Here is a 72,089-nt window from a genome sequence, read left to right on the forward strand (position 1 = left end):
ATGTGACTATGTTGCATTCCATGGCGAAAGAGGCTTTCCAGATAGGATTACGGATTTTGAATTTAAAAATACAGAAATGATCCTGGATTATCTGGGTGGATCTAAACAAATCATAGAATGCCTTAAAAGCAGAGAACTCTCTTATGTTGGAATCAATGAGATACAGCAAAGAAGCTGAAGAGATTCAAACCTGTGATGGACATGACCCATCATTGTTGCAAATGGACCACGTAGAAAGCGTGAGAAGAAAGGCAAGTGACTTCTAAAGCAAGAGAATGAGAACCTCAGCCCTACAGTTGCAAGAAACCAATGTAGTCAGCAAACCAAATGAGCTTGGAAGCAGTTCCTTCCCCAAAACTTTAAAAAAGGAGCTCAGCCTGGACACGACCTTGACTTTGGCCTTGTGAAACCCTAAGTAGAGAAACCATCCTGTACTCTGGCTTCTGACAGTTTTCACAGAACTGCAAGCTAATAGATGGAGATTGTCCTACGCTGCTACATTTGACTAATTTGTTATGACAGCAATAGAAAACTAATCCATACAGTTTGTGATTTGAGTTGAGTGACTTTTTTCCATTTAAATGCACCAATGAAATATCCAAAGAGTCTTTTCTAATTTCCTCCCAGTAATACAATTCTAAGATTCCATTTTACCTTTATGCAATTTTAGCTCAAAAAGCCCAAAGGCTGCAATTACTGAAGAGGGATAAGATACCTAATGTATGCTACCTGAAGAAAACTGGACGTGTTAATTTTCATGGAGAATCTCCTGTGAATTTCCTGAGAAATTTCATTTTCTAGCACCTTTCAGCTCACAGCAGTTTTCAATTTGGGGGTCTACAGCTGGTACGATCAATTCTGTGATGACTACACCATCATTTTTCAATGAAAAGTTCATTGCTACTTCACCTGAAGTGTTATGTAAGGAACCCAAAACATGTTGTCCTTTTGGAAAAAATAACTGTCCATTACTGGACTGAAAAAATGCTGTTGACCTCATTGAGTAATGATTCTGTCTACTTTAGAGCTGCTTCACTTTCTGCCTTGGCTTTTCCCGTGCTGTCTTCTCATGAAGGTACTTGAGCGTGTAGTTTATCCTTTGGTGTACATCCCATGTTCCTTGGTAGCAGAAAGTGTACTTCTCACATATTTATATTTTTGCAAGGGTCTAGAATGTGGCCTTTTAATTAATGCAAGAAAATCTGTACAAAAAGTTGAAGACTTTGCAAGCTCAGCCATCTAGTTCTCTTATTATATGCCTGAAGCTTTACTAGAAAGCAATGGCAACCCACTCCAGTACTCTTGCCTGGAAAATCCCATGGATGGAGGAGCCTGGTAGGCTGCAGTCCATGAGGTCACTAAGAATCATGCACATCTGAGTGACTTCACTTTCACTTTTCACTTTCATGCATTGGAGAAGGAAATGGCAACCCACTCCAGTATTCTTGCCTGGAGAATCCCAGGGACAGAGGAGCCTAGTGGGCTGCCGTCTATGGGGTTGCACAGAGTCGGACACGACTGAAGTGACTTAGCAGCAGCAGCAGCAGCAGGGATACATTAGCCAGTCAGATATATGCTTTCTGCTCTTCAGACACTCACAGGTTAGTAGTGGTAGAGGTATACAAGCAAGAGTTTATGACACAATGTGACGAGAATTATACCTTGTGAATATACAGAGTGTTAGAAGCACAATGAGGAAAGAAGCATATCATTTGTGGGGAGGAGGGATGTCATAGGTTTGCAGCAGAAACAGTCCTGAAGGGTGAAAACATGGGAACTGGGGAAGAAAAATGGCCTTGCCCTCTGAATAGTTTGGGTGGGCACAGGGAGGTAGCAGAAGATGAAGGCAGAGAAGCAGAAAAGACGTTGTGAATAACCAGTGTGCCGTGGGACCTCACACTGAGGACCATGATATGGGAGTGATAAGAGTTGTGTCCATATCCATGTCAGCATTCAGATGCTCACAACTGACTGGCTTTACAGGTAGGATTTAAGGGCAGTCAGAGTGGGGTGTGACAGCAATCAGGCAGCTGCTGTCTTATTCTAAGGGTAGAATAGAAGCTGAAAGCAGGGTGGTGGTTTTAAGGCTAAAAAGGACTGATAGCCTTTATAAGAGATGCAGCATGGAGACTGTAGACATATAATTGAAAATCACCAGCCAACGACTACATTTTGAATGGAAAAGTATAATTAAGGATATTGTTTGGTGACACACAATAAAGATGCCAGGTAAAGCAGTGGCTATCTTTGCTGAAAGCAGCTCAACTTAATTGAAACTGCTTCGTGACTGACATAAGCCAGTTCTCTCTCTCTTACGAAAACAAACAAAAAGGCATTTCTGTTTCATCTGAGCTTCTCAATGCCAACAGAAGCAAATGCATTAACTGAAAGCAGTCATGTGCTGGATGTGTTAGTCGCTTAGTCATGTCAGACTCTTTGCGACCCCATAGACTGTAGTCGGCCTGTCTCCTCTGTCCATGAAATACTCCAGGAAAGAATACTGGAGTGAGTGGCCATTCCCTTCTCCAAAGGATCTTCCTGACTCAGGGATCGAACCCGTGGATCCTGTGTTGCAGGCAGATTCTTTACTGTCTGAGCCTCCAGGGAAGCCTGAAAGCTCTCAGGGACCCACAAAAATGTACATGGATCGGAAATTAGCTAGGATCTCTCCATTGAAAACTGGAGAAGGCAACGGCAACCCACTCCAGTACTCTTGCCTGGAAAATCCCATGGACGGAGGAGCCTGGTAGGCTGCAGTCCATGGGGTCACTAGGAGTCGGACACGACTAAGCGACTTCACTTTCTCCATTGAAAGGGTTTTCTTGTACTGCCAACATTAGGCAGATCTAAGTAAATGTTAGTTTGGATAGAAACTCATTATATCTGAATGTGATCTCTTCACTTTTTTTTTTATATAACCAAGTTGGAGACGAAGAGGGGCTGTTTGAAAATTGTCCTGGAGCAGAGAGATAAAAACAGGAAAGGTTATGGCACAGAAGGTCGAGTCAGACCCCTGTGTGTGAAAGTGACTCTGTAGGCTTCAGTGGAGGTGGGCAGGAGGGACTGAGCATCTTAGCACTCTTCTGTCTTAGAGCAAATGATCTGCATGATACATAAGTGAACACAGAAGAGCACTGAGGACTCTGACCTGTGTGCTCAGAAAATTCTGTTTGGCTAGTACGTCTCATAAGGTCCTAGTTCAATCTCTAAATGTCACTAAACAAGGGGAAAATGACATGTTTATGTAAATAGAACTATCATCCCCACCTGGGGAGGAGGAAACCAGCCTCCATCCCATTTCTAATGAATGAATGAGTGACTGAATTCCAATGAACGAGTGACTCATTCAAATGAATGAATGAGTGACTCAATTAGTGGTCATTGGAACTTAATTACTCATGAAAATCATGCAACCCCCCCAAAACATGATTTTTTTCTTTATTTTTTTAAATTATGATTTCAAATTCCATAGTGATAGGACTTGTCCTGTTGGCAAGTATTTTATAGCTCTCTTTCTCTGTATTTCAGAGTTCCTTGAAATAAATGTTTGTTTAAAAATTACAAAAAGTGAGGCCTGTGGTAAAGGTTTTAATGATTGTCTAGTCATAAAAAAGGAGCTATTTTAAAATTTTTCTAGTTATTTTGAAAGAGGGAATTAAGTATGGAGAGTTCATTACAAAGTAGTAGAAGAACTAAAGAAACCAAATTTGGGAGGGATATAGAAAAAACTTTAAGAACTAAACAATAAGAAAAAAAAAAAAGACTTCTAAAAAGTGGGCAGAAGTTATGTCATCAAAATGGCAACGTAGGAGACCCCAGCCTCCGGCCTCCCAGAAAAATCAACAATTAGACAGCTGTCCAAGAACAAAAACAGCTCTGGGAGAGTTCTGGGGTCAAATTAGCAATCGGCAGCAACACAGTAAAACAAAAGATCTAAGAAAAAGAGCACAGAAAGAGAAGGAAGAAAGTTTCATGTTGCCTGCATCTTCCCATCCTTCAAGCTGGAACTTCTCAGAACCAAGGAGAAACTTCCCAAGTAGAAAGAGTTGCCCTCATCAGGACAGGAAGAGTAGGGTAAAGGAGCAGCTTCCCCAGCTTTTGGGGTACCACACCAACATCCCACTTCCAAGAGCATCCAAGAAGTGGGGGTGATCAGGATTCAATCTGCAACAAGCCCAGCAGGTTTTGCCATTGAAGACACCAATGGTCAGTCCCCTGCAGATTCCATCAGCTTCAGATTCCCTGGAACTGCCTGAGTCCCTGCCAGCTCCCTCCATGTTCAACATCACTAACCATCAGGAAAATGCAAATGAAAACCATGATGCAATATCACCTCACACCTGTTAGAATGGCTATCATCAAAAAGACAACAAATAGGGCTTCTCTGGTGGCTCAGTGGTAAAGACTCCACCTGCCAATTCAGGCGACAGGGGTTCAGTCCCTGGTCCAGGAAGATCCCACATGCTGTGGAGCAACTAAGCCCATGAGCTGCAACTATTGAGTTGGTGCTCTAGAGCCACTGAGCCGCATCTACTGAGCGCATGTCTGCAGCTACTGAAGCCCATGCACGCTAGAGGGCATGCGCTGCAGTGGGGGAGACCACCACAATGAGGAAGCCCATGCATTGCAGCTAGAGAGTAGCCCCCATTCTCTGCAACCAGAGAAAAGCCCACACAGCAACTAAGACCCATAACAGCCAAAATAATAATAAAAGACAACAAATAGCTAGTGTTGGCAAGAAGGCGGAGAAAAAGGAACACTTGTGCACTACTGGTAGTATCGTAAACTCGGGATTTAATGTACAGCCTGATGATTATAGTCAATAATACTGTATTATATACTTGAAAGTTGCTAGGAAAATAGATCTTGAATGTTCTCGCCACAAAAATAAATGGTAATTACGTGACATAATGGAGGTATTAGCCAATAATTTGGTGGTAACCATTTTGAAAATACAAGTATATCAAATCAACAAGTACACTTTAAACTTACACAGTGTTGTATGTGAATTATATCTTAATAAATCTGGAAAACATTAAAGAAAAACACAAAAATGAAACAAAACTAAAAAGTGGTGAAAGATATGAACAGATACCTCAGTGTGGAAGATACATGGCTGGAAAATAGCATATGAAAAGATGCTAAAGATCCTATATAATTAAGAAAGTGTAAACTAAAGCAACAAGATAGCATGGCACAACTATCAGAATGGCCAAAATCTGGGACACTGATAATGCCAATGCTGGTGAGGAGGTTGAAAAATAGGAACAGTAACTCACTGTTGCTGAGAATGTGAAATGGTATAATCACTCTGGAAGACAATTTGTCTGTATCTTACAAAACTAAGTACACTTTAATCTTAAGATCCAACAGTCCTACTCCTTGGTGTTGAAAAATTGACTTTGAAAAATACATCCACACAAAGCCTTCACATGAATGTTTAGAGCAGCTTTCTCATGATTGCCAAAACTTGGAAGCAATAAAGATGTCTTTCAGTCAGTAAGTGGATAAATAAACTATGGTACATCCAGACAATGGAATATGACTCAGCTCTAAAAAGAAATGAGCTATGCAACTCTTTTCTTTGTTTCATTTCATTTCAGAAAGAACTGGCTGCTTCTCCTCTGCCTTTCAATCTGTCAGCAGAGCCCCCCGCCACCCTCCCTTACCCTCAACCCCCTCCACTGGCAGAAAGTAAACAAAAACCAGCTGGAATGGAAGCCCGGGGACAGTGTTTGCAGACTTCAGCCCTCTGAAGTACACAGGTAATCCTTTGGACAGTCCACAAAGAAGTCTTGGCAGGTAATTTCAAGAAAGACTGCAAAGGTTTCTCCCCTTTTGTATCTGCTGATCTTATCTCTTGCAGATTCAGCTCAAAAGCAATCAATTTAAAAACGATTGGAGCTGCCACCACTACCCGAAGGTTTATGCCAAGTGCCCTACTAGCTACTTTGTATTCAGTATCTCAGATTCTCAACCAGGTTGTTAATCTTAACAACCCAGGGAAAGTCTCTTGAAAATACCCATTATATAGAAAACTGTGACTCAGAGACATTAAGTCACTGCTCCAAGGTCAAACAGCTCTTAAGTGGCAAACTGGATAGACAATCTCTATTTCATTTGCCATCAGATTCTGCTCTGTTTTTATAACTCTGGTAGCTCTTACCTAATCAGAAATTGTTTTTTTTTAAGTTTCCTAAAGTCATCACAAGGGTAGTTCATCCTAAAAGGTGTAAACAAACAGACGCAAAACCAAGGCCACAGAAGAGCATTCTCAAGTCCAATTATTTGCCTCCCTCCTCCGTCTTTGCCTGGTGACGTTAAACTAATGTACCCTTGTAGAGTACATCTTCTCAAGCAGATAAATAAGATATTGAAGGGACAGAGGAGGGACACTGGATGTGTTGGAAGATCCCAGAGTTATGTGCCTGAGGAGGACTCAACATGAGGGGCAAAGACTGGACGAGAGTGTGTGAAGAAGCCTTACCACTGAAGAGTGAACGCCCCCTGGGAAACCCTGCAGGGGTGAGGAGTTTTGGTTTCATGTATTTGTACCATGTGAGGAGAAGGGCTGAGTGGGCCATGTGAATGGTGCTTTATTTATCATGGGCTATTGTGACTGCTTTAGAAGGAGGCTAAGAATGAAAGAAATGTATATAATGCATGAGCTAAGGCTCTGATTAAAAGGGGTGGAATATTTGTGTTTCATGTGGGTGAAAGAAGTGTGGGCCTTTTTTCTTTAACTTAGGAATCCATCGCCGTCATTGGGGGAGGCTGGTTCAGCCGAGAACTTCAGATTTTTGTCTCCTTTTAATCTCAGTGTCCCTCTCTGGAAATGGCAGCATTCATTCTATTTCTTCCATTTAATCTAGCCAGCATTATTAATCTCTTTCTAGCTATAAAGTATTGTAGGGTTATTAAGGTAAGTAGGGCATCTTTCCCATCCTCAAGGAGCTTATGATTTAGAAGTGGAGGAAAAGGAGAAAGACTCAAAGAGTTATAATGCAAAAATAAGTAGGTAAAATAAACAAAGAAATAGTCTTAAGAATGGAGAATGCCAAATACGATGGAGGGGAAAGGAAGCCATTGTATATTAAGTGTCTTTACATATCAGGCTTTTATCTAGGTTGTTCCATTTAAACTTTACAGCATTCATTAAGGTGCATATTGCTATTCTTACTGTACAGAGAGGAAGTGAGGTTCAAAGAGGTAAAGTTACTTATTCAGAATCACAGCATCAGGAATCACTAGGCTCAGTTTGAAGACTGGTCTTCAGGTGCTAACAGAGTGCTCGAAGACTCAGTAAATGACCAAAATCCAGCTGAATGGAGGACAGGGTTGAGAATGGGACAAGGACAACTTTGGAACTGAAGCTACGTGACTTGGTTTGAGGTCTGTGCTGGCTGGGTAGCAGGGAGGGAGGCATTCCAAGAAGAAGCAGAAACAAGATGAGCAAAGAAGTAAAAAGCTCACACGAGACCTGTTACAAAGAGCACACAATCCCATTTGGAAAGACCAGCAATGGGAAGACCAGAGTCCACGGAATGAGCACTGAGGGCCGGCCAGGAACAGAGCAGAGGGCAGGAATGGGCACCGGGGTGATATGGGAGCCATACGAGGCTGCAAGCGGAAATTCTATCAGCCAGAGAGTTGGATGAATCTATTGATGCTCATTTCCATATTTGCTCTGTTGCTTCCATTTATATCTCTCTTCTGTTGTTGTTGTTGTTAGGCTGAGCCCACAGTTTTGGAAATTAAGGGTTCCAGAGATGGACAAATGATGCAACTTGTGATTCCCATAGAACATAACTTAGAGTTTAAACGAGTGGGCTATCATTGCATGGGCTGTGTAGGATATTGCAAATGAGAGGAATAACAGCAATTTTCACCACTCCCCGAATTAAGGGGCTGGCCCCAAACAATACAAGTCATTGATAGCAAAATATATTTGAGGACCCAGGGCTCCTAAGAGCAAATCCAGTATATTCCAAAGTTCCTTCCTGGTCTCCCTTATAAAAGTGGAGGAATATGTCTATTTCCATCCTAAAATGGGCATTGCTTTTCCTTGTTTACAGTACTCAGATTTTTGGAATTTGAGGTGCCTTTCCAGAGCAGATAGAATCAAAGAGAGAAGTAGGTTTTTGCATTGCAGGCATGCCCTCTGACAGAGGAGGCTTTTGTTTCTCAGCTGCCGTGACCAAGCAGCACACGGAGATGGTGTGCCCTTAGCTGGCCGAGTATGACAGAGCTGGTTCTGTGAGAGCAAGGCTTCCGTGAGCCTGCAGTTGGCAATCCCGACAGCTGCCGATGGCAAAAACATCAGGAATAACATGTTGGAAAATTTCTGATGCGTCTCCCATGAGCAGATCCCTGCACAGACAACAGCAGAAACATCACAGCAAATTGCACTTTATCACTCTTCCCTTCACTGCCAAATGCAGGCTTGTAGACCTTTCTTGTAAATGCACACTTTGTAAAACACATTGATCTGGGTGGAGGGACAGACAGGGGAGAGCACCCTATATTGATACAGTATGGGATTGCAAGTCACAGGACTGTGGTTCATGCAAAAGGCAATCTAATAATCAAGGTTCTGAGCCTGATGTTTGCGAAATGTGCCAGAAAAAAACCACACACACACAGATGGAGGCTTTGCCTTTGAAATGATTTTCCAGGGAAGACACTGCTGAAATGCCTGCAGGACGCCTCTTCTGCACAGACCCCCATCAGCACGCTGCCAGGACCACAAGATAACCTTTCCCTTCCTCCACAGGGCGCCTGACTGGCAGTGCCAAGGGGCTCCTCTGGTCTGGCCAGTGCTTTTCTTGACAGCTCTGCTTCCTGATGACTCTGAGCTTTTCTCAAAAGCCAGATCCACTTCTGGGGATGAGGATGACTGTTCATTTCCTTCATAGGGAGGAGAGAGATGGTTTCAGGGTTCAGAATGGAGTTTTCAAATAAGAATTACAGCAGGAATGTGCTCAAATTTTTGTCCTGTTGGTTCATTAAATATGCATTCAAGGCTGCCCTGGTGGCTCAGTGGTAAAGAATCCGCCTGCCAATGCAGGAGACAGGAGTTCCATCCCTGATCCAGGAAGATCCCACATGCCGCGGAGCAACAAAGCCCGTGCGCTACAACTAGTGAGTCCACATTCTAGAGCCCAGGAACTGCAAATACTGAGCCCACGTGCCACAGCCACTGAAGCCACGTGCCCCAGAGCCTGTGCTCTGCAACAGGAGAAGTCACTGCAAAGAGAAGCCCGAGCACCACAGCTGGAGAGTAGCCCCCGCTAGCCACAAGCAGAGAAAAGCCGGTGCAGCAACCAAGACCCAGCAGAGCCCACAAGAAAGAATCACATAAATACGATTATATGAAGCCATGCACTCAGTGTACGTCCTGTGCCTTTCTGTGACAGCAAGCTGTGCTAGGCAGCACAGAGGACAGAGAGGGACATCGACCCGACCAGCTTTCTACGCTCATCATGTTAGAGGAGGGCGTACAAATAATCACTCAGATGAACCTCGAAGCTCAAACCCTGGTCAGTGTTGGGAAGGGGAGGCAGGCTATGAAGGAGACCCAAATCCAGATGAGAGAGAAGAGGGCCGCTCTCACGAAGGGGTGATGAATGCGAGGGGGCTGAAGAGGACTCCGGCAAAGGAAGAACCTGGGGGCAGCCCTGCGTGGAGGGGGCAGTGTGGGGGAAGTGCCAGGATGGAGGCGTTTGGAGGAGGATGGGATTAAACAGAGTGACAGAGGTTTGAGGACCATGCTTGCAGAGGGGGCTACAGAAAGAGGCCCTCCCTGACACAGAGCTTTGGATTCTGTTGACACTTTTGGACCTGAAGTGCTGTTTGGAGACAAGGGAATGGCATGATCACTCTAGTGTTTGAAGAAAGTTTGCCCAGGTTGGGGTGTGGGTGGACCTTGTTCTAGGGAGGGGGGCAATGTGGAGAGCTGGCCACCACTCAGGAGGCGGTCATGATGGGCTTAATATGAGGGGAGAGGGGCTTTGACTGGGAAAAACGCAATGGAGTTGGGAAAGTGGATGTATTTGAGATGCATTTTGGAGCTGGCAATGCGAAGACTTGGTGATGAATGTGAGTGGAGAGTGACAGGACAGTCCATAGGTCAGTTTGTTCATTGCTTTCTCTGGGTCTTAGCCCTGCAAGGTGGGGGTGCTGAACACACATTCATAGATAACGTTGAGTACAGTTGAATATGCTATGCCAGGGCTCTTCTGGGACCTGATTCCACACAGTCTTCAGGCCAGTTCTCCAGACAACTCTTAGTAACGATCCCAAACTCTTGCCACATTCACGTATTCCTCGTCACCAAAACGAAATCTGCTTTTCCGCATTTCCGTAGCGTGGCCTTTGGCCATGCTGATCCCCCTGCCCGTACAACTCTGCCACAAAATGCTCTGCCTGCAGAGCCAGCAACCATCCCACCTCCTCTGCGGAGTCCTCTCTGACTATTCCTAGGCAAAGGCGGGTATTACTCTGTCTGTTCTGACCAGCCCCTCATGCCTTTAGACTGTGTTCTTTTGTGTTTTCTGTAGAAAAGTTAGTAGCCTTGACATCGTCTTGGACAGACCTGGATTCAACCCTGGCTTTCCCTCCTAGTAACTCCAATTTAGGACACGTTACTGGATCCTCTTTAATTCTTGTTGTTGTTGTCTAGTTGTTGAGTCATGTCCAACTCCTTGAGACTCCATGGACTGTAGCCCACCAGGCTCCACTGTCCCTGAGATTTCACTGGCAAGAACACTGGAGTGGGTTGCCATTTCCTTCTCCAGGGGGTCTTCCTGACCCAGGGATGGAACCCAGGTCTCCTGCAGTGTCGGGCGGATTCCTTACCACTGAGCCACCAGAGAAGCCCTTTAATTCCAGTTACCTCACTGATATAATGGGACTTCCTAGGTGTCTCAGTGATAAAGAATCCACCTGCTAATATGGGAGACATAAGAGATGCAGGTTCAATCCCTGGGTCGGGAAGATCCCTGGGGGAAGGCACGACAACACACTCCAGTATTCTTTCCTGGAGAATTCCATGAACTGAGGAACCTAGTGGGGTATAGTCCATAGGGTTGCAAAGAGTCAGACACCTCTGAAGTGACTTAGCATGCACACTGGTATAGTAGGAATATTAATAGTGCCTATCTCATGGAATTGTTGTAAGGATTAAATGAGATAAAGAAGGTCAGTTGTTTAGCATGGCACCTGGAACATGAATGTAAGCCATCACCATCATCATTATCTAATTATTATTATCCATAATTTTAATAAATAATCTTTGCTCATCTTTTCTCATCCTGACTAGATTGAGCATCCCTTGGGGCAGAGGTCAGGTATCTCTGATACCAAATACAATGTTTAGAACAGCACAGATACTCAGCATATATTTTTACATTAATGAGAAAAATGAACAGATGATAATGTGAGCTCTCTGTGAAGTGAATGGGGCAAGACGATATATTTAAGAAGGAAATCAGGGAACCAGTTACTCTCCTTTAACCCAAATATTTTGTTTCATTATATAACCTATGATTTAATACCAGGAAAGGAGATATATGCCTCCTGTCCCCAAAAGGCCACTGCCTGTGGGAAACAAACAGGAAATCCCATTGTATTTCTACTTTTAAAATGGAATTCCTCATTTCTCTTCACATGCGGAAAAGCAGCTGACTTTGCTGGGAGGCTGTCATCAGGAGGAGTAGAGATTGGCTTATAAACTGGGATAAAATTGTGAGCAGCACATAGGCCAGAAAGAGAAGGCACCATGTCACAAACATTACATTGTAAAGCTTGGTCACAGACGATGACTTCACTTATCTTTCAACAAAGGATTATGCTTCAAAGCATAGTATAATATCAGTTTAACATCTCTGTTTGGTGGAACATGATTGTAATAATTTTGAACATTGTTGAACCAACGAATAAGACATTCGGAAATATCCAGCAGGAGAGAAGGTAATGAAGATAATAAACTTTGTTACTGAAAGCCTCTCATTTCTAAATAGCATAGGTCCTAGCAAGTGGAGGGACCTTTTGTTTTGGCAGGTAAGGTGGTGGGTAGACGGGCGAGTTTCAAGATGAAGACAAAGCAAGGCAGAATTGCATTCTGTCACCCAGGAGGGAAGAGTTTGGACAGTCATATGCAAGCTAAGGACAGAAGAGAAAGAGCTGAAGAGGCAGGGAGCAAGGTGAAAGAATGAACAGGCTCCCGACTCAGCTTCCGCCATAGAAACTTCTGGGCACCACAGAGATGTCTACGGGAGAATTTGACATGTTATTGGCTGGGCCTTCATAAACCCTCTGCTGGCTCTCTGCACCCTCCAGTAAATTATATACTGCTCATGTGATCCTCTGCGTGAACGGATTATTTTAGGGGAAAGCAACTAACTGGAGGAAACCAGCAACATAGTTATTTTTTTTCCTATTTGAGAAAGTAGTAAGACATATTTTTAAATGAAGGGAAGCAAGAGATTACAGGGTTTAGTGCTTTCCAAGCAAAGAAAAGTCTTGGTGTTTTTCTTTATAAGAATAAAGGAACACGAACGAGAAAACAGATGATAAAACCAGAGAGAAACCTTATAAACTATATTTATATACACCTATTTAATCATTATCAAATGTATTCTCATTCCCAGTTTGCTAATCAAGTTATCTGTGCTAGTGGATTACATAGAGAAAGAAAAACCCTCATCCGAAGTTAATGAGAAAAGATGAAAGTATGTTTACCATCACACGGGCCTGGAGCCGGGGATCCACGCCGCTGGTGCATGCATGCATGCTAAGTCTGATTCTTTGCGACCCTATGGATTGTAGCCCCCTGCCAGTCTCCTCTGTCCATGGGATTTTCCAGGCAAAATACTGGAATGGTTTGCCATGCCCTTCTCCAGGAGATCTTCCCGATACAGGGATCGAACCCACATCTCTTTACGTCTCCTGCATCGGCAGGCAAGTTCTTTACCACTAGTGCTACCTGGGAAGCCCCCAGGCCATTGGTACTGTGAAATGAAAATATTTCCTGCCATATCAAGAAGCAAGAAATGTTACAGCCATCAGTGATTTCTGGCTTCCAAATGGGAATGAGGGCTCCCAAAACTGTGATCCAGCGGATGCTGCCATCTCTACTGGGATTGCTGAGGAGCTGGGGGAACACAAGAAGCAGCCATCTGCCAATCCTCACCGTGAGTAAGGAGACAGGATTTGGCCCCCAGACAGCTGAGGCACATATTCATAGGAATAAACTCAGTGAGCCCAGAGGATTGCATCTTCCCATACATAGAATACTAAATTCCTTAACTTGGGACATCTGGCTTCCTTTATTGAAGTATAATTTTTTGATGTTAAGACTCCTTGCTCTTTGTTGCAAAACTTTTATAAAAGCTGGCTCCTCCCCTCACATCCTCAGAGCGGTTTTCTCAGAGATACGAGATACTCCTGGGCTTGGAGTCCTAAACATTCCCATCAAATGAAATAACTCTCTACTTTCAGATTATGACTGTATTTTTTTAGTTGACAGTGAAGTGAAGTGAAAGTTGCTCAGTCATGTCCGACTCTTTATTCTCCAGGCCAGAAACTGGAGTGGATAGCCCTTCCCTTCTCCAGGGGACCTTCCCAACCCTGGTTTGAACCCAGGTCTCCCACATTGCAGGCAGGTTCTTTACCAACTGTGGTGGTGGTGGTAGTGGTTACTACCAAACTGTAAAGAGCTTCCCAGGTGGTGCTAGTGGTAAAGAATCTGCTTGCCAATGTAGGAGACGCAGGTTACATCCCTGGGTCGGAAAGATCCCCTGGGGAAGGAAATGGCAACTCACTCCAGTGTTCTTGCCTGGGAAATCCCATGGCCAGAGGAGCCGGGTTGGGCTACAGTCCATGGGGTTGCAATGAATCGGACATGACTTAGCAACTAAACAGCAACAGCATATATGTCTCTCCTACTGGTTCTCTTTTTCTGAAAAACACACACAGGTTCATTTTTAAATGTTTACATCCTGCGTATATCAACATTGTTAAATATTTCAAGAATCAGCCTTCCTGGGTATCTAGTTTTTCAAGCTTATTTTATGTCAAGGTGCAGTTCCTTAAGTTGCTTGGCATTTGGTCCTTTCTAATTTTCTTTATATCTACCTCTCTTTTAGGCCTTAGGGGGTCTTTGTTTTTATATTTTGGTAGTGCCATGAAGCTTGTGGGATCTTAGTTCCCTGACCAGGGATTGTACCTAGGCCGTTGGCAGTGAAAGCTTGAAGTCCTAATCAGTGGACCTTACCCTCAGTGTTTTGACCCTGAAATGGCAGCAGCTGCTGCTGCTGCTAAATTGCTTCAGTCGTGTCCGACTCTGTGCGACCCCGTAGACACCAGGAGACACCAGGCTCCACCGTCCCTGGGATTCTCCAGGCAAGAACACTGGAGTGGGTTGCCATTTCCTTCTCCAATGCATGAAAGTGAAAAGTGAAAGTGAAGTCACTGAGTCGTGTCCGACTCTTCGAGACCCCATGGACTGCAGCCTACCAGGCTCCTCCGTCCATGGAATTTTCCAGGCAAGAGTACTGGAGTGGGTCAGCTAGCAGTCCTCAAATTCAAATTAGGCTTGTCTAGTTTCACCATCAATACCTGCCTCTCTTGCTCCCAGAATTGCCCCTCCTAGAGTTGGATTGCTCCAACTTGAGTTACTTGGTCATCTTTTGATTTGAAAACCAAATCAGGGTGGAAGGGATGTTCAAACTGGCCAGGGAAACATCTCCCTTGAGAACCAGAGGTCAGGGTCAGCCTTTCCTAACACACAGACACTGAGAAGGATCAAGGAAGCTCCCAAAGAACAGTTGAAGTGACGCTATATGAATGAAAACAGATAGTAGGCAGGCAAAGCCCCACACAGGACCCCTTTTTTCACTGTCTAAGTTGGTGGTTTTCTCTTCTATTTTCTTACATTCTGGGATTCTCTAATGCACCGTACTCTCCTATATCTCTGAGCCTTCACACACATTTCTCTTTTATTCCCAGATTCTTTTCCTCATCCCTTTTAATTTGTCAAACTTCTACTTATGCCTCAGGACCCAAATATTACCTCTCCTATGAAGCTTCCCTTTTCACTGCCTCTGCTAAACTTGTCCCTCGCTCCTCTGTGCCCACGGAGCATTTTGTACACGAAGAGCTGGAACTGAATTAATTAGCAAGGATAAGAAACTGAACTACCCACATCCTTTTGAAAATGGAAAGCAGATGATGTTGGCTTAGATAAGATCAAACAACATCAAATCAACAAAAGTTTATTGAGTGTATACCAGGCACAGGGGTCCCCAAGCAAAATCCGTGTGTGTGTGTGTGTGTGTGTGTGTGTGTGTGTGTGTGTGTGTGTATTTAGAATCACAGGCTTTCAGGATTTGGTTTTTTAAAGCTTATCTAATTCAACCACTTCCTTATTCAGATCAGGAAACTGAGGCTGAAGTGGGTTTCTCTGTAGCTCTAACAATATATAATCTGAGCCACCAAAAGGAAGGAAAGGTTGGCCCAATTCTAGGCTAAGAAAACCACAGCTATTATCTTAAACTTCCTGTTCTAAACTCCAGGCCAGGACAAAGTCCTTGTCTCCAGTGACAAAGGCCACTCCAGACAGAGAATCAAAATCAATCTGTCCTTGTCTCTCTCTCTCTCTCTGTTCCCACTTCCCCTTCTCTTTGGAAAAATAGAAAACAAAGAGAAGTGAGAGAGTTGGGGCCAGGGTATTGGAACACTGATTCAGATTTTTTCCTTTTTTTTTTTTTTTTTGATATGTTTATATAAGGACACTATTGATGAGTCACTGCATAGTGGAGAGCTGTGATACATTTTTTTGGGAATTCAAAACCTGCAGAGTGTGGATCAAATGAGTGAGGCTCACAGGGACATAAAAGTGTTTTAAAGCAAAGGGATAAAGGTCATTTGCTCTCTGCAGCAGAAGTCCCCTCTATTTTTATCATGATATCTACGTATACCTTCTCTTTTAAGAGTCAGAATGGGTTAGGAGCGGAACTACATGAACCCTGCGATACTCAAAATGGAAAGTGAAGATTTATTTGAATTCTTGCCAGACTTACTCAGGCACAAACATGTAGAAATATTTCCATAAAAGAGTTTCCATGAAAAAATGCCCAGGCCCCATCCGTCCTCGGGCCACTGCCTCCCCATCGCTTTCTGGTCTGTCTGCATTCTGGCTCCCTCCAGGCTCTACCCACCCATCACTGCTTATTTCCAGATCCTTTTAGAAATATTGTCCTGTTCAGAAATGACTCCGATAATATCCTTAGTCCCAAGCCTGGCATTTGGGCTTTTATCAACCATTCCAACTTCTCCATAGCATGTTGAAACATGTTTGAGGGGACTGGTACCAGGTTACCAAGGTGACCGTGACCAGTTTATAGTCCAGTGAGAGTGCCTGTAGATCAACCACTAACCTGGTAAGTGTGATGAAGAACATAGAATCAAGTAATATGATGAGAAGTGCCTTAGGCGGGTGGGGGGTCGGAGACCGCAACCTTGGGATACTGGGGGAAGGTCACTCCCACGATGTTATATTGAGGCCTGACTCATAGGAAGGATCCAATCTCTGGGAACACCTGGAGATCATTTCTCTCCACACAGAAGGAGAAGCAAAGGCAAATTCCCTGACTTATGGAAGAACCGTGTTTGAAGAGTAAAAATAAATGGAGTCTATCAGTAAGAGAAGGAGGTTTTGCTGGAGAAGACTCTTGAGAGTCCCTTGGACTGCAAGGAGATCCAACCAGCCAATCCTAAAGGAAATCAATCCTGAATGTTCATTGAAAGGACTGATGCTGAAGCCGAAGCTCCAATACTTTGGGTCACCTGATGCCAGGAACCCACTCACTGGAAAAGACCCTGATGCTGAGAAAGACTGAGGGCAGGAGGAGAGGGGGGCAACAGAGGATGAGGTGATTGGATGGCATCACCGACTCAGTGGACGTGAGTTTGAGCAAACTCTGGGAGATGGTGAAGGACAAGGAATCCTGGTGTGCTGCGGTCCAAGGGTTGCAAAGAGTTGGACATGACTAAATGACTGAACAACAACAAGTTGTGAAATACCCGAAAGCCACAGAAAGGAGTTTGGATTTCTTTGGAAACATGGAAAGTCACGATCCAGTTTTTCAATCAGAGAGGACTGACATTTTCCTTTGTCCTCTCTGTGGGGAATGAATGATAACAGAACCTCCTGATCCTCACCCTTGTGTAACCCTCTTCTCCTGGGTGTGGGCTGAGCCTACTCATTCACTTCCAATGAACTGAATACTGCAAAAGAAGGGAAGTCCACTTCCGATATGAGGTTATAAAAGGACTTTTAATTTCTGTCCCTCTGTCTCTCCCTCTCGCTCTCTTGCACACATGCACATGGACACTCTGAGGAAGCCACGTTCCATGCTGTGAGTTCCCCTATGCAAAAGCCCACCTGGCAGAGAACTGCTGTCTCCAGCTAACAGCAGCCGGCCTGGATATGAGGACTCCCACAGCCGTGCCAGTCAGCTTAGACATGGAATTCACTTGCTGGAGCTGCCATCACCAAAACTGCAGACTTGGTGAATTAAACAGAAATTTATCTTCTCACAGTTCTGGAGACTGGCAATCGAAGATCACGGTGTCAGCAAGTTTGGATTCTCCTGAGGCCTCTCTCTTTGGTTGGCAGACAGCTGCCTTCTTGCTGGGTCCTCATGTGGCCTTTTGTGTGTGTGTGTGTGTGTGTGTGTGTGTGTGTGTGTGTGTGTGTTCCTGGTGTCTCTCTCCCTTCTCAGAAGGGCACCTACTCTTGGGTAGACTGGTAGGACTCCATCTTTATGACCTCCTGTAACTTTAATTAACTCCTGAAAGCTGTTTCTCCAAATACAGTCCCATCTTAAGGTACAGGGGTTAGGACTTCTTCATACGAATCTGGGGAAGGGGGCGCATTTCAGTCCCTGAGGGAAGCGGGTCCCCCCTCAGAAGAGCTCTGAGGTACCTATAGTCACAGGGCTCCCTGGATTGTGACCACATAAGAGACCCTGGATCAGAGGTGTCCAGTCCAGCCATGACTGGATCACTGGCCCACTGAAGCTGTGAGACAATTTCTAGGGCTTTGAGTCTCTAAACTCAGGGTGAATTTTTATACAGCAATAGACAGCAAATGCAGATACTGGGACCTGGACACGGGTGCACCTTAGCAAATACCTAACTAGGTGGTGTGGCTTCAGGGACAGACAGCAGGTGTTGTCTCTGTCTCCTTCACTCTCTCTCCCTGCCCTCACTCTGGGAAGCAAGCTCCCACCTTGTGACCAGCTCCACAGAGAAGCCTGTGTGGCAGGGAACGGCTGTCTCTGAACCACAGGCAGGGAGGAGCCTGCTCACAGCTGCTGAGAATGCCGGAAGCGGCTCTGCCTTTTTCTTTTAAGGACACTTGTCATTGGATTTAGGACCCAGCCAGACAATCCAAGATGACTTCATCTCAAGATCCTTAACCTAATTACATTGGCACAGACACTTTTTCTAAATAAGGTCACATTCACAGCTTCCAAGATTTGACATGGACATATTTTCTGTTTTTGGGGGGGTGGTGTGGGGAGGGCATGCAACCTGTCACAGTGAGTCAACTATTATTATTGTTAGTCTTCTTTTTCCAGGATCATACAGCCCAGATTCAAACAGGTAGTCTTTTCTCAGGGCCCCTGCCGTTGAACATTTTATAAAGTTGGTTATGTTACAGGCTTGCTGTGAGGATTCAAACTAAAGTATATAAAGCACCAAGTATGACCTCAAATACGTACATTTTTTATTATTAATATGTTTTACTATTAATTAAATTTGAGATGCTGTTTATCTGACATGAGGTATTCAGATGCATGGTGGAATTCTTAGCCAAGTTCAGAGAGCTCATGTCCACCAATCAACACAATTTCCAATTACAGATTGATTTCTCACCATTAGATTCAGACTCTAGACCCTGACAGAATGGGGCTTTGAAGCCAGAGAAATATCATTGCTCTGAGTGGGAGGATGAGAATTCTAACCTTGGGTTCCCTGGCTTGCATTTCAGAAGTGGAGAGGAACTGGTGCAGTAAATATTTAATGTGACATGATGTTAGCTTACACCAATTAGGAGTCTCTGGGTCAAACACAAGGAGGGGGTGAAGAACCCTCCTCTGTGCCCTTATGAGTCAACACAGTCATGCCTTCAGCTTTCTCATTGCATGGGCTTTAGAGACCTTGGGAAAGGAACACTTGAACATTGACAGCTGTTATCCAGGCAACTCTACACTGAATATCCTCTTGCTTTGTTGACACAGGCACGTGCACCTGAAGGACAGGCTGCTTCAAGTGTGGCTGCTTTGGGAGAATGGTTCCCAGTGCCACATGAGGCTCATTATAGAACAAGTGTTACCTATTTCCTTGTTGCCCGCCTCAGTTGGCTGGATAAGGAGGGACTCAGGAAGTTCTCAGAACTCTGTCCACCAGTGCACTGTGCGTCTACTGTTTTCTCCAGTGTGGTGGTGATCACTTCAGTCCTGAGATGCCTATGGGATAGGGACCACCAGCTTTCCTTCCAAGGCAGAGCCCCACTCCAGTGTCACTCAGGCCAACATGCTTACACACCCTGGGGTTGGCAGAGTTGCTGGCTTCTACACCTTTCACTTTGCTCTGCAGCTGTGGGTCTCTCTCCTGCATCATAACCTGCTCACCCCTGTGTCTTCCAGAGTGCCTATTCTAGGGTATTGCCAGCAGGAAGAAGTGTGGTAAAGAGGCAGGGATATCAAACTGGACCACAGGACTGGGAGTTCAGTATGGACTCAATTGTGTGCCAGCTCTAAGGTTCATCAAGTGCCTAAGCCTTTCCAATCGTCATCTGTAATTTAGCTGTACTGCTAACAGCATTGGTTCTGTTTACTCCACAGAATTGTTGAAGGGGTTAAGTGAAAACATAATTTACATAAAAAACTGCAAAGCCCTGTGTAATAAATTAGGGTATTAGCTGATATAGAAACACATGAATTATGGAATTCTTTAGCTCTGCAAATCCTTCTTGCAAAAGAAGATAAAAAGAAAAAAAAAATCCAAACACACAAACAGCAGCAATAAAGAAAACAAACACAAAACCCCATTTATGTACTCCAAAAAACATTGTGACAAAATAACCTAATCGTCCGACAAATCTACCTTAATGAATGTCTCTCTAATGTTTGTATCCTGGTGTTTATCATTCCTTTAGTTGATAAACCCCATTCTCTTCATAATTATTTACATTTTCTCTGGGTTCTTATTTTATTAAATTTCAATATTTCTGGGAAAGGTGGCATTTGGCTTGAATTCAGCCTGAAATATAAGAACGGCTTTCCTTGGGAGTGGAGTGTACAAAGTTTGTTGGTTTAATCCAAGGATTGGCAAAGTGACCCAAGAGCTAAGAATTTTTTTCATATTTTTAAGTGTTGAAAAGAATGTAAAAAATAACATTTTATGAAGCATGAAAAATTTTATGAAATTCAAATTTCTGTGACTATAAATAAACTATTGTAATACAGCCACACCCACTCACGTACTATTCATTGTCTATGGCTGTTGCAGGGGCAAAATTGTGAGAGATATCCTGTGGCCTTCAGGGCTGGAGTATTTACTTTCTGATCCTTTAAACAAGAAGTATGCTGACTTGGTTAAATTCATTTCTTCCCTTTTTTCAGTCCTGAATATTGAGCACCTGCTTGAGGCTAGTAACAGTGAGTTGAGAAAGCCCTCAAAAATTTTACTTCCATTGGCGAAAAAAAAGACAAGTAGCCAGATCATTAAAGGACCCCATTTAGGCTGGGAAGTGAGGAAGGCAGGAGCAAGTCTGTGGGACCCACAATCCCAGGTCAGGAAACTTGAGGTTGACCTGATGGTCACAATGGCAGCTCACCTGCCCACCTGTCCATGGGTGAGTGCCTTCCTCTGCCTGGCTAGTCTCCACCACACCTTCCTCGAGACATGATGTATCTTCATGATAGAATCCTATGATTTTCAAAGCTCTCTGGCATGTTCTATAGCCAATATGTAGGAGGTATGGCCACTGAAGGCCATCCTCACTTCCCTATAGATGGAAGCTCCCTACTTTTGAATTTGGATGCAGATTTTGGGGGGTGCCCCCACCATGGCTTCTACAGAAGCTGGTTTGGAAGTAGTTTGGGGAGATTTTCCAAGAGCTGACTTTGCAACTAAGATAGCCCAGCTTCATGTGTTCCTTCTTTGTAGCTATAGTCCTGGAGGAGAGCAGCCCCCTTAGCATCTCTTGTTTCTTTTTCAAAAGCTTCTTTACCAGCTCTTCCCATGAGGTGTGCCCCATTGAGCAATTTGCCAGCTGTTCTCTGCTGCTCTATAAGAAGGTCTCTAGGACCTAGAAACAGGGCTGGGATAGGTTGAGGCCATAAGGCACTTATCTTGGACACAACACTCAAGCAGTCACCAAAACAAACCCCCAATGGTCATGATAAAAAAAAAAATCAGAGTGCAGTATTTTAAAAATATAAAAATTAATGTAAAATTGATAATGAACAGAAGTCAGGATTACTCACAGTGCTTTGCAGAGCTATATCAGAGTTTGAGAAAAGTTGAGAAGCAAGAAAAGAAAGTGTTGAGAAAAATCACAGATAATAGCTGCCTTCTTTGAAAATGGTAAATTCCAGGGAAATCCAAGGGTAGAGGTCATTCTAGAAGCCATGTCTGTGTGGAGTTTTGGAAATATTTGATAGCACTCAAATTAAAGCCAGACAATGAGAGTCCTAGCTTTGTCTGTCTCCTGCCTTGTTGAGTGACTTTTGAAGTCACGTCTCTACTCAGGGCCTCAGCTTCCCCACTGTAAATGAAAGAGGATGGGTCAGGCTAGATGGTGGATTTATTCTAACCATGGAGTGTTGCTATGCTGGCTCTCAGTTGGAGCTGAATTATAAACACACAAGACTAATGCAGGTCTCTACCCCTCAGTTCCCCCAAGGTGTGAGGACAGGTATTGTGTAATTCTCTCCAGAGCAGCACTCTTGTTCGTGGGGGCTGGGGACTGCCTGGAAGTCATTTCAGCTCTGGGGGCATGAGTTCACCCTTCCCAAACTGGCAGTTTCTGTAAGCATTTACTCCACATTAACTGTGAGCTGCTGGTGGAGGGGCTGACCGTTGAAAAGCTTCAAGGTTGTCAGAAGTTTCTCAATGGGGAGCCACCAGTCACTGGGCTCTTAGAGGCATTGTGTACAAAGTGCTTGCAACATCCTGTTACCATTGGAAAGCCATGCCCTGTGCCCAGCTGGCAAGCCACAGCCCATTGAAAGGAGTGAGCTTAGAAAAAGATTTCATTTAATGACTGGCATATGTTGAAACAGGGATGTTCTACCTTCCAACGTGCTTTCTAAGGGCTTAGTCTTAAGTTTTTATCACAGATAAGAATAGTCAAAGAGGAAAATTAGACAAGTTATTTCTGTTTTTATAAGCTCAGGACATTGCATCTACTATATGTAAATTGTGTTCTCAGATCTTCCTTCCTCCCTTGAATTCAAGTTCCTCCAGGGCAGGAAATGAGCAAAATTCATTTCTGTATTATCTTTGCTTATCACAAAACCTGGTACAAAATGTATAGTCAGTCAATAATATGTTTCACATGAATATATTATTTGAAATGAAATCAAACTCATGTAATCATAGAGAGTAGGCGATATTGGAAATCAAATATGCATTTTACAAACTCGGGAGCAGAAGCCAAGTTTTCATAGCAATTTAGTGGAAGAAATGAAGCCAGTAATGCAGTTTGCTTTTAGTGCTTTTAGTGACCTGTGGAGCAAACAGACAGTAGGCATCACCTGACTCCAGGTGGGAATTCAACTTTGCCTAGAAGTTCAACTGAAGATGCTTTTGAAATATTCAAATATAAAGTGGAGGATTCAATATAAAGAAGCAAGGAATGTTGGCTTTGCAATGAATATGCGTGATCCGCTACAAAAAAAACACACATTAGATGGAGAAGAAAAGAAGAGAATCCCAATATACTGCTGACAATCTGTGTGACCTTACACAAGTGATTAAACCTTCTCTAGTCTTCTTCTCTAATAAAACAGAAAACATCATTTCCAGTATTTTATACTTCTGAAAGTGCATGTTCACAAAATTTAGTAGGAAGTGGCTCAAAGGGTCAGAAAGCTATATGGTTCATGTTGAAATATTAATCCTTAGGAGGGAGCAAGTGAGTAATATGTCAAAATGCTTTATGATTCTCATTCTTAAGGCTTCTTTGTATTACAGTTTTCTTCCAGTTCCAATATGAGGGGAGACTTGGGAGGCTGTGGGAGCTTGCTAAGGCTTGCTGTAGTCAGCCAGAGGCAAAAGGACCTGCATTTTCCTTGGAAACAAAGTGAAGAGTTTCCCAAACAGGGAAATTGTCTAAATTATGCAACATACTTTTCTCTTCCAATCTCTCCATTCTGGTTGAAGTGATTCATGATTTTGGTTTCATCTTATCCTACCTTGCCTTCTGGGCCGATAGGTTTCTCTTTGAAATAGTAAACAGGGACTTTGCTTTTAGATCTGAGTTCTAAACTCAGACCTGCCACTTACTTTGTAACCCTGGGCAAATCATCTAAATTAGTTGAAACATAGTTTTTATTTTTGTTTTTTTTTTTTTTATTCATAAACTGGATAGATTCCCCACTGATGATGAATAATTCAAACTGATTTCTAAAGTGACTAACCCATGCTGGATGTTCAGTGATTGCTAATCTACTTTTAAAAAGCATTCTTCCTTGCTATTAAAAGAGTTTTTGATTTACTCTGGTTTCTCTGAAGACAGATTTTTGTCTCTCTAAATCTTGCATATATGCATCCATTCATTCCAACTTTTGTCTTTTTTGATATTTAGCCAGTATAAATTTTGGGCTCACTTCAAAGGAGCTGCTTTGCTAGATAAATCCCCTGGATCAGAGGTAGGCAGAAGATTTGGTTGAAGTCATTTTTTCCCTCTACCTGTTGGTGCTGATAATTAGGGATCGATTAGAGATGCTTGTTTGGAAGGAAAACTTCATGAGCATGTTTTATCTTGTACACAATAAAAAAATAGTTGCAAAAACATTGAATAATGGACTTACAGACATAAGAAACAGTAACAACTATCATCATTCTATTTATAAAGGTAACAGATACACTTTGAAGGAACTCCAGGAAAGAGGAAATTACAAAAAGTATCAGTCTAGCTTTGTAAAAGAGCCCATTAGAATACTCTAAAGTGAAAAACACAGTAAGTGTAATTTAAGAATCAAATGCAGTTTTGACATAGCAAGAAAAATACACTGCTGCTGCTGCTAAGTCACTTCAGTCGTGTCCGACTCTGTACGACCCCATAGATGGCAGCCCACCAGGCTCCTCCGTCCCTGGGATTCTCCAGGCAGGAACACTGGAGTGGGTTGCCATTTCCTTCTCCAATGCAGGAAAGTGAAAAGTGAAAGTGAAGTTGCTCAGTCGTGTCCAATCCTCAGCGACTCCATGGACTGCAGCCTTCCAGGCTCCTCCATCCATGGGATTTATACAGTCAATGTCAAATTCTTTCTGAATTGAAAGACTGGAAATTTTACTGAATGAAACATATAAAGATACAACTATGCAAAAAAATATGAAAGAGAGAAAAGAAACAGAGAGCAAGGGGCTTCATATACATTTGAATAGAATTCTAGAAAAAGGATAGGATGGAGAAAAGACACTATTTGAAGAGAATTGACTGATCATTCTTCAGAACCAATGGGAAACATCAATCCACAGTTAGAAGTCAAGGATATCTTCAATAACATGAGAAGAAATACATCTAGGCACATCACAGGAAACACAGAAACAAGCATAAAACCAAAATAAAAGTCTAAATCTGTGACAAAAAATAAAGAAACAGCTTGGCCTGAAAATGCGGCCATCTATACAATGGAATATTTTCAGAAACAGAAAGAAAGGAAATGATTTATTTGTATCATCTTCATGACTGTGTCTCCAGCAGTAAACTCAGACACAATAAGCACCTCCTCTCCAATGACTACTCAGCTGGGCAAGGCAATGGCTGAATGCAAATTCTGAAACATGAGCTGATTCAGTTCAGTTCCGTCGCTCAGTCATGTCCGACTCTTTGCAACCCCATGAATTGCAGCATGCCAGGCCTCCCTGTCCATCACCAACTCCCAGAGTTCACTCAGACTCATGTCCATCGAGTCAGTGATGCCATTCAGCCATCTCATCCTCTGTCGTCCCCTTCTCCTCCTGCCCCCAATCCCTCCCAGCATCAGGGTCTTTTCCAATGAGTCAACTCTTCGCGTGAGGTGGCCAAAATACTGCAGTTTCAGCTTTAGCATCATTCTTTCCAAAGAACACCCAGGACTGATCTCCTTTAGAATGGACTGGTTGGATCTCCTTGCAGTCCAAGGGACTCTCAAGAGTCTTCTCCAACACCGCAGTTCAAAAGCATCAATTCTTCGGCGCTCAGCTTTCTTCACAGTCCAACTCTCACATCCATACATGACTACTGGAAAAACCATAACCTTGACTAGATGGACCTTAGTTGGCAAAGTAATGTCTCTGCTTTTGAATATGCTGTCTAGGTTGGTCATAACTTTCCTTCCAAGGAGTAAGCATCTTTTAATTTCATGGCTGCAGTCATGATCTGCAGTGATTTTGGAGCCCCCCAAAATAAAAGTCTGACACTGTTTTCACTGGTTCCCCATCTATTTGCCATGAAGTGATGGGACCAGATGCCATGATCTTCATTTTCTGAATGTTGAGCTTTAAGCCAACTTTTTCACTCTCCTCTTTCACTTTCATCAAGAGGCTTTTTAGTTCCTCTTCACTTTCTGCCATGAGCTGATTAGAAATACACAAATATAAGAAAGCGAAGGTCTTCTTTGTCTCTTGCCCTGTTAGAAGGTACAGGAGAAGAAAGACTTTATTTCTACAGAGTTATCAGGAAGTCCAATCCCCCTATTTTATAGTTTCATGGCTTTCTTACACAGGGTCCAAAAGAATCTGAACCCCAGTATCCTAAGGCATTAAGTTGGGGTTCAATTCAATTGTAAGTCTTGATCATGTGCTCCCTTCCCTCCCGCAGTTCCTCATTCAGTAAGCCTGGGGTGGCATTCCAACAATGTCCATTTTTAGTAAGTTTTCAGGTAATGCTGCTGGGTATACCAGGTCATACTTGGAAGACCACTGCTGTAAAGCATGTGTTGTATGTAATGAAATAACTTCTTTCCTATGCATCAGTTACCACATTCGTGACTATCCTTGGGAGAACTGAGAAAACAGACACTCAAATCATTTTCTGTGCCCTGTGGTTCAGGTGAGACATCCTGCTTCTGAGAGATGGCATGATTTCCCAAGGACTTATTTCTGGTCTTCAGACTCAGATAGCCAACTGTCTATTCAACATGCCCATTTGGATTTGTAATAGGCATCTCAAAAGTCATCCTCCAAAACTGAACTCCCCCATGTGTGTAAATGCCTATGTTTTTTTTTTTTTTTTTACCATCTCAAGTGTTCCAGTAAATCTCAGATTTTTTTTTTTCCAGTTGCTCAGAACCTTGTAGTTAAACTTAACTATGTTCTTTCTCTCAAACTCCCTATTAAATCAATAAGCCAGTCTGTCAAACAGGCACAATAACTGTTCTCTCTGCTGCAACCCTGAAGTCTATTCTTGGTCCACTGTCCAGAGCCTCTCATGGCTTTCTTTCCATCTCACTCAGAAGGAAATACCAAGTCCTGACCATGACTCATGGGTTTCCCTGGTCACAGTGGCTCCTCTCCTGGTGGAGACTTCCCAGGCCTGCTGATTTGCTTTCTGTTCCTTAAAGTAACACACAGCTGTGGGAGTCTACACTTCCCAGAACGTGCTTCACCTGGACACTCCTAGCTTCCTCCCTCTGGATATGCCCCCAGCTCTCTCCATCACATCCTTCACACCACGATTTGGGTCACCTTCCCTGTCCAGACTGCATAAAACAGCACATCTTCCAATAACCTGTTTATTTTCCCACTCTGCTTTATTATTTTCCCCTATATGCCATCATTTATCTTATTCTATTTCTATTTGTTTATTGTTCTTCTCCTGCACTAAAAGTCTCATGTGAATAAGCTTTTTTTTTTTTTTTTTTTAATAACCTAATCTTCAGCACCTGGAACTGTTCCTCTTTGTAGCAGGTTCTCAGTAGTTTGGGAATAGATGAATTTTAAAGAATGAAAGACCAAGGCCCGGAGACTAGAAGGCACCAGCCCCAGGACAGGAAAGGAGTTAAGGTGAGATGGAACCACTTTTCCCAAATCCCAAGCCTGTATCCTTTCTATTAAACCCACACCAGGTTTGAGGCTCTTCAGCCTTCAAGAAAGAAGTGTGGCCTCTGCTTGAACTGAGAGAACGTGGGCTTAAAATAACTGTGGGTCACAACCCTCTCTGAACCTCCTTCCTTCCTGTAAGGCCCGAGGTTGTTCCCATAGTCTCTCCCAGAGGACATTAGCAATGTGGCTTGTATTTGAGGGTCCCTGGGAAGACAAGAGCTTGCATTCCTCCGGGTGTGAGAGGAGCCCAGTCCCAGGGCCTGTCCCATGTGACTTGAGGAAGTGGCCTGGCTATTTCCAGAAGGGCTGGGTCACAGGAGTCATGTCACTGCTTGGATTAGTTTTCTGTTAATGACTAAGATGGTGCTGGCAAGAAGCACTCTTTGCACAATTCACTGTCAGCTCAGGAATTCACTGTGCTAAGTTGCTTCCATCATGTTCAACACTTTGCAGACCTGTGGACTGTAGCCCTCGGTCCAAGGGATTCTCCAGGCAAGAATACTGGAGTGAGTTGCCATGCCCTCTGCCAGGGGATCTTCCTGAGCCAGGGATCAAACCCATATCTCTTACTTCTCCTGCATTGGCAGGCGGGTTCTCTACCACTAGCACCACCTGCAAAGTCCAAAGTGTTAGTTGTTCAGTCGTGTCCAACTTTTGTAACCCTAAGGACGGTAGCCCTCTGTCCATGGGATTCTCCAGGCAAGAATACTGGAATGGGCTTCCATTTCCTTCTCCAGGGACTCTTCCAGACCCAGGGATGGAACCTGTGTCCCCTGCATCACCTGCATTGGCAGGCAGGTTCTTTGCCACTGAGTCACCTGGGAAGTCCAAAATGTTAGTTGCTCAGTTGTGTCCATCTCTTTGGGACCCCATGGACTGTAGCCCACCAGGCTCTTCTGTCCATGGAATTCTCCAGGCAAGGATATTGGAGTGGGTATCATTTCCTTTTTGGAGGGGATCTTCCCAACCCAGAGATTGAACTTGGGTCTCCTGAATTGCAGGCAGATTATTTACCATCTGAGCCACCAAGGAAGCTAGTTCCTGCCCAAATACCGTGTCCTGTTCTAATGCTATCCTAATCATCCTCAGGGGTGTGTTCATCTAACCAACAACTATTTATTTCACACCTACTCTGTGCTCCATTCTAGGCTAAGTGAAGGCTCCTGACAAATTGTGAGTAATACTGACATGATTCCTGTCCTCAAAAGTTTCTGAAAAGCGATAACAATCTTACTGATAGGTGACATCTGGAATTTTCACTGTAATGTAGAATATAAGAGAAACAGAGGTTGGGGTGGAGACAAAAGATGCCAGAAACTCTGATATGATCGCACATCTCTTGCTTTACAGGTGAAGAAACTGAAGCTCAGGGCTGGTACCCTTTTCTGTCCTTAAAGAGTGACCTGACGCACAGGTCACGGTACACCCATACCCTGGGGTGTGCATGTATTGTGTGCATAGCCCAACTCAAGAAATATTCTTCCTTTGAAGTTCCCAATGCAAAGATTGCCTAATAATAATAATTATAATGGCAATATAATATAATAATGATGAATTACAGTAATTATTGGCTATGTACCATATACGGAGAAGGAGATGGCACCTCACTCCAGTACTCTTGCCTAGAAAATCCCATGAACAGAGGAGCCTGGTAGGCTGCAGTCCATGGGGTCTCGAAGAGTTGGACACGACTGAGTGACTTTCGCTTTCACTTTCCTGCATTGGAGAAGGAAATGGCAACCCACTCCAGTGTTCTTGCCTGGAGAATCCCAGGGATGGGGGAGCCTGGTGGGCTGTCGTCTATGAGGTCGCACAGAGTCGGACACGACTGAAGCGACTTAGCAACAGCAGCAGCATATACCATATATATATATAGCACACAGATAATGAAAGCCAATGATTATAATTTAATAACAAGTGTATTAAACAAGGCCAGGTTTAGATCCTCAAAGGAGATTGACAATTAATATTGGTAGCAAGGTGGCTCTGCTGAATTTTTTCTGAGACCACCCCTCCACCATCTCTAGTATCTTTCAGGCCACATAGTCTCATTTGCCCTCCAGACGGGAAAGAGGAGAAGCCAGGCTCAATACAGAAGGCCAGTTTCACCAGCTGATAAACCAATGAGCAGACAGTAGTCCACCCAAGGACACATATGTCTGGCCTTCCCCCTTCTCTCTTCATCATATTTCTTATAAAAACTGGCTGTTTCCTTGCTTCTTGTGCAAAGCAAAGAGACTGTCCATAAGAAAATAGCAAAACAAAGTCTTCCTGGATCTAGTAACAGACTCACAGAAGACTTGGTCTGTGTCTCTCTCCCTCCCTGTATCTCTCTCTTTTTGTCAGAAAGGGCATTAAGTTTTGCCAAGAATGCATATGGACATTTTACTTGAACTTTACAAATATTGATTTTTATCATGAATGTATCCCATGTATTAAGTGAGCTAAACCCACAGCTCTAAGATTTTCATTATAATGTATTGGTATTTCTCCAATATGGCCATTTGATGCGAAGAGCCAACTCATAGGAAAAAACCCTGATGCTGGGGAAGATTGAAGGCAAAAGAAGTGATCCACAGAGGATGAGATGGTTAGATAGTATCACCAACTCAGTGGACTTGAATTTGAGCAAACTCTGGGAGATAGTGGAGGACAGAGGAGCGTGGAGTGGTGCAGTCCATGGGGTCACAAAGAGCTGGACACGAATTAGCAACTGAGCAACAACAGCAAATATTAATAGAACTCTACATTTGCATACTATATAATACACAAAAAGGATAACACAATTATTCGAACTTATGAAGAAACCAATTTTAAAAAGTGTGATAACACATGTAACAGTGTCTCCCAATGCTACCCTCAGTGATCCAGCCTCCAAATCGATATCCTGTGTATTCTCCTTACTCACTGTGTGTACAGTGGGGGTGAGAGTGTGTGACTCTTGAAGCCAGGCCATTCAAGGCACTGTGGCTTCTCCTTGCCATCCCAGGCCTCTTGATACTGTTGAATACTAAGAGCTAACATTTTTAGAGCTCTTTGTACACTGTGCAGTGTAAGTCTCATCCAGGCAGAGAAAGGAGAATCAGAAACATACCCATCCTGGGTCTACAAGGGGAAGAGACAAGCCAGGACAAGTGGGAGGATGAACCCACTAGAAAAACGAAACTCTCTGTGTTTGCAAAGCAGATTGAGAAGCTGCCTGGCAAGGAACCATTGGAGAAGAATATTAATTTCTTCCAATAAAAACCAATATGGATAACGCTAATGGTGGGAAGCCCAGTGGCAGAGCTTATTCTCATGTAACGACCCTGAATCTGTGGTTGGTGAGAGAACAGAGCCCCCAAAGTTGTTGCTACAGCTTGATGGCTGTCTCTATTGCAGCTCAGAATCTAGCTAGCCATGTTTCAGTGGCATGTTGAACACTACTTACTCTAACATCTTGTCACTGTGGACTTGGATTTCTTCATGGCAGTTGTGACCTTTAAAATTTGTTGCAGAGAAGCCAGATCTGCAGAGTCTGTTCAGATGGAAAAACTATGCCTCCTGCATGTCTCTGCTTCCTTCACTCTGCTCAGCCAGTGGTAGATCGTGAGGGATCCCTGCATTCAGAGTCCAGCTCTTACTGTCTAAACCAAGTATCAAGAGATACTGTGATTATACCTACACAGTCGATCAATTACAAATAAATATTGAAGCCCAGGACTCAGAAACTTGTTAACTTCGTTTCCTAAACAATCTAGTTCAAGACAAGTAATCAATTAGGATATTGGACTGGATGATATGCTTGAATTTTTGCACCATATGACATTTCCATATTTTTTTACAAAACTCAAAACAAAACAAACTTTCAAACTTCATTGCAATTTTCATGAGCATTTCTAACAAAATTGAAAATGATATTAATGTCATCCTAGGTTTTTCTGTTACTGGATCATTTTGACACTAGGTGTATTTTTCACATTGTTGTACAAGTAAGTGGCATCCTTTCTGTTTTGTGGATGTAGGATCGTGACTCAGACATAGCACAAGGCAGGTACAGGGTTATCACGGCACGAATCCAGGGAATTCTGTGCCCAGTATCACATAAACAGCTAATGGTGGGGACTGCATGTAAACCTAACTTGATCTCTAAGCAAAGCCCTTCTTCCTTTTTTTTGTTTTTTCCACCAGGTCAGATATTCTTTTGTTTCTCACATTAGGAGGTTTTTATTGACAAAGGAGGTGGGCATTAGGTTTGAAGAGACACAGCAGAGATTTTGAAAAACTCATTTCTTCCTGAGCTCTTCCAGGGAAGAAAGGAGAATTAATGAGAGGGTGGACATGGAGGGGGTGGCAAGGAAGTCAAAGGCTGCAGGGTTACTTGAGCGAGAAGGGAGGATTTAAAACTTTAAAAGGTGGGGGACAGAAGGGAGCTGTTGGTGTCAGTGGGCAAGAATTTTCCTGAAACAGCTGCAAAGGCAGTTGAGGCCATTTGAGATTCAGAATCTGTCTCATGTCGGAGTTTGACTGGACATTTGTTCTAGGTCAGCTCTGGTGAAAAAGGACCCCACACATGTGCACCAAGGAATGACAGGATGGAATAGCACAGGCAGGTGACATTTGCACCCGGCATTTATAGGGCTCAAGGAGGGGTATCGTGTCCCTCCTGCAAATCCAGGCTGACCGCTCCAGTTCGATAAGCCTTTGCTGTGAGGCCAGGTGTGTCTTCCTCCTCTGGGTCAGGGGAGGTCCAGGAGCCGGTTCCTTCCAGGATGTTGGCAGACTTCCAGGTAGAACTGTCTGGATTTATTGGTAACGTATTTACAACAGAAATCCAACCTCAACCTAGCAGAACACGTGGCAGCCATTTGTATGAATCAACACTCTGGGCATTAGCGGGATTAAGTACGATGATTTTCACTTCCAGAAGGACACTAGTGATTATAAAAGCTGCCTTAGTTGTTTTTGAAGTATTTTTGTGTTTTTTTTTTTTTCACCCACCACCCTCCACCCTTAGGTTTCCTTACACATTCAGACATTTACAGTAAACAGGGATTAGCCTCAGCTAACCAAGAGAGGCTAGCAGATGGTTTTAATTAACTGTGTCTTAAAGAGAAAGGATTTAGCATAACACGAAGATGGTTTTCACAGAGCAGACTACACATACAGCGATGGCGCGGGCCTGGCCTGCTGCTCCCTGTTTCTGCCTGTCTTCATCCTTTTCCTCTTCATTTAGTACTCTCTCATTTATTTTTTTCAAAGAAGCAATTTAGAGTCACAAAATGAAACATTAATAATTTTTGTCACCTGAATATCTATGTGTAAAAGAATATAAACATATATAGATAGATACATAGAGAGAGAATATAAAAACAAAGTGCATACAATATATCCTGCGTGATTCAGAAGCGTTCTTATATCTAAAACTTATATGAACAGCAATGTGGCCGCTCTGCTCAGCTGCGTCTGACTCTTTGTGACCCCATGGACTGTAGTCTCCTCTGTCCATGGAGTTCTCCAGGCAAGAATAATGGAGTTGGTTGCCATTTCCTTCTCCAGGGGATCTTCCTGACCCAGGGATTGAACTTGTGCTTCCTGTATTGGCAGGCGGGTTCTTTACCACTGAGCCACCTGGGAGGCTGTTGCCATACCTTCAGGTTGACCTTATTTAACCTCCACAGGAATCCATGTGATAGGGATTAGTCTGCTTACTTTACAGGTGAATAAACAAGGCTGAGAATTATCAGATGAGTTAGGTGTAAACAATACCAATAATTGTGCTTGCAGTGACTATTACACATCATATACCCCAAACTGTGGAATAAAAATCACTGTAAAAGCCTTGGAAAGCATAATTAAGAAATCATACTAAAAAGCTTGGTAATTTTTAAAGGGCTCAGCGGCTCTTTAGTGATTGGACCAATGATAATTCATCTCATATGCCCTGAACGGAGGGCTGGATAGTGGGCACATGTTGTCACCATCATTGTCTTCTGAGCCAACTCTCACAGAACTAGTACTGATTTAAATACTTTGAACATGTTAACCTGCTTACTGAGAGCTTAGTAACAATCTTACAAAGTAGATCCTACTCAGTTCAGTTCAGTTCATTTCAGTTCAGTCGCTCAGCCATGTCCGACTCTTTGCAACCCCATGAATCACAGCACTCCAGGCCTCCCTGTCCATCACCAACTCCTGGAGTTTACCCAAACTCGTGTCCATCAAGTCGGCGATATCATCCAGCCATCTCATCCTCTGTCATCCCCTTCTCCTCCTACCCCTAATCCCTCCTAGCATCAGGGTCTTTTCCAATGAGTCAACTCTTCACATGAAGTGGCCAAAGTACTGGAGTTTCAGCTTCAGCATCAGTCCTTCCAATGAACACCCAGGACTGATGTCCTTTAGAATGGACTGGTTGGATCTCCTTGCAGTCCAAGGGACTCTCAAGAGTTTTCTCCAACACCACAGTTCAAAAGCATCAATTGTTCTGCGCTCAGCCTTCTTCATAATCCAACTCTCACATCCATACATGGCCACTGGAAAACCATAGCCTTGACTAGACGGTCCTACTAGTATCCCTATTTTTACCATGAGAAACTTGAAATGCAGAGAAGTGAAGCACTTTCCATGGTCATGCAGCTGATAAACGGCAGATTCCAGGACTAGAATTTAAATCCAGGACTCTGGGCCAGAGACCATGCTTATAACTGCTACACTGCCTACCTAGATATGGGGTTTCCAGGTGGCACAGTGCTAAAGAATCTGCCTGCCAACACAGGAGACACTCAAGAGATGCAGGTTCAATTCCTGGGTTGGGAAGATACCCTGGAGAAGGAAAGGGCAACTCACTCCAGTATTCTTGCCTAGATTTCATGACAGAAGGGGCCTGGTAGCCTGCAGTCCACAGGATGGTGAAGAAGTCAGACATGACTGAGCATATGTGCACTGAGATACGGTAGGAATTGACCTCAGGCATGAACTTTCTGTCTGAAGACCTCAGGGTCAGAATGGGTAGACAATTTACATACAATGTAGCATAGTCAGCACATTTCCAAGAGTGCTTAGGAGGGCCTTCTTTTTTTTTTTTTTGCATGAAACAGAAGTCACTCAGGACCTCTGTCCAGATTCCAACAAGCCAGATTAGGATGGAGAATTCCTTGTTCTCAGTCCTCCAGAGTTGAATACACACCCACAGAGGGAAGGGAGTGGCTATATGAAAAAGAGATTAGGATTTATGGTGGGCTCAGTGTGGCCCCCTGGTGGCTCAGATGGTAATGAATTCAACTGCGTTGGTGGAGACCTGGGCTGAGAAAATCCCCCTGGAGAAGGGAAGGGTTACCCACTCCAGTGTTCTTGCCTGGAGAATCTCATGGACAGAAGAGCCTGGTGGGCTACAGTCCATGGGGTTGCAAAGAGTCAGACACGACTGAGCAACTTTCACTCAGTATGGCCCCTAACAAGAACAAGTTTTAATCCATAGAACTTGTCAATGTTCCCCTATATGGTAAAATTCTACAGAGGTGATTAAAGATTTTCAGATGAGGACAAATCTTGGGTTATCTGGGTGGACCCTAAAATCTATAATAAATATCCTTTTACAGAGAGAGCCAGAGAGAAATCAGACCCACAGATGGGAGAGCCATGAAGAAGACTGTAGACATCAGAGTGAAGCCGCTGTAGGTCAAGGACCACAGGCAGCATGCAGGGCTGGGAGAGGGTGGCAATAGATGGGGACTTCAAAAGCCCCCAGAGGGACCTTGGCACTACTGAGTCTGTGATCTCAGCCCAGAGATAATGACTTGGAACTTCCATCTTCCAGAACTATCAGAGAATAAATTTCTGTTGTTTTAAGGCACCATGTGGTAACTTGTTGCAACACCACAGGAAATGAATAAAGGCTCTTAAGTTGTGGTCTAGAGAGAGAGTGGAGAAGTCAGTGGCACCCCACTCCAGTACTCTTGCCTGGAAAATCCCATGGACAGAGGAGCCTGGTAGGCTGGAATCCATGGGGTCGCTAAGAGTAGGACATGACTGAGCCACTTCACTCTCACTTTTCACTTTCATGCATTGGAGATGGAAATGGCAACCCACTCCAGTGTTCTTGCCTGGAGAATCCCAGGGACGGGGGAGCCTGGTGGGCTGCCGTCTATGGGGTCGCACAGAGTCGGACACGACTGAAGTGACTTAGCAGTAGCAGAGAGAGAGAGAGATCTACTATTCTTGTAGAAAAAAAAAAAAAAAAAACCAACATCTAGAGTATGCATGGCTGAGAGAAGCAAAGGACAGTGATGAGAGCCATAAAGAGTAGATTCTGGAAAGATTCCTTAGGATGTCATTTGCAGCACCAGCCCCTCTTATATGTATGGTAGCTGATGCTTTCCTCCAAAGATGAAGGACCGGGGTGGATCCTGGGATTTCATATAGCCATAAGCTTGACAAACTTGATTTACAAGTGGAAATTCAAAGGAAGACAAGGTCAGTTCTGGCTGGAGATCAGGGTCCCACAGAGGAGTTGGTACTCGAGCCTCAGTTCAGTTCAGTTCAGTTGCTCAGTTGTGTCCGACTCTTCGTGACCCCCATGGACTGCAGCACGCCAGGCCTCCCTGTCCATCACCAGCTCCCGGAGTCCATCCAAACCCATGTCCGTTGAGTTGGTGATACCATCCAGCCATCTCATCCTCTGTCGTCCCCTTCTCCTCCTGCCCTCAATCTTTCCTAACATCAGGGTCTTTTCACATGAGTCAGCTTTTCTCATGAGGTGGCCAAAGTATTAGAGTTTCAGCTTCAGCATCAGTCTTTGCAATGAACATTCAGGAATGATTTCCTTTAGGATAGACTGGTTGGATCTCCTTGCAGTCCAAGGGACTCTCAAGTTTGGAGAGCTTGGACAATGAGTGAGTTTCAGTGAGAGAGAGAGCTGTGAAGGAAGAGGGAGGCCAAGTCAGGCAGAGACACAAGGGTGGGAAAGCAGAGGCCACGTGACTTTCTCATCTAGGTCAGCCGTGGAAATGGATGAAACAGTTGTGTCGTCCAACTACTGTCCACCTGTCTCCAGGCTGAGCACAGGTGAGACTCTGATAAATGTCCCTGAGAGTTCATTCCTGAAGGATTCAGCCAAATCCAGCAGCCAGCTCAGGAATGAAGGTCATCTTGTGTTTCAGGAAAGTCCCTCCTGTAGTAAAAATAAACACAGTCATAGGGAACAACTCTTCATGCCCCATTGCAGGAGGTTCCAGCATGAGAGCTCCTACATCTTCTTTTGTTCCTCATCAGATTCAGGGATTTCACCCCAGGGTGATGGAGCTAACATCACCTGACCTGTTCGAGCATCCTTTCATTTTTGAAGGGAAGTGTGCACCCTTAACTCAATACAGATTCAAAAATATAACCCAGATGACTGCTCTTTGGTACATTTCAAGCCAATGTTTTGTCTGTCTTGGATCTGGAACAGACCACACAGGGCTGCATGGAGAGATAAAGACAGGGAGACAGAAAATGTGGGCTCTAACTCGGACTTGTTTGCTTGGAGCCATTTGACTGCGCCAAGTCATTTAGCCTCTCTGGCAGGGCTGACTAATCCACTGGGCACAGCAAACACAGTGCTGAGATTTCAGGGGTCCACAAGAATATTTTAATTTCTTTTCATAAAATCAGAAAGAAAAAAACGAAACTTTAGGTCAAAGGAAATAGTTTAATACATATTGTCAACATTTTTGTCTTTATACCCATTCAGTATAAAATAATAGTTTAGTACTTTATCATAGACAAAGAGGCCCAGGAAGGCCAAAGTGCTTCAGGTCCAAGAAAGTCATAACACAGCCCCTTTCTTGGTCCTTAGTTTTCTTACTTGGGCTTCCCTTGTACCTCAAATTGTAAAGTATCTGCCTGCAAAGCGGGAGACCTGAGTTTGATCCCTGGGGTCAGGAAGATCCCCTGGAGAAGGAAATGGCAACCCACTCCAGTACTCTTGCCTGGAAAATTCCATGGATGGAGGAGACTGGTAGGCTACAGTCCATGGGATCGTAAAGAGGTGGACAAGACTGACCAACTTCACTTCTTCACTTCTAGTTTTTTTACTTGCAAAAAAAGGCCGAATAGGACTTAGAGACTTCTATGACAGAACTCAAAGCCTCAGAGTCACTTCAGTCGCTTAGTCGTGTCTGACTCTTTGCAACCCCATGGACTGCAGCATGCCAGGCTTCCCCAACTCCAGAGCCTACTCAAACTCATGACCATTGCGTCGGTGATGCCATCCAACCATCTCATCTTCTGTTGTCCCCTACTCTTCCCATCTTCAATCTTTCCCAGCATCAGGGTCTTTTCCAATGAAAAGCCTCACAAGCATTTGTAAAATAGTCACAGAGATCGTCAAGCAATTTTTATTGTCCTATAAGGTCCAACAGTTAATTAGACATGGCCTAGAGCTTCCCTTATGTGGAAATTATATTAGTTTTGGAATCAAATGGATTTGGGCTCAAATCATGGCAGTCAGCTCTGTGTCTGACATGTGAATTCAGACACACCACTCTATACTGACCCTGAGGGTCTTTATCCACAATAAAAGAAGAAAGCAAATATCTTAGCGTTGTTTTAGTAATTAAAAGTAACACAAAGCACATAGTTCAGGTATCTAATACCCAATAGGGTCTCAATAAATAATACTGTTATCAATTTTTACCACTTCCCTTTTGAAACTTAACAGCTGAATGTGACAACAAGCTATCTTATGCCAAACATCTGCTTTAGCAAATCAGTGTCTAATAAAACTTGAGAAAATGAATGCAAATCGTTAATCATCTAAGACACAACATTTTTATTTTGCTTTCCTATAAGCCTTGTATTTATTTCTTAGGTAGGGTAGAGTTTGGTGACCTTGAAGTTATGTGTTCATCTAGTAATTAGAAGTATAAATGCTTTTAATAGAACTAACTTAGAGAGCATTAGCCAGGAAGAGGTAAGGAAGCTAGGGGAATGAATTTATTGTGTCTGTTATGGACTGAATGTTGGAGCCTGAACTCTCAATGTGACTGTATTCGGAGAAGAGGTCTTTATAGAGGTAATTAACATTAAATGCAATGGCAACCCACTCCAGTACTCTTGCCTGGCAAATCCCATGGGTGAAGGAGCCTGGTAGGCTGCAGTCCATGGGGTTGCTAGGAGTCGGACATGACTGAGCGACCTCGCTTCACTTTTCACTTTCATGCATTGAAGAAGGAAATGGCAACCCACTCCAATGTTCTTGCCTGGAGAATTCCAGGGATGGGGGAGCCTGGTGGGCTGCCGTCTGTGGGGTCGCACAGAGTCGGACACGACTGAAGCGACTTAGCAGCAGCAACATTAAATGAGGTCACTAGGATGAGACCCTAATCTAGTGGGTCTGGATTAGAAGTGGATCTTAAAAGAAGATGGCACACTGGAGTTCCACATATACACAGAGAAATGATCTTGTGAGAACACAGGGAGAAGGTCACCATGTACAAACCAGGAAGAGACGTCTCACCAGAAATCAAATTTGCTTGCGACTTGACCATGAACATCCAGCATCCAGAAGTGTAAAAAAAAAAAAAAAAAAAAAGGTTAAGCCATCTAGCCTCTGATATTCTTTTGGAGATATGATATTCTTATGTGATATGGCTACCACAGCAGGGATGCTCTAAGAACCAGAGGGCTCAACACCTGGGGATGTCCCTGCCCCAAAGAGGCACTGAGCAGAGTCATGGGACAGGAGGCACCAGCATCCACGAGAAGCTCTCTGGTGACATCCTCTCCAGGTGAGGCTTGTCAGCAGAAGATGCTGAAATGGTGCCAGGACACTTCTGTGCAAGACTGAAGATGCAGAAAGAACAGAAGCCAGGAGACTGGTGTGAAACCTCAAGAAGACAAGTGGACTGAAATTCCTGTGATGGACAACACAATTAGGTAGGCAGGGCACTGGCAGTGCCTAATTAACCACGGTACTCCCAAGAGAGTGCCTTCACGCCTTGATTTCAACTCCTCAGCTCTCAGCTGCCTCAGCACTTCTCTGACAAGTTTTAGGACCTGGCTTTTCCAGTTTTGCACAGTAGAAATGCTGGTCTGTCACTTCTAGTATCGCTAGAAGTCAGGAGACAATGTATTTCTAAATATGGGGCTCACAAAAGGAAAGAAATTCCTGGGAGGGAATTCCTGGGAGTAAACAGACTGGGCATTAATGCACAACATGAGAACTCAGATGGTCTTTCTGCTTTATTGTTTGTCCTTCTCTGTGTTCCTTAATCCAAATTCCTTAGAGACATATCTTTTGACCAGACTCGGGGTAAAAATGACTTTTAATAATGGAGCTATGAGGCATAATAGAACAAGAAAAATTTACTTTAGTCAGATAATGGAGCTCTAACCCTGATCCTGTTACCTACTGATAAGGAACCCTTCACATTTGAGCATTAGTTTTCCCTCTTCTACAGTGCTTGCTCTACTAAGCTTTATATCCTAAAGCACCAACCATATCCTGGCATGTCTTGCATCCTACATGGGTGTTATTTCTCTTCATTTGATTCAAGGGTTTCAGTGTCTCCTATTGCACTCTGTGGCTGCTCACTTACATGAGCCCCTCATACTGTTTGTTATATTCTTGCCATTATATTTCTAGAGGGAATAGGCAGTTCTGATGTTTCTTTTCCTCCTGTTTTAACTGAATATTATTTATTATTTAGATTTATAAGCCAAGACCTTTTGCAATAAAGTCATTTCAGGGCACACACACAAGGTTAAAAGCTTTAGGTCAAATACACAGAACTATAAAAATAAATAACCAGAGTACACAGTAGAAATATTATTTAAAGAAAAGTGGTGACTTCAACAGAGTGGCCCTTTCAGAGAAAGTCATTTGCAAAGATACAAAGATGAATAAATCTCATGGAGCTTTCCAGCTGTTTAATTAAGGAGCTGGAAAAAAATAACCCGTCCCTCCGTATTTGCTTCAAAATTTCAGTTAAGCCAAATAAGGCAAACAGCCAGACCTTAACCAATGCAAATGTTCCTTGATGTTTCTCAAAACAGAGGCATGAGAACAAGTTCTTACAACTCAGAAAGCCAGGGGAAAACTCTCCTCAATGCTACCTTATGCAGGAATCCCAGAAAAGTGGCTGGACACTATCAGAAAAGTTGGGAAGCCAATGAAATCTTTTTTAGCCTTTCAACTAGAAAGGAGTCCTCGCTGCTTCAGGTCTCTTCTGTTCCCTATGCAGACTTGGCTCATTGAATTTAAAGGACCAGCATTTTAAAGGTTTGATTTTCTGTTTGCATGTCTGTGTCCTGCCCTGGCTCTGAATTTCCTTCTGTAATGTTTTTCTGTGCACGGTTCTTAGCTCATGTCACCTGCCATAAATATTTATTACATAAATGGACAAATGCAAACTGGATACGGACACTTTTCCACCGGAGGTGCTTTTTGCAAAGCTAAAATTATTAGGTAGGATGTTTGTGTTTCAACAACCAGTGAAGCTTTGAAAACAGGAACCAGCTCAGGAGGGTGGAAAGATGCCAAAACTGTGGCTATTTGCATTTCAGCTCAACCAGCGTCAGAGCTGCACTGACCTGTCTAAAGAGAAGGCACAGACCAGCATCTGAGGATGATCCAGACACAACCCCGGAAGCCTAGTGCCCTGAACCACCACATTTGGCTGGAGTCTTCCCAGGTGGCTCAGCAGTAATGAATCCACCTGCCAGTGCAGGAGACGCAGGTTCGATCCCTGTGTCAGGAAGATCCCCAGAAGGAAATGGCAACCCCCTCCAGTATTCTTGCCTGGGAAATCCCATGGACAGAGGAACGTGGCTAGCTGCAGTCCACAGGGTCACAGAGTCAGGCACGACTTAGCGACTAAACAATAACAACCACCTTCCAAAGCTTCATTCTAAGTTCCAGGCTATTGGTTCAACAGAGTCATTCATAGGTTTTTGTTGGGTGGAGAGATGGTAGAAGCACTCTGTGTGGGACAGAGGCAGGGCTTCTCTCACTTGCAATAACAGCATACTTTCAGGGAACTGAGTGTCTAGGTTTGACTTGGTGGCGCTAGTAGTAAAGAATCTGCCTGACAGTGCAGGAGAAATGAGCTTGATCCCTGGGTCAGAAAGATTCCCTGGAGTAGGAAATGGCAATCCACTCAGTGTTCTTGCCTGGAAAAATCCCATGGACAGAGGAGCCTAGTGGGCTACAGTCCATGGGGTCACAGAGTCAGACACGGCTGCATGACTCATCAAGTCACAGATTCACCTACTAGTGATGATCTTAGATAAGTTACTCTGTGCCTCAGTTTTTACATGTATCAGTTCAGTTCAGTTGCTCAGTCGTATCCAGCTCTTTGAGACCCCATGGACTGGAGCACGCCAGGCTTCCCTGTCCATCACCAGCTCCTGGAGCTTGCTCAAACTCATGTCCATCGAGTCGGTGATGCCATCCAACCATCTCATCCTCTGTCATCCCCTTCTCCTCCTGCCCTCAGTCTTTCCCAGCATCAGGGTCTTTTCCAATGAGTTGGCTCTTCTCATCAGATGGCCAAAGAATTGTAGCTTCAGCTTCAGGGTCAGTTCTTCCAATAAATAAATGTGTAAATCAGAAGTCATATTAATCCCATTCTCATGAGCTTATTGTAAACGTTAAATAGATGTTTAGATCAATGCTTGCCTATCATTTAGACCAATGCTTGGTACATAATGACCTCTCTATAAGTATTTGCTTTTATTATCATTGTATCTATATCTGCTTTTCTGATAATTTTCCTTCCTCCTCTTCCTTCCCCTCCTCCTAATGATAGTATAAAATAACATTATAATTGTTATAAAGCTACCATTCTTTTTAGTCTCCTTTGAGCCGCTTGCTATGTAATGTTATGGTCTGAATATTTGAGTCCCTCCAAAACTCATATGTTCAATTCTAACCCCCAAATATGATGGTATTAGAAGTTGGGGCTTTGGGAGGTGCCAATGGTGAGGGTGAAGCCCACATGAGTGGGAGGAGTACCTTAAGAAAGAAGTGCCAGAGAGATCCCTAGCATCTTCCACCATGTGAAGCCATAGCCAGAAGGTGCCAACTGTGAACCAGAAAGTCCACCCTCACCAGAAAGCAACCATGCTGGCACCTTGATCTTGGACTTCCAGCCTCCACAATTGTAAGCAGTACATTTCTGTTGTTTATAAGCTGCCAAGTCTAGGATAATTGTCATTGCAGCCTAAATGGACTAAGGCAATAGTCAATATTTAATATGCAAAAGCAATTCATGATGTTGGTGTCATTATTCCTAAGTAGATGAGGAGACAGTCTTAGTGTAAAAAGGGAATCAACCTCAGGCTGCAGCATCAATAGAGGAAAAACATAAAGTGAGCTCAAGGCTTTCCACTGTAATTCACTGCCGGTTCCTCACTTTCTTGGAGTCCATCTCCGATGACTTTAACTGCAACTCCTGGGTGTTGATTTGCAGCCAATGACAGGGCTGAACCCATTTCCTTATCTGATAAACTTTCCCCATTGATCTGATAACCGGATGGGCTTTGACTCAAGTATTCGGATCTGTCTTGTAAACTTCCCACATGCACTGCCCAGTGATGACAAAAAGACCTCGGTAAACTTTGGCACAAGAGAATACTTCACGGTAAAAATGTGTCCCCTTGGAAATTACTGGAGCGAAAGCCAGGTGTAGAACGACTCAGTATAAATAAGATGCAAAGGACAAACTCTGCATCATGAAATATCCACATGCTTCAGACCATCGCAGCATGGAAATTTGACAGATGTTTTGCCTCTCTGGGTCTTGAGGAAGTTGGATTCATGGGCTGGTTTAACATTTTGAGACGTGGTTATCAGTTCATTCCTTCATTCTAGTGGAGAAGGAAATGGCAACCCACTCCAGTATTCTTGCCTAAAGAATCCTGTGGACAGAGGAGCCTGGTGGGCTGTCCAAGGGGTCTCATAGAGTTAGACATAACTGAAGTGGCTCAGCATGCATGCATGCATTGGAGAGGGAAATGGCAATCCACTCCAGTGTCCTTGCCTGGAGAATCCCAGGGATGGAGGAGCATGGTGGGCTGCCGTCTATGGGGTTGCATAGAGTCGGACACGACTGAAGTGACTTAGAAGCAGCAATAGCAGCAGCCTTCATTCTAGATGAGAAGTTCCAAGTAGATCTTTCTGCAAGAATGGCTCTATTTAATACCTGAATTCTTTGGTACAGTAGCTCCTAGCCACGTGTAGCTCTTGAACAATGGAAATGCAGCTAATGAAAGTGAAAGTTTAATGTTTAATTTTCAGTTCAGTTCGGTTCAGTTCAGTCGCTCAGTCATGTCTGACCCTTTGCGACCCCATGAATTGCAGCACGCCAGGCCTCCCTATTCATCACCATCTCCAGGAGTTCACTCAGACTCATGTCCATTGAGTCCGCGATGCCATTCAGCCATCTCATCCTCTGTCATCCCCTTCTCCTCCTGCCTCCAATCCCTCCCAGCATCAGAGTCTTTTCCAATGAGTCAACTCTTCACATGAGGTGGCCAAAATACTGGAGTTTCAGCTTTAGCATCATTCTTTCCAAAGAAATCCCAGGGTTGATCTCCTTCAGAATGGACTGGTTGGATCTCCTTGCAGTCCAAGGGACTCTCAAGAGTCTTCTCCAACACCACAGTTCAAAAGCATCAATTCTTTGGTGCTCAGCCTTCTTCACAGTCCAACTCTCACATCCATACATGACCACAGGAAAACCATAGCCTTGACTAGATGGACCTTAGTCGGCAAAGTAATGTCTCTGCTTTTGAATATACTATCTAGGTTGGTCATAACTTTTCTTCCAAGTAGTAAGCATCTTTTAATTTCATGGCTGCAATAAATAGCCACATGGGGTTAGTGGCTCCTTGAAGAAATAGCATGATAGTCTGAACAGTTGCTGAGACTTGAGAATGTTCTCTGTTCAAGACACTGAGTTCAACAAAAGAGTGATAGAAGTATGGGAAAAAAATCCTCTTTCCTTGAAAATCTTGAAGTCTCTGACAGATCAATCAAATACAATTTTGCAGCTCTGCACATCTGCTGTTCTCTCTCTTCTCACCTCACCTCTTAACTCCTTTCAAGAATCCAAGACTCAGCACTTATTTTATGTCCTCCATCAAGAGCTGCTTTTTATCTGCCTTTCCAAAGAACATTTTAGTTGTTAATTAACTCATGCATGTGTTCATCCATCCACTAGGGTTTAATGGATATTCATCAGGTTAGGAATTCTTGAACGACTGTATACTGCTCTCCTTACTGCATCTAGAAAGTACCTGGCACTTAGTAGGAGTTTAACAATTTTCTTAGATTATTTCATTAATTCAATACACCCCACTCAAGATTTATACTGTATTAGGTTGCCATGTATGGGGTCGCACAGAATCAGACACAACTGAAGCGACTTAGCAGCAGGCATACATATGACACTAAAAAAAGACATAAAAGGAACTTAGAGTCTGGTCTGGTGAAATGTATAGTGTTCATCACTCAGTTGTGTCTGACTCTTTGAGATCCCTATGGACTGTCGCCCACCACGCTTCTCTGTCCATGGAATTCTCCAGGCAAGCATACTGGAGTGGGTCGCCATTCCCTTCTCCAGGGGATCTTCTGGACCCAGGGATCAAACCTGGGTCTCCTGCATTGCAGGCAGATTCTTTACTGTCTGAGCCACCAAGGAAGCCCCGTCATACCTGGGCATATAAATAGCTGATTTCAACTGATGTTTAAGTGATGTCATAGGGATAAATGCAAGGTGATTTGAAAGCAAAGAGAACTAGCTGGCATAGTCTGAGTATTACACACTTCGTGTGGGACTTGGGATTATTTCTTCACACATACATTTCCCTTAGTGAGCTTGTTGGGAGCCAGGACCATCTTTAGTCTTTTTTTCTGACCCCAGAAGTGGGCATAGTGCCTGCCATGGAGCAGGGTGATTAATATCTGTTTTTGAATGAGTATGAAGTGATGTAACTAAAAATAGTTACCAATGGACATTAAAGGCATGGAAAGTGATGTGAAACTTTATCAGAATGAGATATTAATTTTGGTTGGGGGAATATAGTGGGTTGAATGGTGGCTCCCAAAATGATATATTGGCAACCTAATCTCTGTACATGGAATATTATCTTTCTAAGGTAAAAGGGTGTACATGTTACCTGACTTGGAAACAGAATCTTTCCAGATATAATTAAGAATCTTACAAAAAGGAGCTTATTGTGGATTAACCGGGGGGGGGGGGGGGTGCTCTGAATTCAATCACATGTATTTTTTTATAGGATGGAAATATGGAGGAAAAGATGCAGGGAAGAGGAGGAGGTGATGTGACTACAGAGGCAGAGATTTGGAGAAATGGGGCCAGATGGTGGTCAACTGCGTGTGTCAATTCAGCGGGACCACAGGACCGAGATATTTGATCAAACATCATTCTGGGTATTTGCTGAGGGCATTTTGAATGAGATTAACATTTAAACTGGTGGACTTTAAGTAAAGCAGATTGCCCTCCATAATGTGGGTAGGCCTCATCCAATCACTTGAATTCTAACTAGAACAAAAATTGACCCCCCAACCCCCCAGGCAAGAGGGAATCCTGCCAGCAGATGGTAGCCTTCAGACTCAACTGTAACTCTTCCCTGAGTCTCCAGCCTGCTGGCCTGTCTATTTCTGCAGATGTTGGACTTGCTAGTCTTCATAATCACATGAGCCAATTATTAATACATAAAATAAATTTCTTTTTCTCTCTCTCTCTGTATAGATATAAATAGATAGCTACACTGAGATATACATAGATGATACAGATTTAGGTATAGAGATCTCCATCCTAATGATTCTGGTTCTCTGGAAAAGCCTAACTAGTGTCGGCCCTAAGGCAAGGAAGGCTGACTTTCACCAGAACCCGGATGGGGCAAGGAATGGAAACTTCCCTGGATCCTCTGGAGGGAGTCCAGCTCTGCTGAGACTCTGATGTCAGACTCCTTGCCTCTTGAACTTTGATAAAATACATTTCTGAAGTTTTACATTTGTGGTGGGCTTCCCAAGTGACACTAGTGGTAAAGAACCAGCCTGCCAATGCAGGAGATAGAAGAGACAGGAATTTGATCTCTGGGTTGGGAGGATCCCCTGCAGGAGGGCATGGCAACTCCAGTATTCTTTCCTGGAGAATCCCATGGACAGAGGAGCCTGGCAGGCTACAGTCCATAGAGTCACAAAGAGTCGGATGCTACTGAGTTGACTTGGTGCATATGAATAGTCTTTGAAATTATATACTGTAACAATGTCAGAGTGAAACTGAATCCACAGACTTGTGCTTAGTGCTTTTTCTCTTTCAGATGAAACACTAATAAGAATATGCTAGCTATCATTTACTGAGCTTGAGGTTTATCCTATGACCCTGATACAGTGCTCAAGAATTTGCATACATTAGCTTACTTTAATACTCCTAACATTTATTCAGTAAGTATGAACATTAATTATATTTTGCAAGTGAAGGGACTGAAGTTAAGACACAAATCAACTTATCCAAGGTCACAGAGCAAGCATATAATAAGCTTAGAATACAAACACAAATTATCTGGGGCTAAATGATGCTTCTCTAAACTAAGGAGTGAATTCCTAATTGTATTTTTTTGGTCAGGTTAAAAATAAACACAAGCAGCCCAGATAGTTCAAAAGTTAGTAGGCTCCATTTTTCTGGTTTAGATGTGGAAACATACTTCTATAGAAACCCACTGGATTCCATAGAGAGTTTATCTTAAGTACTTTGGAGCAGTAATTCAAAAATGAAAAAAGAACGCTATGAAACAATGCAGATCTTTTATCATGCACTTGCCTCTTACCCTTCTTTTTCTTTTTATCTCACCACTTATGAGCAGATAATGGAGATTAGAGAGCATGAACTCCCTTTCGAAATAACTACCTGACCCTATTATCTTAAAAGACTTGCATACTACTAGGTATTTTTCTGAGCAGGGGTGGGCGGGATATTCATTCTCTTCATCACTGAGTATTATCCTGCTAGCAATAATAAGACCCAGGACATGGAAGCAACCTAGATGTCCATCAGCAGATGAATAGATAAGAAAGCTGTGGTACATATACACAATGGAGTATTACTCAGCCATTAAAAAGAATACATTTGAATCAGTTCTAATAAGGTGGATGAAACTGGAGCCAATTATACAGAGTGAAGTAAGCCAGAAAGAAAAACACCAATACAGTATATTAAAACATATATATGGAATTTAGAAAGATGGTAATGATAACCCTGTATGCGAGACAGCAAAAGAGACACAGATGTATAGAACAGACTTTTGGACTCTGTGGGAGAGGGAGAGGGTGTGATGATTTGGGAGAATGGCATTGAAACATGTATACTATCATGTAAGAAACGAATCGCCAGTCTAGGTTCGATACAGGATACAGGATGCTTGGGGCTGGTGCACTGGGATGACCCAGAGAGATGCTATGGGGAGAGAGGTGGGAGAGGGGTTCAGGATTGGGAACTCATGTACACCCGTGGTGGATTCATGTCAATGTATGGCAAAACCAATATAGTATTGTAAAGTAAAATAAAAATAAATAAAAAAATATAATAAAAAAGACCCAAGCAACAATCCTATTCTTCTGCTGAAATGTTAGGCACACACTAACTTAAAACTTAGCGCTTTTCCCCTAACAACAGTTCCATGGGCTGTGGAGTCTTTAGGTGGGTGAACCTGAAGGGGATCCCATGTTTTGATGCGCCTCTGATTGTAGAGAAAATATCCAATTCTTCCCCCAATTGAAAAATCAATGTAAGGTTAAAGTCAACATTTTCCATATACCTATGAAGCATATATCATGATTTTCAACTGGCAGAGGGAGTAGGCTAGAGAGAAATGATGGCCTGAATGTTCAGAGAGACATTTCCAAAAAACACATGCGACTATAAATTACCCTCATGCATCGCTCCTCTCATTCCCCTCTACCACTGGAGAATTTACTGGTCCCTCTGAGAAAAAAGCCTAGCCATGTAACCTTGGGCATGCTGTGCTATGCTTAGTTGCTCAGTCATGTTCCATTCTTTGCGACCCCATGGACTATAGCTGGCCAGGCTCCTCTGTCCTTGGGGACTCTCCAGGCAAGAATACTGGAGTGGGTTGCCATGCCTTTCTCCAGGGACTCTTCCCAACCCAGGGATCGAACCCAGGTCTCCCACATAGCAGGCAGATTCTTTACTTCCTGAGCCACCAGAGAAGCCCAAGGACATGGAGTGGGTAGCCTATTCCTTTTCCAGAGTATCTTCCCAACCCAGAAATTGAACCAGGGTCTCCTGCATTGCAGGCAGATTCTTTACCAGCTGAGCTACCATGGAAGCCCCAACCATGTATATATATCATGTATATTTCCACTAACTCACTATTTGGTTGTCCATCCTCCCAAATACTTTGTATGAAAACTACTGAGCAAGAACCAAGGACCTAACTCCTAAAGCCAGAAGCAAAACAAAGCATGGACTATCTTTGTTTTCCCCCACCCTCTTCCCCTCATCCTTTTGACTTCATTTTTGACTTTTCATTTTGAAGTGATCAGAGTTACAGGGAGTTGGAAAAGTGATAGAATGGCCATTTATATATGTTTTACCTGGTTCCTCCTAGTGGCAGCAACTTGTGTAACTGTAGAACGTTATCAAAGTCAGAAAGTCAGGAGGTTGACATGGATACAAAGCCATCAACCTTATTTAGATTTCACCAGTTTAAAATGAACTGATTTGCATGTGTGTTTTCTGAACCACTTTATCATACATGTAGATTTCTCTATCAGCACAAAAATATTCGTCTTCCTATCGCTTTATGTTCACACCCAACCGTCCTTTCCACCAATCTCTAACTTCTGACAACCAATCATCTGTTTACTCTTGTTGTACTTTTGTCATTTAAGAATGTTCTGTAAATGGAATAATCAATGAAGAGCCTTTGAGTTTGAATTTTTTTTTTTCATTCAGCACAATGTTCTTGAGATCCTTCAAAACTGTTGCATGTATCAGAATGTAGGGAATTCCCTGGTGGTCCAGTGGCTAAGACTGCGAGATAAATTACTTGGAGTTCTCCAGAGAAACAGAATCGAGAGGATTTATACATATAGAATATATAGAAAGATATTTATGATGAGGAATTGGCTCACATGACTGTGGAGACTGAAGTCCCACCATCTGCCCACTGTAAGCTGGATGCACTGGAAAGCCAGTGGTATAGTTCCAGTTCGAACTTGAAGGCTTGAGAATCAAGTGAGTCAGCAGTATTGGCACCAGGCTGAGCCAAGGGCCAGAGAACCAGGAGTACAGATGTCTAGGGTCAGGAGAAGATGGACGGCCCAGCACAAGCAGAGAACATACTTGTCCTCTGAGTACCTCATTGCTGTATACATGATGGCCAGTCCCGTTGGTAAGGGTGATCCACTTTCCCAGTCCCCAGGTCCACATATCTCCCCCAGAGGCACTCTTACAGCTACACTCTGAAATCAGGTTTTGTCAGCTATCTGGGTGTCCTTTGGCCCAGTCAAGTGACACATAAAATTAACCATCACACAAGTTATCCCTTTTCATTGCTGACTAGTGTCCCATGGTATGAAGGTATCACAATGTGTTTAACCATTTATCCCTTGAAGAACATTTGCAATATTTTCAGGGCTTTTTTTTTTTCTTTTTGGCAATTACAAATAAACGGCTATGAGTATTCATGCACAGGTTTTTAGGTAGAAATAATTCTTATTTTTCTAGGATAAATGCCCAGAAGTGCAATTGCAGGGTCATGTAGTAAAGATATATTTAGTTCTTTAAGGAACTGCCAAACTGATTTCTAGAGCAGCTGTATCATTTAACCTTCTGCCAGCAATGTCTAAGCACACACACACAGAGCAATGTATCCAGTTTCTCTGCATCCTCACAAGCATTTGATATTGTAACTGTTTTAATAAGGATGTAGTGATGTCTTACTGCATTTTTAACTTGCATGTTTATAATGATGAGTGATATTGAACATCTTTTTATGTGCTATGCACTATCCATATATCCTCTCTAGTGAAACGTCTAAGTCTTTTGCTCATTTTTTAATTGGATTTTATTTTTCACTGTTAAATTTTGAGAATTCTTTTTATACCATAGGTACAAATCCTTAATCAGATATTGTTTCCAATATCTACAGTTTTTGAAGAAAGAAAAGATAAGCAAATCGAATTCCATCTGTATGTGTTTATCTATTTACTTAACTATCTGATTATTAATAGGAAAATAATTCTTTCTTCTCAGAGAGTTAAGCAGTATATTTGTTTGTTTGTTTTCACTATTAAATAGCACACAAGGATGCTTGGTATATGGGTTTTGACACATTAGTCAGTAGGTTTGGAGTAAAATTAGTTATTACTATTCCACTTTTAAAAAATGAAGTGCATAAAGCCATTTTTCTTTCTTTCTTTTTTGAAACAAGTGACTTAGTCAAGGATTATCCAACAGTTTGAGATAATCTTTGTGGTCTTTTTAATTTTTTTTTTTTAGAATTAACATAGCTGAAAGAACTGTAAAAATTATATTTCTGCCAACTAGATAAATGATCTCCTCAGTATTATTCCACACTTTTTTTTTTTATTGCATCCAAATTCTCCGTGAATACATCATACTCAGCTGTAGTGAGCAAGCCTCCTTCATGTGTTAAAGGCAGGACATAAAAGGTGATTTCTAGTCCTTCCAATGCTTCATTTAGACAGTTGGAAACTAGGCTATTTTGGAAATTGAAAACTATGTTTCCTGCCACTGATTTCTGGGGTAACCATCTTACAATTTTTAAATCATTCCTCAGATAGGGAAATGGAGACCCAGCTTGGCCTGTATTATGTTGACTGAAAACCAAAAACAGGCCTGTTAGGTGATAGGATAAAGTTACACAGGAATTGTGACAATTTTGAGCAACAGGAATTCCATTTTCACCTGAAGCTCTATGAAGAAAGTCATGTCCCTTTTTAAAATGATGACATATTTCAAACATAGAAAAGTACAGAAAATAATATAACAGGCACCCATTTACCCACAGGGCCACCATGAACACATGTCTTTGTGTGAAGTGGAAAAAGACTTGCTTTCTTTCAGTCAGAGGCAACGCTGCTGCAGGGGACAGGGTTTGGCACATGGTGCCTGGGTTTGGCCCCTTGAAGGCGCCCCCCTCAATAGCCATGGCTGGAGGTAACCACAGCTGAAATTAAACACAAGTTAACATGTTGCCGTGTTTGCTTCAGAATTTGTTTTAGTTGCCCAAACCTGCTCACACTTGGTGTGCCTGACTTCTATCACCTAACGTGGCTCTTGGCCTCTGTGCTTAAAAATACACAAAGAATCTCACACCACATAATTTTTAACCACACTGTCACCACTTTCTTCACTGATAATACCTGTTATGAAATACATTAAGATACAAAGAAGCGAAGTAAATAATACTAATGGCAGCATGTCTTTATAGCTGCAAGAATAAGAATGATGTTATGTATTTTTTAGTACGTGCTGGTGTAGTTCCAAGCTTTCTGTGCATATTTGTGCATGGAATCCTGCCTTTTTGGTGGAGAAATGAAAGTGAAGTGAAAGTGAAAATCGCTCAGTCATGCCCAGCTCTTTGCAAACCCATGGACTATACAGTCCATGGAATTCTCTAGGCCAGAATTACTGGAGTGGGAAGCCTATCCCTTCTCCAGAGGATCTTCCAACCCAGGGATTGAACCTAGGTCTCCTGCATTGCAGGTGGGTTCTTTACCAACTGAGCTATCAGGGAATCCCAGAGTCTATCTCTTTTTTAAAATTTATTTTAATTGGAGGCTGATTACTTTACAATATTGCGGTGGTTTTTTGTCATACATTCACATGAATCAGCTATGGGTATACATGTGTTCCCCATCCTGACTCTCCCTCCTACATCCCTCCCCATCCCATCCCTCAGGGTCATCCCAGTGCACCAGCCCTGAGCACCCTGTCTCATGCATCAAACCTGGACTGGTGATCTATTTCACAGATGATAACATACATGATTCAATGCTATTCTCTCACATCATCCCGCCCTCACCTTCTCCCACAGAGTCCAAAAGTCTGTTCTTTATGTCTGATGTCTAAGTGTGTATATGTCTGTATGTGTGTGTTTAACTCAGTGTCTACTGAATAACCTGAGACTGCATGTTATTTCATTGCTTTAGAAATATCCTCAGCCTCTAGGTCTTCAAATATTGCCTCCCCACCATTCTCTCCATTGCCTCTTGTAGTAGATGAACATTGGATCTTATCATTCCATCCTCCATAACTTTTTTCTGGCCGCACGGTGAGGCATGTGGGGTCTTATTTCCCTGACCAGGGATCAAACTGGCGCCCACTGTATTGGAAGCACAGAGTCTTAACCACTGGACCACCATGGAAATCCCAAAGACAATTTATGTTTACCATGTCCTATCATCCCTTGCTCATTCTGGAAAAGTTAATCAAATAGATTTCTCATTGCACTAATTCTTTATTCAGATGAGTCTAATCTGTTTCATCTGCCCCACGAATTTTTAATTTTGAGAAGAATACTTTTCATTTCCAGAAGTTCTAGTCTTCTCTCCGCCCAATCTGTTTTTTGTTTTCAAGTATCTTTTTTTCCCCTTTCCTTTTCTTACTGTGTTGATTTTGATTTCTTCATTTTGGCTTTAATCATTTGTCTTTCAGATTCTTGTTTTATTAACTAATGCCTTTAGGTTTTAATGATCCTTGTGGTGCATCTAACTTCATTCTGGTTAGGACAGATGGTTTCCTCATGTGCTTCATAATTTTTGATTTTGAACTTGAATTAAGAGCCTCTTTCCCCACTCCTATGTCCTGTGGCAAATCCTATGTGGCCTGTGTTGTTCAAGTGCCTCCAAAGCCTTTCATATTTATTGCTGCCTGGTGACTCAGGTGGTATAAATTTAGAGTCCAAACTCACCAGAAGTGCTTGTAGAGACAGATAAGCTTTTCTGCTAGCATATAGGGCAGAGGGGAGATTTGTTTTCTGCTTCATCTTTCACTTATGGTGCAATATCTGGGGGGACCAGTAGGAGTTTCCTTTCCAACTCCTGGCTTATTTGGAGTTGACTAAGATCTCATCTCCAGGTTTTGTGCAAGTGTTGGCACTCAAGATTCTATGTTTCTGGGTTTAGTGAATCCACCAACGTTATTTGCATCATGAGTTCACCTGCTCTAACCTCTAGTTTTCAAGTCCTTATGAATTCAAGGAGTCAAGGATATATTTTATCCTTCTGCTTTCTTTTTTCCCCTAAGATTTAGAGAAGACAGTGATCCTTACTCTTTCCTTTTTTTATTTCTTTTTGCATTATCTGCCATGTTATTGGAGCTGGGACTCTTCTAACAAGTTTCTAAACTCTGCATTGCCTGAGCACACTAAGAAAATGCAGTTAGAAAAAAAATGTATCTGTCAGAAAGAATGTGTACAGGCGACAGTCAGGGTAGTGTCAGAGCTACAGCGTTACATTGCTGTCTTCCATGCTAACAAGCAAGACAGGCAGCCAGCAATTTGCAGGGGCAATTTGAACAAGAATAGTCTCTACAGAAATTACTTATTTGTAGAATTTTTATCTTTAGCAGAATTATAGACAAATACTAGCAGCATTTGAGGTTAGTAAAAACTCAGAGGGAAAAGCAGAATACTGTAGAAGTAAAAGCAAGGGGCTTGAATATTACAGGCAATTTAGGAAAGATGCATCCAGACCGAAGAGCTGTGTGGCCAGGCCAAGGCCTTCTCTTGGCCTTGTGGCTTCATTGCTGTTTCGGAGTCTGTGTGAACAGGTAATCTCAGTTGTGTCCAACTCTTTGTGACCCTTTGGACTAAAGTCCACCAGGCTTCTCTGTCTACAGGATTTTACCTCCAAAGTCCATTTTGTACGGAACATGAACTTTATTCTTAACAGAGACTTTTGATCTTTTTATAAAATTTTAACTGAGAAAAAGGATAATTATTCTTAAAAGGGGTATCTAGGCCAATGAGACTCTAACCAGCCAAGACCTTTAAGATTCTGCTTTTTGAGGATGAACAAATTAGTTAAGAAATCCACTTTATGAATACTTTCCTTTAAAAGAAAAACAATTTCACCTAGGTATATTATTTTCCTGCTGCAGCTGTAACACGGGCTTCCTAGGTGGTGCTAGTGGTAAAGAACCCACCTGCAAATGTGGGAAACATAAGAGACCTGCGTTCGGTCCCTGGGTCGGGAAGATCCCCTGGATAAGGAAATGGCAATCCACTCTGGTATTCTTGCCTGGAGAATCCCATGGACAGAGGAGCCTGGTGGGCTACAGTCCATGTGGTCGCAAAGAGTCAGACACGACTGAAATGACTTAGCATGCACACACGTATGTATCCAAATTTAGTAGCTTAAAACAACACAAATTTGTTATCTTACCATTTTGCAGATCAGAAGTGCTCAGGTCCTAAAATCAAGGTGTTTGCAAGCCACAGTCTTTCCTGGAAGTGCTAGAGGAGATGCTGTTTTCTGGATTATCTATGTTGCTGGCAGATTTCAGTCCTTTGGGGTTCCTGGCTCCCAACTTCTAGAGTCACAGGCCTTGGCTCATGCCCTCCTTCCTCTATCTTCAAAGCCAGAACTAAGGTCAACACGGGTCTCTCTCACCCTTCACATCTCCCAGCTCTTCTCTTGGCGTGGCCCCTCTCTGGCTGATGTTTCTGCTTCCCTCTTCCACTTAAAGGGCCCGTGTGGTTAGATTGGGCCCATGTGGATAATGCAGGAAAACTCCCCTGTTTAAAAGTCTGTAACCTTAATTCCATTTGAGAAATTCCTTTTGTCGTGTGATGCATCCTCTTCAAAAGCTCCAGGACTTAGGATATGGGTATGTGGGGGGATCCTTATTCTGCCTACCTTAATGGCACAATCTAGAGGGGGGAAATGCTACAAAGTGTGGCATCAGTTGTACTACCAATTTATCAAGAGACACCTAATCCAATTTTTCAGTTCAGTTTCTAACTGCTCCCCTGGGATCTGTTAATCTTCCTTTAATCAATCACATTCTAATAATACACATTTTATAGAAATTTCTGCATATCACACTCCAGGAAGGTAAGAAGCAAGGAGATAAAAATGAAGAATACCTTGTAATCTAGAAGCGAAAGAAAACATGGTGGACTAGTCACATTGCTACTTACAGCTACATTCCTTGAATTAGTATGCCTCATTCATGAAAAGGGAAAATGACTTATTATCGATCAAATAGGGTCATTCCATGGAAGATATTGGAGAGGGAAAAGAGGAGAGAAAGTAAGAGAATCAACAGGAAGACTGAACTTCTGGATGCAGTTGACTCTGAAGCAAATTTCAACCCTAACTTTCCATGGAATTGTTAGACAGATCTGTTTATCTGTGTGTTGTCTCTGTTCTAACTGCTCTATCTATCTACCTGTCATCTAGCATTCCCACCCATCTATCCATCCATCTTTGGTTTTGTGTGCATGTGTGTGTGTGTGTGTGTGTGTGTGCATAAATTTTTATTTCTCTGGGATGGATGAACAAGAGCTCAGCTGCTGAGTCGTGTGGCAATTGTGTGGCATCCATCTTTATTTCTATGTATCTATGTACTTTCTGGGTATCTATTTATCCATATATCCCTTTACGTATGTACCTATGTTTCTAAGTACCTATCTATGTATCATCTATTCATCCATCTTCTCATCCATCAGTCTATCTATCTTCTATCATTTACATTTTATTTGATTGGGATCTTTGCACGTGGGGGGTTCTGATGAATAGAGGGCATTAAGAGGAACCCTTGGGTTTTACAGATGGAGAACTTCAGAGGGAAAAAGATACTTGAGCATTTTCTTCTCTAACTTTAGGGAATTCATTCCTGCTGTCCTCTAAGCATCACCACGTGTTTCCTGACTATCTCCTTAATCTGCCTGGGCATTCAACCCCCCCTTCAACATTTTAATCTTACTTTCCCATGTTGAATGAATTTCCCTTGGGAGAAAGGATTGCAAAAAGGCTATTTGCCTTCTAGGCATTTTTGTTTTTGAATTTTAAATGTCAAAGTGTTTTTTGGTCCCAAAATAAGAGAAAAGGAAGGGTTCTGCATAGTGGCAGGCCAGTGGAGCCTCTTTAATGAGTAGAGTGGCACCCACAAGGCCCTCTGGGCCAAAAGAATTCAGCCTAAGAAAAAGGGCTTGAGAGACTCACAGTGTACTCTGCTGACCACTAGCTGTGTTCTCTTGGTTGAACTATTAAAATTCTCCTATGTTCAGTCTCCACATAAATAAAAAGGGGATAATAATCAAATTCATTTTTCGAAGTTGTCATGGGGACTATAAAAAAGGCTGACTGCTGAAAAATTGATGCTTTCAAATTGTGGTGCTGAAGAAGACCCCAGAGAGTGCCTTGGACAGGAAGAAGATCAAACTGTAAATCCTAAAGGAAGTCAACCCTGAAGAGTCATTGGAAGTACTGATGCTGAAGCTGTTTGGCCACCTGATGTGAAGAACTGGGCTCATTGGAAAAGACTCTGAGAAAAGATGCTGGGAAAGACTGAAGGCAGGAGGTGAAAGAGATGACAGAGGATGAGAAGATTGGAAGGCATCACCAATTCAATAGACATGAGTTTGAGAAAACTCTCAGAGACAGTGAAAGACAGGGAAGCGCGGCATGCAGCAGTCCCTGAGGTCTCAAAGAGTCAGGCACCGCTTAGTGACTGACCAGCAACAACAACATGGGGACTATGTATGTTGTGCCTAACATATGTTTGTTGCACGGGAAGAACTGAACAAATGGGAATTATTGTTGAAATTCAACATTAAGAAGTGTTTAGGACCCTTCCAGAGGAAAACGATCTTTACTAATTAAGAGATTATATAAAAATCCTGTCTTGGAAACAGGGACATAAAATCTAGCAATATTGTCTCACCTGCTGCCTGAGGATTCAAACAATCTTCACTTCTTAAAAGGAATGTACTGGAAATACAATGAGAATGAACACTGAAAAACATCTGCTGATTGTGTTTCTTTTGACTACTGAATTTGCAAGCACTTTACAGACTGTTTCTCAACTCCCATATAATGAAGCTTTTTCGCTTCACACCCCCTAATATGCTGGTTTTGTTAGGGCCAAGGAATTTTCTGATCTCACCCATACACCATTCAGTGGGAATCACCAAAAGACACTGAGGATTATCACATCACTTTTTAAAAGTTCTATTTTTAATTGAAAGATAATTGCTTTACAATATTGTGTTGGTTTCTGCCACAGTGGATGAACCTAGAGCCTATTATACACAGTGAAGTCAGAAGGAGAAAAACAAGTGCCACATAGGAAAGCAGATAGAAAGAGTAGCGTGGAGACATACACTACCATAGGTAAAACAGATAACCGGCAGGAATTTGCTGTGTGACTCAGGGAGCTCAAACAGGGCTCTGTAAGAAATCAATTTTGAAATTAGCCTTTTCCACTAGAGCACACAATATCTGAAGCTACCACATAATTAGGCTTCCCTCCTAGCTCAGTCGGTAAATAACTCACCTGCAAGGCAGGAGCCTGCCTGTGATGCAGGAGATGTGGTTTTGATTCCTAAGGTTGGAGAGATCCCCTGGAGAAGGAACTGGCAACCCACTCCAGTATTCTTGCCTGAGAAATCCCATGGACAGAGGAGCCTGGCGGGCTACAGTCCATGGGGTCACAAGAGTAGGATACAACTTAATGACTAAACTATCACACCATATAATTAATCATCGGATGCATATGGCTTGTAGGAAAATAATTTTTAAAATAGGAAAAAACAAAAAAATAAACAGAACAAGGATTCATTTGCCAAAGGACTGTAAACCAGCCACAAGGGAAAACATTTTGTTGGAGTCTCCTTTGTTCAGTGAATTTAGATTCAGAATCTCTGCTCATGATTGAAGCCTCTGCCTTCATGGATGGATGCTCAATACCTTCTATGCTCCTCTTTTAGATTTTCATAAACTATATCCCTCTCTCAGAAATGTGCATTGTATAAAGTGAGAATATTCTCATTAAAAACTTATTTTGCATAACCCTTCACTTCCTCAATTTTGGGACAGTTTTCAATGCATAATAAATGTTAACAACTTCTAGAAAAACAGGTTTACTGAATAGTCTTTGGCAAAGTCTAGGCTAGACAGGTATCATTTGACTAAGCATATTTTAAAGTTAAAAGTAGACTAGTATTAAACAAATTATGTTAGAAATATTAACTACATTTAGGATAACATGAAGTCTTTTATGGAAAAGCAAAGAGCATGCCTATTTTGAGTTTGTGGGAATAGACATAAAATTAAAAAAAAAAATTTCTGGGCTTAAGACACTATTTTTTTTGGCAAAGAATTATATCACTGTCATAGAAATAGGGCTAAGTGAGGGCAGTACCCTTTGATTCAGTGAAAAGCCAGAATTACAGACCATCATTAATGTGATATAATTGTATTTCTTGAACTCCTTTGTAATCATAGCACAAATAACAACAATATTGGGGAAGCATTTCCCCCCTAAACTAACAATAATAAAGTATAATAACCTGGATGCTAGGGAAATTGTAGCAGAACATAGAACTTATATTGCTGGTCACTGAAAATTTGTTCAACTGTGTTGGAAAGCAGGGGAGTACAACAGAGAGAACAACAAAAATGCATATTAAGCTTTACTTGCTGTATTTAGATATAAAACTCGATATTCAAAGAATATTCAAAGAAAAATAGGAAGATATTTCTCACATTGAGAATTAGTTTGAGTCTAGTTTCTTTTACTTGACCTCCTGAAAACATGGTTTTCCACTTTTTTCTTCTGATGATATTTCTTCAGATTTTCTTTCTTCTTCTGATTTTGCCAATTAGCAAAATTTGAAATAGGGAAGAGTGAGCACATTTATTCTTCAATTTGAGGTTACAAGGTGATTATATGAAATCCTAAAAATTGTTTTACAAACGTAGAGTGCTGAGAATGGACTGCAGAAAAACACATCTCCATTTTGATTATAAGTCAAAGAAGGAAAAGGCAGAAATTTGGGAAAAAGAAATGGGTCACAGTTGGGGTTTATAAGTTTTATTTATTGAAAGTTTTCTTTAATGGCTTTTGTTATTTTTTTTTTCATATAAAAGCATAACTCAAGCATGAGCTTCCCAGGTGGTGGTAGTGGTAAAGAACCTGGCTTCCAATGCAGGAGACATGAGATGTGGGTTCAATCCCTGGGTTAGAAGATCCCCTGGAGGAAGGCTTGGCAACCCACTCCAGGATTCTTGCCTGGAGAATCTCATGGAGAGAGGAGCCTGGTGGGCTACAGTCCACAGGGTTGCAAAGAGTCGGACATGGCTGATCTACTTCTTGTGTACGCACAACTCAAGTATAAATTTAACTACATACTTGAATAGCTAAACATTGATTGGTGTCTATATATTCTGAGTTATTAAAGTCCTCACTGACAAAAATAAGACATGAAGAGGGCATTTGAACACTCCATAGTTTGAAAGGTAGTTATTCTCATGTGCTCTTATTTTCATAAATTCTTTATGTTCATATATATATATTTCATTTTTACAAGCAGCATCCAATCTTTTTCTTAATTATCCCACCTTTTCAATGAATACAAGGTCCTGAATTCATTCATCCAGCCAGTATTAATGAATTAGGACTTACTAAATGTCAGCTATTAACAAGACAAAACAAAAAAAAGCCAGTCTCTACCATAAGAAAGTCTATATCTATGTTATCCAATGCATATTTTAATTGATATCATGAGTAACATGAACAACTTACTTCCATGGTATGATAAAGCTCTTACTGGTGCAATGTGTACGACAAACCACGTGGGGTGTGGGAATGAGAACCGGGCTGTTGACGGGAACCTTGGTTCTCACCTCTACCCTGTTATTTACCAGTTTCATCATGTAACTTCCTTCCTCCTCCTTCCCTCCATCCCTTTCTTTCTTCTATTATTTATTCACTTACAATTCTTCCATTCCTCAAAAGTTATGGCATCGATCTCCCATGTGTGAAGCATAATGCTAGGCAGTGAAGTTGCTAAGTTGTGTCCAATTATTTGCAATCCCATGGACTGCAGCACTCCAGGCTTCCCTGTCCTTCCCCATCTCCCGGAGTTTGCTCAAATTCATGTCCATTGAATCACTGACATCATCCAACCATTCATCCATCCAACCATCCAATATTGCTGTAAAGAACAATATTGTATAGGAACCTGGAATGTTAAGTCCATGAATCGAGGTAAATTGGAAGTGGTCAAGTAGGAGATGGCAAGAGTGAACATCAGCATCATCCTCTGTTGCCCCTTTCTCCTCCTGCCCTCAGTCTTTCCCAGCACTAGTGTCTTTCCCAATGAGACAGATCTTTGCATCAGGTGGCCAAAGTATTGGAGCTTCAGCTTCAGCATCAGTCCTTCCAATGAATATTCAGGCTTGATCTCCTTTGAGATTGACTGGTTTGATCTCCTTGCTGTCCAAGGGACTTTCAAAAGTCTATTATAGCACCACAGTTTGAAAGCATCAGTTATTCAGTGCTCAGCCTTGTTTATGGTCCAACTCTCACATCCATACATGACTTGTAAAAACCATAGCTTTGCCTATATGGGTCTTTGGGTACAGGAACAAGTAATCTGGTTCCTGATGGAGCAGAAGGATGTGCACTCATCTTCTCCTGCGAGAACTCCAAAATTCCAACTTGCTGCTGAAAAACCATTGACAGGAGAATGTTGGATGCCACCTAAAAGAGATACCCCATATCCAAGGGCAAAGGAGAAGCCCCAAAAAGGACAGGCTGGGGAAACAGACTCTTGGAAGTAATAAAAAAACCTGTGTGCACCAGGACCCAGGAGAAAGGAGTGGTGACCCCATAGAGACTGAGCTAGACTTGCCTGTGAGTGTTCAGGAGTCTCCGGTGGAGGTGTGGGTCCACAGCTGCCTATCATAGAGTCAGGGGAACTGAATTCAATAGTGCTGGCATAAGTCCTTTTGAAGGAGGTTGCCATTACCACCATTACCCCTACCATAGTTTGGACTCACACCAAACAACAGGGAGGGAACACAGCTCAGTTCATCAACAGAAAATTGATTTAAAGATTTACTGAGTATGGCCCCGCTGATCAAAACAAGACTCAGATCCCCTACAGCCATCGGAGGGAAGCTCCCATCAGGGAGCCAACAGGGAGAAGCCAGATCCCCCACAGCCATCAGGGGGAACCTCCCATCAGGGAGTTTCCAGAAGCTTCCTATCCTTCTCAATCAGAGGGCAGACAGAATTAAAACCACCGTCACAGAAAACTAACCAAACTGATCACATGGATCACAGCCTTGTCTGACTCAATGAAACTATGAGCCATGACATGTAGGGCCACCCAAGACAGATGGGTCATGGTGAAGACTTCTGACAAAACGTGGTCTGCTGGAGAAGGGAATGGCAAACCGCTTTAGTATTCTTGCCTTGAGAACCTCATGAACAGTATGAAAATGCAAAAAGATATGACACTGAATGATGAACTCCCCAGGTCGGTAGGTGCCCAATATGCTACTGGAGAAGAATGGAGAAATAGCCCCAGAAAGAATGAAGAGATGGAGCCAAAGCCAAAACAACGCCCAGTTGTGGATATGACAGGTGATGGAAGTAAAGTCCAGTGCTGTAAAGAACAATATTGCATAGGAGCCTGGAATGTTAGGTCCATGAATCAAGGTAAATTGGAAGTGGTCAAATAGGAGATGGCAAGAGTGAACATCAACATTTTAGGAATAGTAAACTCAGATGGACCAGAATGGGCAAATTTAATTCAGATGACCATTATGTCTACTACTGTGGGCAAGAATCCCTTAGAAGAAGTGGAATAGCCCTCATGGTCAACAAAAGGGTCTGAAATGCAGTACTTGGGTGCAATCTCAAAAATGACAAAATGATCTGTTTGTTTCCAAGGAAAATCATTCAGTATCAGAGTAATCCAGGTCTATGCCCCAAGCGCTAATGCCAAAGAAGCTGAAGCTGAACAGTTCTATGAAGACCTACAAGACCATCTAGAACTAGAACCAAAGAAAGATGTCATTTTAATCACTGGGGACTGGAATGAAAAAGTAGGAAGTCAAGAAATACCTAGAGTAACATGCATGTTTGGCCTTCGAGTACAAAATGAAGCATGGTAAAGGCTGGCAGAGTTTTTCCAAGAGAATGCACTGGTCATAGCAAACACCCTCTTCCAATAACACAAGAGATGACTCTGCACATGGACATCACCAGATGGTCAATACCAAAATCAGATTGATTATATTCTTTGCAGTCAAAGATGGTGTTAGCTCTATACAGTCAGCAAAAACAAGACCAGGAACTGACTGTGGCTCAGATCATAAACTCCTTATGGAAAAAAATTCAGACTTAAATTGGAAGAAAGTAGGAAAAACCACCAGGCCATCCGGGTATGATCTAAATCAAATTCCTTATGATTATACACTGGAAAAGACAAATAGATTCAAGGGATTAGATCTGATAGACAGAGTGCCTAAAGAATTATGGACATAGGCTCATGACATTGTACAGGAGGCAGTGATCAAAACCATCCCCAAGAAAAAGAAATGCAGAAAGGCAAAATGGTTGTTGAGGAGGCCTTACAAATAGCTGAAAAAAGAATAGATGTGAAAGGCAAGGGAAAAAAGGAAAGATATATCCATATGAATTCAGAGTTCCAAAGTATAGCAAGGAGAGATAAGAAAGACTTTCTAAGTGATCAATACAAAGAAATAGAGGAAAACAATAGAATGGAAAAGACTATGAGATCTCTCAAGAAATGAGAGATCTCTTCAAGAAAATTAGAGATACCAAGGGAACATTTCATGAAAAGATGGGAACAAGAAAGGACAGAAATGGTATGGACCTAACAGAAGCAGAAGATATTAAGAAGAGGTGGCAAGAATGCACAGAAGAAATACCAAAAAGATCTTAATGATCCAGATAACCATGTTGGTGTGATCACTGACCTACAGCCAGACATCCTGGAATGTAAAGTCAAGTGGACCTTAGGAAGCATCACTATGAACAAAGCTAGTGGAGGTGATGGAATTCCAGTTGAGCTATCTCACATCGTAAAAGATAATGCTGTGAAAGTACTGCATTCAATATGCCAGCAAATCTGGAAAACTCAGCAGTGGCCACAGGACTGTAAAATGTCATTTTTCATTCCAATCTCAAAGAAAGGCAATGCCAAAGAATGTTCAAACTACTGCACAATTGCACTCATCTAACACGCTAGCAAAATATTCTCCAAGCTAGGCTTCAAAAGTATGTGAACCGAGAACTTCCAGATGTTCAAGCTGGTTTTAGAAAAGGCAGAGGAGTAAGAGATCAAATTGCTAACATCTGTCGGATCATAGAAAAAGAAAGAGAATTCCAGAAAAGCATCTACTTTTGCTTCATTTACTATGGCAAAGCCTTTAACTGTGTGGATCACAACGAACTGTGGAAAATTCTTCAAGAGATGGGAATACCAGACCACCTGACCTGCCTCTTGTGAAATCTGTATGCAGATCAGGAAGCAACAGTTAGAACTGGACATGGAACAACAGACTGGTTCCAAATAGGAAAAGGAGTACATCAAGGCTGTATATTGTCACCCTGCTTATTTAACTTATATGCAGAGTACATCATGTGAAATCCTGGGCTGAATGAAGCACAAGCTGAAACCAAGATTGCCAGGAGGAATATCAATCACCTCAGATATGAAGATGATACCACCCTTATGGCAGAAACTGAAGAGGAACTAAAGAGCCTCTTCATGAAAATGAAAGAGGAGAGTGAAAAAGTTGGCTTGAAACTCAACATTCAGAAAACAAAGATCATGGTATCTGGTCCCATCACTTCATGGCAAATAGATGGGGAAACAATGAAAACAGTGATAGGCTATTTTCTTGGGCTCCAAAATCACTGCAGATGGTGATTGCAGCCATGAAATTAAAGGATGCTTCCTCCTTGCAAGAAAAGCGATGACCAACCTAGACAGCATATTAAAAAGCAGAGACATTACTTTGCCAATGAAGGTCCATCTAGTCAAAGCTATGGTTTTTCAAGTAGTCATGTATGGGTGTGAGTTGGACTATAAAGAAAGCTGAGTGCCAAAGAATTGATGCTTTTAAACTGTGGTGTTAGAAAGACTCTTGGACTGCAAGGAGATCCAACCAGTCCATCCTAAAGGAAATCAGTACTGAATATTCATTGGAAGGACTGATGCTGAAGCTGAAGGTCCAATACTTTGGCCATCTGATGTGAAGAAACTTTTCTTATTGGAAAAGACCCTGATGCTGGGAAATATTGAAGGCAGGAGGAGAAGAGGATGACAGAGGATGAGATGGTTGGATGGCATCACCAACTCGATGGACATGAATTTGAGCAACTCCAAGTGTTGGTAAAGGACAGGAAAACTTGGCATGCTGCAGTCCATGGGGTGGAAAAGAGTTGGACATGACTGAAAAATTGAACTGAATGGTCTTCAAGAGCCCCATGTTCCAATAAGAGAGATGGAAACGTTTAAAGAAAAAGCTCTAACAGAGCTATGACTATCAAGAGTTTGACAAGTTTATTAAGAACACAGAAGGAAAAGTAACTAAGTTTCAATTTTGTTAAAACTATGAATATCATATCCAGTTATCCATAATGATGAACCATGATAATTTCTAGCACACAGTCATCATTGCTGTGCAAATATAATGAACACCTTTATAATTCTAAATGGTGGTTTGAAAGGCTGTTTGCAATCAGACCCTAACCTATTTACCCCCTGTAGGGTCTTTTCTTCCTTGGGAGAAAAGCTATGACCAACCTAGACAGCATATTAAAAAGCAGAGACATTACTTTGCCAACAAAGGTCTGTCTAGTCAAAGCTTTGGTTTTTCCAGTAGTCATATATGGATGTGAGAGTTGGACTATAAAGAAAGCTGAGTGCTGAAGAATTGATGCTTTTGAACTGTGGTGTTGGAGAAGACTCTTGAGAGTGCCTCAGACTGCAAGGAGATCCAACCAGTCCATCCTAAAGGAAATTAGTACTGAGTATTCATTGGAAGGACAGATGCTGAAGCTGGAACTCCAATACTCTGGCCACCAGATGCAAAGAACTGACTCATTGGAAAAGACTCTGATGCTGGGAAAGATTGAAGGTGGGGGAGAAGAGGATGACAGAGGATGAGATGGTTGGATGGCATCACCAACTCAATGGACATGAGTTTGAGTAAACTCTGGGAGTTGCTGATGGACAGGGACGCCTAGTGTGCTGCAGTCCATGGGGTTGCAAAGAGTTGGACATGACTGAGCCGCTGAACTGAACTGAACTGAAGGGTCTTTTCAATTTCATCCTGTTCCTCCAGGAACTTTAAGCTATTCACAATCCTCTAAACTTGGCGTGCTTCTGCACACCTCTGGTTTCCCTGCTTGCAAACCCTTTCCTCGGATTTCCATCATGTGTCTCTCTCTGCCCTGTCCTCCACGGGATGAGCTCCTGTTGTAGACCCAGTTCGAATCACACTGTCACATCTCCTCCTTATGCAGGCAATGACTTCTTTCTCTCTGCACCCCTAGTGCTTTCCTCCCCCGGGCCCAGAAAAGAACGTGTCAAAACCAAGTGTCCATCCCTTTTATCATGGACTCCCCAATGGTAAGGACATTGTCTTTCTCATTTCCTCATTGCTAGCACCTAGCAGCATGGTGTCTTGGTCCATGTTGGTTATAAAAAGTGAATGCATATATAAAGAACACATTATTTGATGAAGAAGCCAAGGGAATGAATGAGCGATCAAATTAATGAGTTGGTAAATGATTGAATAATGATTGAGGAAATGGGGAAATGATGAGGGGTAAATCATGGCATAATTATTTAATTAATGGATAAATGAATACATTATTTAGTAAGAGAACAAATGAACAGATGACATGCCTAATACAGCTTACTGCAGTTTCTTTCCACATCAAAGAGGTCATTTCCTCCCATCTCATCTCTCATTTGACTCTAGGGTTTTATTGGGGATGGAAGCTTTTTCCTAACAGCCTAAGGGATTTCTTCTTCTTCTTTTTTTTTTTTTTTTTTGCCTAAGGGATTAAGAACAGCTTACATTTAATTATTCTAGACAATTTACAGTTGCAATATGTGACAAACTTCCAAGTTTGATAATATTTTGCAGACCTTTTTTTATGACTTTTGACAAATTAAACATAGCCCCTTGTAAAAATGCTGTTTCTTTTTTTTTTTTTTTTCCCCCAGTTCTGCTTCCAACTACTGGTAAAAGAGAAATGACTTCTATAGTATATCTTGGCTAACAAATTACAGTATCTCAGAGGAAGTAGATTTTAGCTGACTTTAATTTATAAAAGACAATGCTGAATTAGAAAAAAATATTTTTTAATCCTAATATTTTTTAATATTTTAAAAAATAATTTTAATATTTTTTGATCAAATAAAATGTTGTGTTTTTTTAAAACAAAATAAATATGGGTCTATGGTATTTTATTTGCATCTGCCAAAGCATGAACTTGTTAGCGTCAGAAATGGTATGGCATTGACATTGAAGCCACAGGGACACTGAGGATTTTTGTAGTACAAAACCGCACATCACTTTGATTGGGAAAATTGTACCCAGGGATAATTGTTCAGAATTTAGGACACCCTTTCCTTATTCAGCCAGTGGCTTCTAATGAGAATTGTCAAACAGATAATTAAGTTAGGATTAAAACTGTCAACACAGACAATCACTAAACGAATAGTGCTTGATGGAATGGGGCCCATGTCTTTTGTAAGATTCCACTGTTGCCTGGTTTAATGTAACTGTGTAATAAGATTGGGCCTAAGTGGGCCTCAGATGGTAAAGAATCTGCCTGCAATGCAGGCGACCTGGGTTCAGTGTCTGTGTTAGGAAGATCTCCTGGAGGAGGGAATGACTACCTGCTCCAGTATTCTTGCCTGGAGAGTTCCATGGACTGAGGAGCCTGGAGGGCTACAGCTCATGGGATCAAAAAAAGTCAGACACTACTGAGCAACTAACACTTTAAGTGAATATATGGTTTAAAAAAATAGATTGAAGACACTAGAGAAATTGAAAAGGAAAACAAAATAACCTTCATAGAATGCTTTAGTTTTAGCCTGGGAGGAAGTAAGCTCAGGCATTCTCCATTCTTTTAGTTTCATTTTTTAAGATTCAGCTTTTTCAGACTCATTTATATGAAACATGGATTAAAAAACATTGAAAATAGAGGTAAATTATCCATTTTTTGATTATTCAAACCTACCTAATACTATTAATGGCATTTAAAGTTTTATTCTTCATGTTTCTTTTCATATGTACCAGTTTAACTGTATTTGCTTTCCTCCTATGTCATTTCATGTGTTATTACAGTTTGTTTAATAAAAGTATTTTTAAATAGCTTCATAGACTTCAATTACTATAACAACCCATAGGCTGTCTCATTATATCCACAAATTTGGCCATTTACCATGTTTCCAACTTTTACTTATTAAAAGCACCATTGAGCTGATTACTTATGTATACAAAGATTTTTCCATATTTTGGATTACATTCTTAGGATTAATCCTCAAAAGGGAAGATTTCAGTCTAAATTATGAGTGATTAAAAGTATGTTTTATGATTTCCAAGCTCTCTCTAGACAGAAACTGGATATTTTCTAAATACTGAAACATCTCTTTCTCCCCAAGAAATATCTTGTCTTTTATGCTTAATAATAGAAGCAGATGTGATAAATTGCTGAAAACTTTTCTGTGTTACTACTCTATTCCTAGAATTTACATGGTATTTCAAAAGTGCTTTTCTAGAAAAATATTGACATGACAATTTCATACCACGTTTTCCCTAGAAGCAGTCACATAGAGAGGATATGGGTCATTTTTTCTTCCCTATCCTCCAGAAGATAGAACTGGCCCCAAAGGGAGGCCATTTCTGGAACGACAGGTCTACTAGATGTGAAAAAGCACTCTAACAACTCTGGACTCATTGCTAATGCAGTTAGCTGAAAAGGAATCATGGTAAGGAGTGCTATATTTCTGGAAATGTCCAGAGAGAGCTTGGATGAACAATTCTTGGAACGGGTTTTAAAGGTATTCTAGTTAGATGGGTAGGCCAATGAGATGTAATGTAAACCCAGGCTCAAAACTTCTGATTCTGCAAATAGACTGATACCACACTGCCAATCTTATATTAAGCACAAGTGACCAATTAAATAATTTGGGAACTATTACATTTCCAAAGAGACCATAACGTAAATTGTAATCAATTTATTTCAACCTTGTCTTCCATTAGCAAGGATGTCTTCCTTCCATCCATTAGCAGAGGATGAGATGGTTTGATAGCATCAATGGACATGAACTTGAGCAAGTTTCAGGAAATAGCAAAGGACAGGGAAGCCTCGCATGCTGCAGTCCATGGGGTCCCAAAGAGTTGGACACAACTTAGCAAGTGAACAACTTCGATTAGTACCCTTTTCGAGAATTGGTGACAGTAAGCATAGGAGCTTGAAATTTTTGTTTGTTTTTTGAGAGCTTGAGTTTAATCTGCTGCCTCCTTGGGTTTCTTTATGTCTCAGATTGTACATGTGAACAGTGAGCTTGGAAGAGACAACAGGTGCAGATGAAAACATCTGCAGAAGTGACACACTGGGTCAGAGGTTAGGATACAGAGCTAATAATGTGGGAGTTAAAAAAAAGTTCCTGAGACAAGGCAAGGTATCCAAGACCATTCTAACCAAGCTACTGATTGACCTTGGAGCTGAACCCCCTCATTTCCCCAGCCAACACACTGTCCCCCTTTTCTGTTGACTTGCCTCCTTATCCTGATCCCAAGAACCTGCCAGACTCTAATGCTACATGAGAAATCCCCAAATGGACCGAAACTTTGTCAGGAGAGAGGGGGTAGTTAGGAAGCACTAATGAATTCATTAATTTTTTGAGTACAAGGGAGCCAAGATATTTCCGTGTATTTCCATGGAGAAATATTAATATGAATTACTGGAGAGTGTTCTAATGCAAAGAGCTAGCCAGATACGAAAGAAGCCCCCAAAAGAGATAGCAAGACGTAAGCAAACACTGAAACTTACTGGAAATGGACTAGATGTTGTGTGACTAAGTAGAAGGAAGTAGGTCAGTTAATCCATTAGATTTTATAGTTAAATGATGCAGAGGACACTGGGGGCAACGGAATTTTAGCTGCCATTATCCCAGGCTTGGGCTGGACAGTGACATTATGCCCCACAACTACAGCCGTTTTCAGGTGGACTTTGTAAATGAATGGAAATCATTCTTTTGAAAGTAACTCTTAAAAGTGAGAAAATTTTTCTAATACACATTTTCTAGTCTGCTTGGCTGTCCCCTCTGGGCTCAGTCAAAGAAACTCATGCCCTGAAAGTATGTTTAGCAATTGGGCCTGTTCCCAGGTTGCGAGACATTTAGCAAAAATCCAGAGTTATTATTAGATCTAAATGGAGGCTTTTGTCAAAAGGCCTCTTGAACTGTTAGGAAATCAGAGTGCAAATTGATAATGACACACAACACATCCCTGCCCTGGCAGCTCCCCCAAGGCTGCTGAGACACCCCAGAAAGAACTTGTGTGGCCTCGTGCCAACCTTGTGTTGCTCAACACACATCCTTCTCCTAAGTCAGCTTGACAACTGCATTCTTCCCTTCGTTGTAAGAGGCAGAAGGAGATGGATTAAAGAGGGTGTTTGAACTGAGACTATTAATTTCCTTGCAGTGTGTATTCAAGTCAGATCCCTTTAGAAGAGCCTTTTGTGGTTTCATAAAATTACAACTTTGGCTATTCGGCTGCCTTTTCCAAAAGTACAAATTTGGCTTCTAAAGAAAATGCACTTCATAGGGGAAAAAAAAAAGGAAAGAAATGAGTATGTAGTTATCTTAAATATATTCATTTTATATAATCGTCCTGTTACGCAAAGAAACAATTACAGCATTAAGTACTTATTAATAAAAGAAATCATAAAACACAGTCTTCATAAAATGTATAAGGTTCTTAAGATTTTTATTTGAAAAGAAATTAATAAAATGGATTTTTTTCCCCCTCACAGTTTATGAAAGCTTAAAAATACTTTTAAACCGTGAGGTTTAAAAATAAATGTTCCCCTTCCTTCTTTAAATTATTATAATACTTTTTAACTTTTCAGGATTTAGGTGAGAGGCTATTCTGTGGGTGAAGAGTGTGTGTGTGCTGTCTTGCAAAAAGAAAATTGGAGAATGGATTCCTTCACTTTCGTATTTTATCCTCCATCCCTCTAACTTCCTCCAAATGTGCCTTAAACTTATGCACACGGGCATGCGGCTCACTTAACATAAATGGTGTTTCACATTCTTTACTGTCCTTGTTTCTGTGGTCCAAGTTCTCCTGCAGCATCTCACACATGGCAGGAAGTCCATTTTCTTTAATGAATCTTTAAATGTAATGCCTACTAAAGAAGAGATTCTTTTAACTGATCTGAAGGTTAGACAAACTTTTGGTTGGTTTTCACTGACAGGTGACTAAATCCAATTTACTTACCATTCACCTGAGGAAGTTTTTGGAGCCACATTCACTGCTTGGAAATGAACTCAGACACTAAAGGGGTGGTGTGATGGGACATAAGAATTTTAACGGGCCCTTAGTAGCAGTTTGCAGCCTCACCTCTCGTCCTGATGCTGTATGACTTTGACCAACTCATTTTCCCCACTGAGCTTTTTCTTTGTAACTGAATTCAGTGGTTCTCAGTGTGGATATGCGCTAGAACTACCACTGGAGATTTTATAAACACCTATGCCTGGGTCCTCCTCAGACCAGTTAATTCAGAGACCTAATTGGGGTAGCCCAGCTGTGTTATTTAAACAATTCTTTAGATGATTCCCAAGTGAAGCTGGGTTCACACTCTGGCCAGTGCCTCTCAAATAAAGACAACAGTCTAGGGTCTCGTAAAAATGCAGATTCTGACTCAGCAGTTCTGTGGTGGAGTCCAAGCTTGGGCTTTGGACGCCAGTGCCTGATGATGCTGGCTGTTGCTGGTATGCTTGGACTAGGATCCAGAACCTGGGAACTTGTAAAACCTGCGGATTTTCAGACCCTACCTTAGGCCCTCTGAATCACATTCTGCATTTGAAAGATTCCTAGGTAATTTATAACCCATCAAAATTTGAAAATTTCTGGTCTAAATAATCAAAGCTATGGTTTTTCCAGCAGTCATGTATGGATATGACAGGTGGACAATGAAGAAAGCTGAGCACCAAAGAATTGATGCTTTTGAACTGTGGTGTTGGAGAAAACTCTTGGGAGTTCCTTGGACTAAAAGGAGATCCAACCAGTCCATCCTAAAGGAAATCAGTCCTGAATGCTGATTTCTGGACTGATGCTGAAGCTGAAGCTCCAATCCTTTGGCCACCTGATGAGAAGAACTGACTCACTGGAAAAGACCCTGATGCTGGGAAAGATTGAAGGCAGGAGGAGAAGGGGATGACAGAGGATAAGATGGTTAGATGGCATTACCAACTAGATGGACATGAGTTTGAGTAAGCTCAGGGAGTTGGTGATGGACAGGAAAGCCTGGCATGCTGCAGTCTATGGGGATCACAAAAGTCGGACTCAACTGAGCAACTGAACTGAACTAAAATAATCCCTAAGAACTGCCCATATACCCACCCACTGCCCCTGAGGACACAAGGTCCTCAACCTCTGCCACTTCCTCCTGTTTTCCTTCCAGTCCCCCTGGGCTCAC

The 72,089-nt window shown here is 42.2% G+C and overlaps 1 long non-coding RNA gene across 1 annotated transcript; it reads right to left on the bottom strand.

Moving 5' to 3' along the window:
• Positions 1–32,361: 32,361 nt before the first annotated feature.
• On the bottom strand, positions 32,362–54,827 carry LOC132659568 (uncharacterized). Its single transcript, XR_009600125.1, has 2 exons — positions 54,755–54,827; positions 32,362–36,478 (listed from the first exon to the last, which is right to left on the bottom strand). It is a non-coding gene; the product is annotated as an uncharacterized LOC132659568 (long non-coding RNA).
• Between the last annotated feature and the right edge of the window lie 17,262 nt (positions 54,828–72,089).

The sequence above is a fragment of the Ovis aries genome, chromosome 3 (genome assembly GCF_016772045.2).
Source record: "Ovis aries strain OAR_USU_Benz2616 breed Rambouillet chromosome 3, ARS-UI_Ramb_v3.0, whole genome shotgun sequence".
NCBI classification, from domain to species: domain Eukaryota; kingdom Metazoa; phylum Chordata; class Mammalia; order Artiodactyla; family Bovidae; genus Ovis; species Ovis aries.